The sequence below is a fragment of the Pristis pectinata genome, chromosome 2 (genome assembly GCF_009764475.1).
Source record: "Pristis pectinata isolate sPriPec2 chromosome 2, sPriPec2.1.pri, whole genome shotgun sequence".
Lineage (NCBI taxonomy): Eukaryota > Metazoa > Chordata > Chondrichthyes > Rhinopristiformes > Pristidae > Pristis > Pristis pectinata.
In genome coordinates, this window is record NC_067406.1 from 49924067 (window position 1) to 49979333 (window position 55267).

The following is a 55267-nucleotide window of genomic DNA, read 5'->3' on the forward strand; positions in this document are numbered from 1 at the left end:
GTGCTTTCACCCTGTCTATGCCCCTCATGGTCTTATATGATCAGGTCACCCCTCCATCTCCCATGTTCCAGGGAATAAGGCCCTAACTCAAAGCACTCAAACACAAAGGGATCCCAGACAACCCATTCCTTGCTCCGTGGCTGAAATACTGAGACAGACCTCACCGTTGGAAGTTCCAGGCGATAGACCATTGGACCTGCAAGTGCACCACTCTGGGAGTGTGATTTCCCATTGGGAGCTGGAGACCAGACTCTCACCTCTCTCCGTTATTGTCACTGCAGCATTCCTTTATGCACTACTTCCGTTTGCACTACAATCTGTGCACCGTTCTGCTGTTTTCTCCTCCTGGTTGTATTTATTACCATCTACACTGTTTACTCTGTGAGCTTCAGCCAAGTGGGGAATGGGACTGTTGGGATTTCTGTGAGAGCTGTCATAGACTTAGTGGGGCAAATGGCTTCCTTCAACATCGTAAGGAAACATGAAAAGGATGGTGGGCTGGCTTCTTGAACTGCTTTAAACTTTGTGGAACTCACAGTGCTGTTCAGTGGGGATTTATAGGATTCTGACAAGATGCGCAAGAGTGGGATTAGGAATCAGTGAATTGCCATGGAAGAAATAATGGTCTAAATTTTAGGTTCTGTAGAATATTCACCAATTAAAAATATACTACTTTCAAACCTGGAGCTCATTTCAATGTTACAGACAGACTCACTTCCATCAACTGGAAACTTAATTTTTCTGTTGGAGCAAAGACAGCAATGATGTTCCCACAGAACAGCTAATTATTTTGTTTAAAAATTAAAAATCCCTTTGGGATCATGGAGCAAAAAAAAATCTTAGTGCGTGAAATTTTAGTTTGAGTGCAGTGCAAATACTTTACACACGAAGGATTCAAATTGATACCTGCACCAAAAAAAAACTGCTGGAGGAACTCAGCGGGTCAAGCAGCATGCATGGAGACGTTTTGTGAAATGGAGTAAGAGTTGGGGTGTGGTAACAGAGAAGGTTTGGAACAAGGACTGTTCAATGTAGCCAATGAAAAGTCAGGCATAGCTGGGACCTATGTGAGTGCTCATTGCTACAGAAAGTGAGGGTGAGTTGTAGAAAGTAAGAGTCAAAAGAGAATTTGTTCAGGGCAAGAACAAGTTCTGCCAGGTGGATGAGAGTGTTGATGGAGGGGAACTGGTTAGATTTTTTTTGCAGAAAGAAGCGGAAGGCTTTGAGACCTTCCTGATGGGGGATGGAGGTGTATAAAGACTGGACATCCATAGTGAAGATGTGGTGGGGAATCAGGGAACTGGAATGTCAAAATTATGGAAGACATGCAGGAAGGGATTGAGTCAAGGTACGAGGAGGTATGTTCAGTGGGGCATGAACGGGCAGAAACAATGGGCTTAACAGAACAGTCCTGTTTGTGGGTCATGTGCAAGAGATAGAAGTGGGAAGTGCAAGATTGGGGCACTATCAACATAGAGGCTGTGGAGGGGAGATCTCCTGATCTGATGAGATCTCTGACAGTGTAGGAGACAGTGGCCTGGTGTTTGTTGGTGGGGTCATGGTCCAGGGTTAGGTATGATGAGGTATCCGAGAGCTGCTGTCTGGCCTCTTCAAGGTAGAGGTCAGTCTGCCAGACTACAATGGCACCGCCTTGTCTGGGTGAGTGAATGGAGTGCTGCACATTCAGACAGGGTGAGGGGAGTGGAGGGGTTGAGGCAGTTGATATTGTGATGGCAATGTTAACAACCTTTGTGTGTACTTCCACGTATCTGACATTCAGTAAATTTTACTAACATCAAATATGTTCAACATTCTAATTTTAAGCAACTGATATTTTTCAGGGCTCAAACTAAAAGTTGAACTTTGCTCCTTGAAACTGATAATCTATCTAACTCACAGCCATTGTTGGATATTATTCATTAGTCAATAATTGGCAAATATACCAACTAAATTTATAAATAATAATGCAACCATTTGCTTGAAAATGCTTCAAATTTGCAGCTGAATACAAAAGAGACCCAGTTTCTTTTTTTTTAAATTGTTAATTATTTCTAATTGTGAGATTAAGGTATATTTTTGATTTAATATGATTTATATGGCATTCATGGAAATTTCTGCAGCCAGTTTGAATAAAACTAGAACATTTAAAAAAATCATAAAAAGTCACAGCATCTAGAAGAGAAAGATTTATAATTAATTAAGATTCATAAATGTCAGTTGCTGACTAACCTGCAATGCATTTCTGTTGTTTATCTTTGATTGTAGCATTTAGGGTTTTCAGCTTCCTTCAATGCTATTCATTGAGTCTCACCACAAACAGTTGGATGCAAATGCACAGCTTTCTTTGTCCTTCAGCTAATAAAGGAAAAGCACAATACTGATTGAACATTAAGCCAAAAATTGAAGCTAGATTTGTGTAACAATCAGACTGGGTCTCAAAAATCACATTTTTTTAATTTAGCCTCCAAAGACTATAATGCTTGTAACTCAACACAATGCCTTGTATTAAAGCCACAAAATGAATGTTTTATTAGCAGGTTTTTGTTTCAGTCAAAAAGTAACAAAACATGGGGTTTGGTAAAATATCTCAGAAACACATGTTCTAAAATAGCTTGTTCAAACGGCAATGACGGACAGAAATGGTACAAACCTTAAAAGGTTTGTAGGATCACCCACATTCAACTTTTTGACTGATTATGATGATCCTGAATTAAATCTTTCCTGATCACATTATTGGATAGATTGAAAGCAAAAGAAGTTTATTTCCATAATACATGCAGTTAGTTTTTTTGGCAAATTCATTGTTCCTTTTCTATCACATTGCTTATAAATGTAAAATAAAAGCCCAAGGTTTATGACAATTGGCTAAAAACGCGACAAGTGGCTGTTACAAACTTAAAAGCTGGTTTGCCTTATTATAGTAATTAGACTTGGATTGTATTTTTTTAAAGCTTAGAAGGATGAGCAGAGACAAACAAAATTCTCAAAAGGGCTTGATAGGCTATATGCAGGAAAATTGTTTCCCTTGACAGATGTCTAGGACCAGAGAGACAGTTTCAGAATAAGGCCATTTAGGACACAGATGAGGAGAGATTTAAATTTTTTAAAAATTTTATTTACAACGTGGTAACAGGCCCTTCCGGCCCAACGAGTCCGCGCCACCCATTTTAAACCCATATTAACCTACCCGCACGTCTTTGGAATGTGGGAGGAAACCCACGTAGACATGGGAGAATGTACAAACTCCTTACAGACAGCGACGGGAATCGAACCCCGATCACTGGCGCTGTAATAGCGTCGCGCTAACCGCAATGCTACCGTGCCGCCCCTATTTCTTCATTCAGAGGGCCTTGTACCTGTGGGATTCTTTATCTCAGGTGAGCAGTGGCGGCTCAGTCATTGTATTCGTTCAGAACAGATTATTAGATATTTGAACATTAATGGAATCGCGGAATATGGGGATACAGCTTCAAAACAGCGCTGAGAAGATCAGCCATGATCTTAATGAATGGCAGAGTAGGCTTGAAAGGCTGGATGTCCTATTCCTGCTACTATTTCTTATGTTCATGGATAAGTTACACACACCATAACCCAGAGAGTGCATTACAAGAAATAATTGCTCTCTTTGGGGGCTCTAATTAACAGAGGAATGTTGACCAGGAGACAGGCAGAACAGTGCCTTGCAATATTACATAAAACCTATAATACATAATACCAATAGGTAGCTCCTAAGTTCTCTTTGCTTAAATGGCAATTTGCAATATTTTCTTCTAATTATAATATACTTTTTAATGAAAACCTTTAACTCAAAGAGTGCATGCACTTTTCTTAAAACAAATAAATTATGTATCCACTTTTGAGAATCTGTTCCTGATATTACAAACAAACAATTCAGCTGATGACACTTTGTATAACTTTGATGTTGAGATATTTATTTTTGGTAACTACTAAGGTGCAATGGTTGAGTGGAGCAATAACATAAAGATTCAACAAACTCACTTATTTACATTACAATTCACATCACAGTTATTTTTCCCCCAAATACAAGAATAAAATGCAACCATAATATATATTCTGAAATTCAAATAGTTCATCTAAATCTGGTGTTATTCTGCCACCTACTGTTAAAATTATCTTACTCTAACCAATCACCATTATTGATTTTTAACAGAAAGGCTCCAAATGGAATTTGATGCATTCAAAATAATACATTGTGAACAGAACTCATTGAAAGCTTTTGTTAATTTGCCAAGTAAATCTAATATGTTCCATAACAAGCCCTGATAACAACGTAAGGGAGAGGGGAGTGAGTGTGCAGATCATTAGTGCCCAATACATATTTTAAATGAGAGATAAAGTGTCAAAGGTATTGGATCTGGGCATAGCACGGCAAGAACCACGTTATATAACAGTGCATTGTGAGCCATCCACCATTTTATGATAGCTCAAGTATGTACTCATTCCAAATCTTTCTTAAAATTTTAATTCTTAGTGAAATTAAAATACCCTAGCCTCAAATCTTGTTAACCTCAAAATAATGTTAAAACCTTCTATAAATCATTCTGATTCATAGGCTGCCACTTGATTCAAATTGTCACTAAATACAGAAATGTCCCCAATAACCATCATATTGAACATTTACTCCCTTCATCACCAGCACACCATGATTATAGTTTGCATCATCTTCAAAATGTACTCCTCCAACTCGCCCAAACCTGCAGCTTCCCTAGAACATGTGCCTCAAATCCATTAATCTTGAGCAACATTAAACTCTTATAAATCATTCTGATTCAAATAGTCATGAAATACAAAATGTCCACAGTAACAGATTAACCAAGTAATGGCTTCACCACAAATAAAAGGCAGTTCCAACAAATAATGGTCTTCTCCTTCCCCCTCCATCCCACCACTAGCATACACAAATCTCGAAGAGTGCTCCACTTTGAAACTCCAAACAAAAAATAAATGCACATTATCAATTAACCCCATGAAACATCTTCCATGCCTGATGCATTCACAGAAACTCAACAACCTGCACATTCCACGTTGGAATTATCATTGAGAACAATATTTCCTATACTGTTTCATTTAGATTTAACTCCCATCTTCCATGACCTCCTCAGGTTTGAAATGCAGAAGACATTTTTAAAGCCTTGAAAATACAATTGAAATGTAACACTTCAATATAACCACATCTAGCAGACTGCGGGATTTAACTGAGTCATGGATGATTTATTAGAATTATAGAGCTTTCAGAGAGAACTCAACTAAAAAATCCATTCCTCAGAGTTGTGCTTCATGGCTGCACGTGTGTCTAGTTGGAGCTTGTGGCTTGAAAATTCTGTTTCAATTAACTAATTGTCTTTTTATAATTAAAACCAGTTTCTTATTCGGTCCTGTATTCTATCCTGGATTCATCTGGCTTTTTACTGAAGTATATTATGCAGAACTTTGAGAGTTTGAATTTAGTAAACCTATTTTGGGAATCTGGAATAGACTCATAAAACAAATAAAATTGGTGTCAGGCCATGATGGTTGTTTCCCATTTCTACAAGTACTCCTCCAGATTAGGTTTCATTATTAAAGCTGACCAAATGCCCTTTATCAGTTTTGCTGAACTTTTTCACTAGGTCTGTTTCCGGTTTGCAAAACCTCATCAGTGCCTGCCGATCTTTCTCAGTTTTGAGACCATCCCGCAAATGTTATTTTTCTTCAGCACCATAAATGTCAGTACATGCAACAATCTTTAATCTTCAGAAGTGAAGTAACCTTTCCTGTGCTATTTCAGATGAAGCTCACCAAAATAGATGGAAAATAAACTAGTAATATCTTCCACAGAGCTTTATCCTGCTTAGAGAAAACAATGTTATATTTCAGTTATTTTATTTACTTCAGTGCAACTCTAGTATGGCTTCTTTTTCGACTACTCTTTGAGAGTTGGTTATGCAGAAACTTCCCTGGGGATTTTAATAAGCTTTGCTGCTCAGAAAGAAATTTAAGTTTTATCTTCAATAATAAAGTATTTCACATTCTGTAAACATTAAGTTGCAGAGCTTCAATGACAACACAAATTTTAAGTCCAACATTGAAAGACAAAATTAATGAACCAAATGGCATTTGCTCTGTTAAGGTTAGATGGAAGTTACAAGTCTCAGTCTCCTTCAGATCTCATTCTCAGGAAAAGACCACTCATTTGCTTCATTCTCAACAATAACTGGCATTGCACTGCATTGCAAGCAGTTGTGCTTTATGAGCACAGTCTTTATAGATGAAAGAGATTTTCATTCCATTAGGATGGTTAGCTTCATTCTAGACTCCCAGGAAACAATAGTGTACTAACACCTCATCCATTGTTGAGCTCACTTTTACAATGATTTATAACAGAAATCTAATCAAGACTCTTCAATCTGAATGCTGCTTATGAGTTAACATTTTTTTCTGACAATAATCTCAAAGGGGTTATGCTGTAAGAAATACAAGGGCAAAGCAAAATTTGCTTCAACCTCTGGCTATGCTACATTTGACCAGAGAGGACTTAATGTTGACAGTAGAAAAAAGACAGACATTTGTGATAGAAAATACTCTAAATTATTAGATTGAAACAGACAGACTTCAGACACCAATAGTAATTAAGATAAGTAAAAGACCATAAGAATCGCCACTGGAACATTTATTGACTTGGACATCATATTATAAAGTAGCAAAAAACTCGGCATTGTTCACTTTATCATTTAAACTTAGACTTCAGGGAAGTCAAAGTTTTTTTGCCGTATGTACATAAATATATCAAGGCATTAAGAAACCATTATTTTACTTCAATCACTGTATTCAGTCTTGATCAGTTTCACGATTAATTGTATTATTTCATCATCTGAAAAGAAAAAACAATACCATCACAAATTAATTTCTTTCAGTTATTTGCTTAACAATATATAAATTTTTGAAACAGGTTAAATTAATTCACTTTCAAAATTATATTCCCAAGCCCTGGAGAGTTTTCCCAAAGATCTGGCCAACAGTTATTCCTCAACAGATGATTTAGGTAAGTGGGAGTCTGTGGTACAGAAATTGGCTAGCATTTCCTACATTAAAACAGTGATAATACTTCAGCAGTTCTTAATTGGCTTTAAAATGCTTTGGGATATTTAGTGTCATGAAAAGGTGCTATATAAAACTTCTTTTAAAATGGTCTCAAACTTCAATATGCATTTAAATAATTTTTCTGTAGGACTTTACCAAAGCAAGTCTTAAGGCCAAATTCAAGACAACGATAATGCATTATATTGAGCTGTACAAGACTGATCTGTTGCGAGAGCTATAAAGTTATATTAGTTGTTGTATATAATTTTGTAATTGTATATGAAATCATAAATGATTAGTATGATCTCATGTCATTATTGCCTTCAATGAAATATATGCCTACTTTTTCCTTAGCACAGCAGTTAGTGCCAGCGAACCGGGTTCAATCCCGGCCACTGTCTGTAAGGAGTTTGTACGTTCTCCACATGTCTGCGTGGGTTTCCTCTGGGTGCTCCGGTTTCCTCACACATTCCAAAAGACATACGGGCTAAGAAGTTATGGGCATGCTATGTTGGCACCAGAAGCGTGGCGACACTTGCGGGCTGCCCCCAGAACACTCGATGCAAAAGATGTATTTCACTGTGTGCTTCAATGTACGTGTGACTAATAAAGATATCTTATCTCTTACAAAATGGATGCTCACATTCAGCAGGTTCAATTGGTACAAAATTAAGCAAAAGAGGACACACTCACTGGGGTTGATTTCAAAATCCCAAAGAAAATTGAGAAAAATATACTCAATTTGGTTTAGCTGGAGTAAACACTGGGATAGTTATGAACAAGTGTATGCCATTTATCCCGACAAGACACTTTGTCAATCAATGCTCTGTCTTGCCATATTTCATGCAGTTCTAACAGCAGGCTGTAGATGAAATTATGACCTTGGTTAAAGTTAGGTAAAAAAAACACAAGAGTAAGAGGCAGGATGATTTAGAGATTTGTTATCAATGCCTAAATTTGTGTACATTCAAGAACGAAGAAGGCTGTTATCAGAAATGATTTCAATAGATACATCATTTACCCGTAACATCTATTTAACTTGCAAAAACATGACATAAAATGTGTGTGCACAACAGAATATAGAGACTGAAATTACTTTCAATTGACATTTTAGGATCTTCAAGTTTCTTCAGCAGCACAGAATCAATTAAGGCTCGCAGCTCTTTAAAAATTATTCCTGTCCTTACGGGAGCCTGAAAAATAATAAGTAAATATGAAAACCTTGAAATTTCAGTTTAAAATGCACATTTTACTAAGATTTGAATCCTGTCTCTGTTCATAATACTAATCAAGCAGGTTTTGTTAAAATCTAGTACTTGTCTTTTTCACAGTGACTACTTCTCTACAATAGACTTCCACACAAGGAATCTAGATTGCACTGAACATTTCTAAAATAAAAACAAAAAATATTGGAACACTCAACAATTCAGGCAGCATCTGTGAAAAGAGAAACAGAGACTCTGTCAGAACTGAAATATCAACTCTGTTCCTGTTTCCACAGATGTTGCCTGACAGGCTGAGTGTTTCCAGCATTTTCTATTTTCTATGTCTGTTTCAGATTTTTAGCATCAGCTTCTTTTTAAAAAAATTCTTTTACTGAGGAAGATTCGGGTCAATGGAGGAGGTGATGCATAATGAACCAAAATTACAGACAAGGGAGGGAGAAAAGACTTGGCTGGGGGAAAGGGGGCGAGAAAGGAGAATGTGCTCTGATGATGTAACATATGCTGGGTAGTCTGCTCTACCCTGTCCAAGGTGGCATAAAATGACCCAGTCTTCAGAAGACAGAATTCACTTTCACCATTATGGACAGAATGACAGTTTTTGATTAGTTTTGCAGGTCTGACTGCAAGAAGTGGCAAAGTTTCTCCAACTACGTACTGATGCAAAGATGAATAAGGCAGCTAATACTAGAAGTGCTATCTCCAACCTCGTCAGGAAAAATGGGTTTGTGCAGAACATCTCAGATAAAAGCATATATACTTATTCTCATTCCTAAAGAATGTCACTCTTTAATCCCTTAAGGTCATGGAATTTCCAGAACAATATCTATCCTGCCAACACCATAAGTAAAATACAAAATTTACAGGTGAAACTAGAAAAATAAATTATGCATCAGACCAAATGCAAAAATAGCAGCCACAAAAATATACCAGCTTACACTTGCTCAGAAACCAACTAAATGCAAAAGCAGAGCTTCATAAAATTGTGAAAAAATATCCTTGCAACCACCTATTCCCGCACCATAAAGAGTTCTGTTGTTGATAATGCTGAAAATAAATTGCAGATGTGGGTTCTTTTAAGCTATCAGGTCATTACGTCATTACCACTGGTGTGGATTCATAAAAATGTTTTCTGAAGAGCACATGGCTCATGAACTATTATACGTGCAAGATCCTCTCTTTAAAGGTGTTGGGAATGGAGTTACTATGTGAGGAAATTCCAGAGTAAAGGCCCATATGGACACGGCCATCAATGGTAAAGCATTGAAATCAGGGATGTGCATGAGGGCATATTAATGGAATCTCTAGACGGATGAAGAAGTGCAGAATGTTACTATGACAGGAAAAAGCAAGACTATTTTCAAAGGAGAATGAAAATTTAATAGTCAAGGCTCTGCCAGATCAGCAGCAAATGTAGATCAGTGTGCACAAGTGTAAGGAGGGGAGCGGTGGAGGCAGCGGGGAGGAATAGCAAATGAACGGGTGAATTAAAATGTGAGTTAGAGTAGAACAATAATCAAATATTCTCACCTGGAAATATATCCAACCATCAACTGAAAGTAACCTTTCACGGTGCATCACTTCTATCTCACCACCAAAAAGTAAGATTGGAAAAGGTGAAATCAGGGTTATCTCCCGCACATACACCTTGCTGTATTTCACCTTGTTTGGAAAACAAAAGTGGAATGATCTATTGTAAAATAAATTTGTCAACAAAACTCACCAAAAATATATGTTTAGCTGTTCAACTATGACCATAGACTTGACTACCCCATAAAATTATGCATTTATTCTGCATATGAAGATCACTCATAAGGAGGATTGTATGAGACTCCATATTGTCCATGACATATATCAAAGAAAAGATGTACCATTTAAGTACAACTTTGCCAATAAAGTACATATTCATAAAATAAGAAAACAATCATCTGCAGGATTTCTTAGACTTGGGTGCAATTCAATTCAATTAGAAAGCTGTACCTGTAATTGTTTAGGATAGGAAACATTAATTGACCAGTTCTACCATAACCAACAAGTAACTTGATCTGCTACTTAAAGGGATTGATGACATGCCAGCATTGATTGGAAAAGAGATCTTGTTCAGGACTTAGTGGCAGCATTTAATTTCTGGACTAAAGTAGAGCAAGTTAACGAGTGTAAATTTCCAAAGCTTCTTCCCACTCATTTGCTGTGAAAATTTAATCATGCACTTTACTTAAAGAGTGGCGAACATTGTGAGCAGGGAAGTAACCACAGAGAGATCCCAGGACTGTGATCAATAGTTTTTTGTTGGTTGGGAAGGGGATGGGGAGGTGGTAGAGTTTCTGCTTCTTCAAAGATAGACTTGCTTCAGACCAATATTAAACTAGGTTGAGACTGTGAGGTGGTCTTAAAAGAGTGGAAAATATCGTAAAGATTGGAAGGTGCTCAGCTTGGGAAATTAAATGCGATAAGTTAAAGATATAAAAATTGAGATCATTCAGTGAAAGGACCAAGGGAAAAATAGAACATATCTTGAAGATAATTTTTCCAGATAATTCAATACAGGGTCCGGAAGCCTGTACCGTGCCCAGATGGAAAAAAGCCAGCATTGTGCCTTATTGTAGCAGTGCAAGAGGCCACAAACAGATGAGCCATGGTGGGAGTGGAATGGAGAATTAAAATAGCATCCCACAGTGAGTGCCTAATGCTGCACCTTTGAAGTGACAAAAGTGAAGGAAGCTGAAAGAGGTAGTTCAATGCAAGGATGAGTTCAACAAGGCAAATGAGCATGTTGGTAGAGGGGAACTGGTTGGGTCTCTATTCATAGAGTCATAGTCATGTTGCAGTGAAACGGGCCCTTTGGCCCACTGGTCCATGCTGACCAAGATTCCCATCAAAGCTAGTCCCATTTGCCCACATTTGGCCCATATCCCCCTAAAACTTTTCTATCCATGTAACTGTCTGAGTACCTTTTAAATGTTATTAACGTACCTGCCTCAACCACTTCCTCTGGCAGCTCATTCCATATACTGATCACCCTCTGGGTGAAAGAGTTGCCCCCAGATTCTTATTAAATTTCTCCCCTCTCACCTTCAAGAACTGGAGGGCCCTCAGACCCTCCACATTTTGGATGGAGGTGTAGAAGGACCATATATCTATTGTGAAGATGAATTAGTTAGGACTAGGGAACTGGAAACAGTAGGTGGCAGAGGGTATCTTAAGTGTCATGGATGTAGGTGGAAAGGAATTGGACAGGATGAAGCTGAGACCTTTGCTTACAATAGATAGTTTGGGATCAGAGAAGAGATGATCAGAAGGGATGGTGAAAATAAGGCAGGGGTTGTAAATGGGGGAAAAGAGATGAGATCAGAGGAAAGTGAAGGGGGAGAAAGGTCAGGAGATATATTGGAATCCAAGAGCTGTTCAAAACTGATCTCTGCAGCTTCTTCTGGAAAAAACTGATGAGAAAAGTGAAAGAACAGGAGTTGCAACTCTTGCAATTGCATTGGAATATCGAATTCTCCAACTTTATATAACTCACTTTCTCTGTCTATATCAGGACTGCCCATTTCTGCTTCAAATTATCCATTTTTGACATTGGTTTATTGTATTCCCATGCATTAGCACAGCCTGAACTACTATCTGCAACACATCAACACTTCTTTAACACCTTTTGCAACACATTACACTTCTTTTCACATCACTAACAAAGTCCCAAAGATAAGCTGAACAAAAGCCTCCAAAATATCTTGTACAGATCAAACCAAATATGGGCACAAAAACTATTGATGAGTTACCTTCTCCTGGTATAGAATCCAGCCATTGGTCTGAAGATCCCTGTTGACAGATGAAGGGTGTGGTTGTGCTTTACCTTGTGCAGTTTCTATGGAACAAATCACCTTGTCAGCGATGTCCACTGATGGAGTATAAATAATCTTCCCAATATTGTCATATAGTCCTGCTGTTAATACAGCTTTAAGAAGGGGGATTTCCTGATATGATAAGCTCTGTTTAGAGTACTCTGGCAAGGACCCTTTATTGCAGCTTTGATTCTTAATTCCTCTGGATCTTGGTGACACAAAACCCACTGCCTCCATCAGCTTGATGAGTTCTTGTTTAACATCCTGCAAGTTTATTTTCCATGAAACATATCATGAGCCACCATTCTGCTTATGGTTTCTTTACAATTACAACTTTATTACAAAAATTGATATGGAACTTCATCCTATAAATATAAATCGATTTTTGCTAAAAGCTCAACATAACCATACATTCTTTAAACTTCCTTTTTCATAATGAAAATACGTATAACCTTAAACATCTGGGAAGATATGATATATCAGCACAAAAATCTTGAATGAAAAGCACAAAATTACAATGTTTATTAGAATAAAAGCACAAAATTACAGTGTTTATTATAATAAAAGTGCAAACCTCCATTGTTAGAAGTGCAGTCCTGCTCAAGAAGTGTTTCTTGCAATAAGCCATTTCGGCGCGATATCCATCACTTCGTACATTCTTCCATCTTAACGTGGAAACAAAAATTCGAATTTAGATACATTGAGATCAACTAATTGAAGAGTGTCTGATGCATATAATTAAGTTTATGGAATCCAGAAACATTCCTTTCAAGTTTAATTAATAACAGACAGCACAATTACAGAAAAGTTGAGACATACCCTAAATATGCATTGTAAATAGTCAGATGATCTGAATTAGACAATGACATGGCTGTTTTTGCAAAGTTTGCTTCATCTTTTCCATTCACCGGAGTAACAAAGGGAGATTTTTCAGTCATGGCAGCAGCAATGGTTGCCTGCAAACAAATCATACATTTTTATCTCAGTATTTGACACACATTGTAAATGATTGTGCAGAGATTTTGTTTCTCCCCCTGAGAAGAGGTGGGGAATTTTGAAAACTTCTAGCACCCCTTCAGAGAGCATAATGCCCACGATTTCCTGATGTGCACTGTTGTCACTTTAACTTGCACCTCTATAATGCAGCATTGTAAAAATAAGCACCCCAAACCCCTTCATGGAAGCCCAATGAGAAAATGTACGTTAACCTGAAGGATTGACCAAAATCTCAACCAATGAAGTTGATTTTACGGGAGGGTTAAAAAAAATGGAGGATCTTACGTAAAAGTCTTAGGCAGAGCTGAATGTATGCTTATCAATCAAACTAAGGGAGGATGCACAAGCAATTTTATGGACCATATGTTACTTGACATCTCAGCCCAAGCCTGAACACTGCTCGTTATCTGAAGAGCTGTGAATGGAACAGAAAGCTACAATAGAACTGAAAGAAACAATATTCCTTTGTGCTAGATGTTACTCCAGCCAAATTCAAACTTCTCAGATTCTGGTTGCCTTTAATTTTACTCGGATTCTTTAATGTCACACTCAATCAAATGCTGCCTTGATATTACTTGTGGTCAACCTAATCTCATCTCTTAAATTCAGGTGATGTACAATTTTGGATTAAGGCAATAATGAAGTCTGGCACCAATTAGTCCTGATCATCGGTAATCAAGGCTATTGGTGAATACACCTCCATGACGCCTTCCTTCGCTTTGCTCATGATTGAGTGTAAACTGACAATTTGGCAAATAACCAGATGAGATTCATCCTGTTCTTTTCTGTTCTGGAATATATTGGGACATTTTTCACATGATTTAGTAGATGTAGCCTTGATGGTTAGTGGTGTGCCAATCTTTAAGCACTGCAGCTGGGTTAAGACCCTTAAGCCTTTGTTGCATCCAGTGTCTTCAGCAGATTATTGGTATCACATGAAGGAAGTCAAATTGGCTTAAGAGTAGCTTTTGTGATAGCAGAAATTCTGAGCAGGAGGTTTTGATGGATTATTCACTTGCACTTCTGTAAACACTTCATCTTTGTCTCATTTCTGCCATCATTGAGGACTGATGTTCATGGAACTTTCTCTATGAAGATGTTTGTTAACCAGTGTTCTAGTTTCACAAGCTTTATATGTTTTCTTAGGTATACATGATGCTGATCCTGCCATGCTCTTCTACACTCCTCATTGAACCCAGATTCAAATAGATTGATTTGGCAGAGGTTTAGATTTGGTGATGAGCATATGAAGTTTAATAAATCTAGGCTGACCTTAGGTTGCATTACTGATAAATCAGCCTGACTGCTCAGAAACAATACCACGAAAGCAAGGCTCACAGCATCTAATTGGACAATTAACCAAGTTAATGATTCCAGCTTTGAAAAGTTCAGCAAATTACTTGTAACAAATAATAAAAAAAATATGAGTAGGTCATTTTGAGCATAGATTTTTAAAATGCCAAACTGCATGGATTGAAATCTTATGTTTCCAATTTACTTACCACAGGTTCTAAACAGCCAAAAATTGCTCCAAAAATCAACATTTTCCCAATTTTCACATTTACTGGAAGGGCAGCAAGATGCTGCCCTAACGGAGTCAATTTAGGTTTGTTGATTTCACATGCTCCGATTTTCCTCAGCAGGTTCATCGCGTTACTAATGACCTGGATTTGTGGCGGATCTAAGGCTCTGGCAAGAAATTCTTCTGGAGACCCATGATCGCATTTCTAAAATAGAAAAACAAATGAGAAAATCATAGCACATAGGAAAATTATGTCCAGAATTCAACCAATTAGACCACAAAAACAGGGTTATCTCTTGTTCATTTACTGTTACAGAAATATACCTACACAGCTGAAGGTATAACCATTAATGACAGAGCAGATGGAGCACTAGGTGATTCTATAAGAGACTAAAGTCAAAGGAAGCTTCAGAAATGTAGCAGGATTTAAACAAGCCTGCAAGAATTTTACATTTCCAGTTCTTTGAGACTGGAAGCCACAACAGGTCAACAAGAACTTGTGCTGAAAGATACAGAGAGGACAAAAAAGACAATATATCATAACCACACTGTCCTATATTGCAACCCAACATGCGTCCCAAATGAACATGGACAAATTTCTCTGAATAAAATTAAAATTAATGTTAGAAGTGATAAACAGCTGTAGTACAGCGTACTGGGAATGAATAACAGAATTATTCTAATCGTCAATGGAGTTGCCAGTCTTAGCTGTGCCATTAAAAGAAATCTTCAAATGGAAGTAAGGGATACTACCAGAGGAATCAAGATTGTGTTCGTGTACCAATGAAAACTCCACTCTCCTATGCCTCTGAAATTATTGTCAGAGCAGTAGGTTAAAAAAAAATACATCATTGAGGAAAGAGAAGAATTAAAAGAAAATTATTACCATAATGATTCAGGAACTCACAACCTGAAATTCAGCAGGTTTCATATTACCAAAATCAATTCTACAACAGCTAAACAGCTACTGAGCTTCTCCACCCCGCATCAGGCCAGTTCATCCGACATAATCTCTGCCATTGATGGCACCATACAGAGAGACAAGTAAAGTCGAAGAGTATGGGAAATCTCTATTTCTCCCATAACAGCAGATCCCCAGTGCTGTATTCCCAATCCTTGTCTACAAATTGTTTTCTGTAAGCTAGATATGGCCATCTAACCAATAATTTGCAGAGGTACATATTCAACAAAGCTTTTGAAAGGCATGCATTATTTCAACTTGATTAATGGCACTTCCAAAAAGAGTGTAAATTTAACTTGGAGTTGGTGAATTTTATAACGTGATGACTCAAAAAGAAACACTGATGTGGCATTTTGACTCATTGATCTACAACCTGCATTTCAGCTCAAGTGCAAAGTATTTTTATTGGAGTATATGCATGTGGGCGCACATGCATGCACAGGAGAACAATGAATTAGCATGCCACTTGGATATGGCATCAGGATGCATAAGGTATGTTACAATTGAACCAGATGACTTGTCCTGCTCATTGGATCTCATTCTTGTATATGTACATTTATATCCCATGACAATAAGCATTTTACCAATGTAGATAGCTGAAAAAAATCTCAATGTATTGTGCAAAACAATGATGCACTATTTCATGCCACATAAGTTTCAAAGAACTCTTTTAGTCTGGATTGTTAAATGAATTATCTTGATAATAATCTGCCTAAGGAATAATGAATAGTACAGCATATGGGTCTGCTTTTGATCCTCTGCACTTCCCTGCCCCCCTCCACCCAGATGGCCGATTGAGCCAGAGAGCCTGCTCCTGTTTCACTCAGCCAGAGAACTCTTAAGAGTTATCAGTCCAGATGTGCAGAAAAATCTTGGCAGAGCCTGGATCACTGATAGAGAAGGCTGCCCTTTAGTCTTCTCTACCAGCGATTTAGCTCCTAGTGATGTGGTGAAGGACTGATGATGATTGCAAGAAGGATAGTCGTAGGCTACTGAATGATGTTGATCAGTTAGTAAGATGGACAGAACAATGGCAGATGGAACTTAACCCTGATAAGTATAAGATGATACATTTTGGGAGGACTAATAAGGGTAGAACATGCACAATAAAGGTAGGGCCCGAATGAGCATTGAGAAACAGAGGGACCTCAGTGTACAAATTCAAGGATCCCTGAAAGTGACAGCACGGGTAGATAAGGTGGTGATGAAGGCATAAGGAATACTTGCCTTCATTAGCTGGGGCATACAATATAGAGCAAGAAGGTTATGGAACAACTTCATAGATCATTGGTTAGACCACAGTTAGAGTACTGTGTATAGATCTGGTCACGGCACTATAGGAATAATGTTATTCCAGTGGAGTGGGTGCAGACGAGATTCATCAGGGTGTTGCCTGGGACAAAGGTTTCAGTTATGAGACTGGATAGACTGGTTTTGTTTTCATTGGAATGGAGCAAGCTGAGGGAGATCTGATAGAAGTATACAAAATTGTGACAGACTTAGATAGGTTACATAGTAGGAAACTTTTCCCAATAACATAAGTATCTATATCTAGAGGGCATAGACTTGGAGTGAGGGGTAAGAGGTTTGGAAGGAATCTGAGAAAGAACTTTTTCCCACCTGAAGAGTGGTCAGAATCTGGAATGTACTGCCTTGAGTGGGTGGTGGAGGCAAGTACTCTCACAATGTTTAAGTAGTATCTAGACAAGTATTTGAATCACCAAGGCACAGAAGCCTTAGACCAAGGGTGGTAAATTAAATGAGTATTGATAAGTACTCAATAATCAGCATGGACAAGGTGAGCTGATTGGTGTTGTATGACATTATCATCAGTAAGCGGGAATTCAGAAAGTCAGCATTCTATGAGCTAATCCTCCAACCCAAAGTAATGACAAGTAATAGCATTTAAGGCAGTAACCATCTACATGCAAATTGGATGTTCAGGCCTATTACTTTGATTCATTTAGCTGGGGGGGGGGGGGGGGGGGGCAGCACAGCTTGTAGAGCTGCTGCCTCAGTTCCAGCGACTCCAGGGCTGTCCTCGTGGAGTTATTGCATGTTTTCCCTGTGAGTGAATGGATTTCCTCCAAGTGTTCAGTTTCCTCTCACATTCCCATCAGCACTGACACATCACCTTGACATTGTTGTTTCTTCTATTACTTTAATCCACGTTAATAATTTAGAGAACTCCAAAATAAATCCAACATCAGAATGTAGATTTGCATTAGAGATTAGCATGGTATTGCATTAGCATGAAATAGATTTAAATATTTTCATGTAAATATTCATTTGAATAGATCGATATTCAATTACACAGTGATGCCCTAACTGTACAGTAAAGGGCCCTCTTAGCATCATTTAAAATCTGAAATTCGTCTAAGTAAACATTACCATAATATGAAGGCAAAGCTCTTCCAAGGGTACTCGTAAGATTTCCGGGACAGAGTAATCTATGAAACTGTCATACCTGGAGAAACAAAGCAAATTACATCATTTCTTTAAAAAAAACGGGTCCCAATTTAAAAATAACCATTCGTAATGGAAACGTAATAGCAAAAATAATTTCAGATATTATGAAGTTTCAAAGCAAACCTTTCTACACAATTAAAAGATTTTCAAATGCAAATAAGCACTGGCAATGGGACTAGCTTGGATGGGGCATCCTGGTTGGCATGGACCAGTTGGGCCAAAGGGCCTGTTTCCAAACTGTATAACTCTATGACTATAGTGTCCATTGTCTAAAAAATGAATTAACTGAAATTAAAGAAAAAAATCTGTTAATTGACCAGCACTCATTCCGTGCAATGTAACAAAATTATCAAACTCCAAGCTTCAGAAGGGTTCAAAGAATAAGCAACAAAACATTGCGTAAAATGCAATAAATTCAATGGCTAACTTAGGTCTCAGATATACTAATTTAACAAAACTATAAACATATTTTTACTCTTACAATTGCTTAATTCTCAGCTAATATTGTACACCTGTCTGTTTCCTGAATGAGGAGCTCAACCCAATGGTCAACTTCCAAAATATGTGGATGAAGTGCTATGGGAAGCACTGCACTGCAAGTCACACCCATAACATACCAGTCTCACTCTGCTTACTGGAACATTCTGAAGATGGCTAATGATTACCAGCAATTCAATCTCCATGTTCTCCCAGGCTATGACAGGGTTCGTTCCTGTGAACTGTTTGTAACCCGGAAAATGTGATGCTTTGAAATAATATAGGACATGACAAGTAAATCAAGTATAACTATGCACAAGGACAGATAGGGTCAATGTGCTTTACGTGCACAAAAATATTGTCGAACAAGTCACTAACTTCGAGTCAAAGCCAAGCCTACACTTCTGATATTGCATATCCCCCCTGCCCCCCCAAGAACACTTCTTAAAACTCCTGTAAAAGGTAGAAAGATTTGCTTATCCCTGATTTAATATGGACTTCTTGTCATCCTCTGGCTTCCAATCTATAGTCTTGGTTCTGTCATGCTTTTCCCCCCCTTCCCAATAAATATTTTGCTCCTGTGCTCCTTTGTTCGTCCAGTTGCTTTTCTTGCCCTGTAGCATTACTACAGGAGATGTTACTTTGCTAAAATATCACATTTCAAAAATTAGGATCGAAAAACACTCTCAGACAATAAAGTATATTACCCTTTCAGATATGATCAATATTATATATTTTTCATGTATTCACCTTGCTTTTGTGTACAAACGAAAACAGAATCCCTCTCGGACACGACCAGCTCGACCCTGCCTCTGAAGTGCATTGGCTTTGCTGATAAATGTCTCTACCAATGAGCTCATTTGGCTACTTTCACGATATCTACAAAATTTAATATAAACACATTATATGATCTACAATTTTATAAGATATTGAAAAAATTCTGTATTTGCTAACGTAATATTTAATTCAGATGAACGTTGCAGAACCAATTAGTAACCGATTTAATGACAAAAATTATGAGTTGTGTGCAGCAATATTGCTTTACAATATTAATTTTTAAAATATTTTAAAAGTATCATTCAACTACAAAATCTGAAAAGCAGCTACAATCTAATTAGTAATTAAAAGAATGTTGACTACATAATACATCCTAAACAAACCTGTTTTCTTTAGTCTTTCCAGCATCAATGACAAAAACGACATCAGGTATAGTGATTCCTGTTTCTGCAATATTTGTTGCCAACACAATCTGAAAGTGAAAGATTAGACAATTAAATAATCAGGTGCAAAGAATTTCATATCTTTCGTGCTTTAGGTTTTAATTTATACTACCATATCTACATAATGCCATTAGTTGTGACAAAAAAATTCTTATTTGGCCACAATAGCATATGATTTGTTTGATACATTTTTTGAACTTAGAACCAATAAATGACCCTTAACTCTAATTCAATGTACCAATTCCATTCCTGCCCAATGGACATCCATGTCATGTTTAACCCATTCCTTCAGTATCATTCATCCCCAGATATGTTATATGCCATGTTAAATTACAACCTTAGTAATATTTAATATTGTTGGAAAAAAGATTACTTTTATTGCAATGCATTTCAAACCGTTAAGATGAGCAGAAATCAAAGCAAATAATTATATCTTGTAGACAAAGGTGAAAGCATCACCATTAATGACCAAAACAAACAGGTTTGCTGCTCATCCTTCTGGTTTCAATAGCAAATGAGGCCTTAAGAGTCATTAGATAGTGATGGTGATAAAATAGTTCTATTTCATGGGATGACCATTGAGGCACACAGACTGAGTCAGCTTCTTATAAGAAAATGCATCAATTTCTGAAATATTTTTAAGAGGAAGTCCTTAACCCATACACTCTTAGGAAGAGAGCATTGCTGCATCAGGTGCTAGTGAATATGGTGTGAATTGTATCTAAAGTATCAGTCTATCCCAAGACAGAAAATGAGGCGCTGTTGTCTTGGGACCTTTCAGCCTAATGGCATGAACATCAAATTCTCCCACTTTAAGTAAACCAAACACTTAAAGCACTTGTAGAGCAAAGGAAGTTGGGGGTAGATTCGATAACTGTGACATATTTAGGTCATGCAGACAAAGAAAAATCTGTCCATAGAAGCTGATGGTTTGGGATTATGGGATACAGGGGGCGATATCAAGAACAACTTATTTATGCAGAGAATGGTAATGAGCTGGAACTCGCCACCTGCAAGTGGTGGAAGCAGAGACAATCAATGATCTCAAAACAAAATTGGATAAATTCTAGTGGGAAATACACTTGCATGGCAACAGGGGTAAAGGAATGGGACTGTTTGGATGCTGGCATGGAATTGATATCAGGAATGGCCTCCTCTATGCCAATAACTCTCTGATATTGTGGAAAGCATTTTTAGTAAATCAGCCTACACAAGAGGAATGTTGGTAAGGGTCCTCAAAGTCTGAGGATATTGCAACTCCTCTGGGATTCTTTCTATTTCTAACTCCCAAAGAGTGAGAAAATACATATTAGGTTAATGTTGTTTAATTGGAAGTTGTTGAATTTTCCCTTTGCTTAAGTTGCAATTGCATTCTCTTATAAAGAACTAATATATTCATAAGCAAACACAGCCACTGACAATCATCTAAATATCTATATGTTGTTACAACCTCTATTTCCACACATCATTAAAAAAAAGAGGAGAAACCAGATTCTGATAGAATGACTGTTCCACTTACCTTCCTAACTCCTGGTGGTGGGACTGTGAAGGCTGCAGCTTGATCTTGTGATGAAAGGATAGAGTGCAAAGCAATCACTTTGTACCTACAAATTTAGCAACATAAAAATAAAATTACATGTTGGTATCATCCAAGAATGAAAAAAAATTGAGCCAAATAAAAAAACCATCAAGTTCATTTGAGGGAAGGGAGTGAACAAGGAAAGGTAACAAAGATAATGATACAGTAACCCACCAATTTCACCCCAAAAATCAATATCCATTTATTTTCTCCAAAAAAAAACACCCATTCTTCCAAATTCCACACAGTCTTACCACACTGGTGATTATACATTACTCACTCTCACTATTTGTATTCCGCCAAATTAAAAATCATACAGCAAATTAAAATGTTTGGAGACACAAGACACTGCAGATGATGGAAGCTGAAGCAAAAGACAAACTGCTGGATGAATTCAGGGGGTCGAGCAGCATCTTTTGGGGTGTTTGCAGGGGAGTGGTGCTGATGCGTTCCGATGCATGGTTTCAACACACATCAACAATTCCTCCCACCCCCACCCCAGATACTGCTCGACCCACTGAGTTCCTTCAGCAGTTTGTTTTTTGCTTAAAATGTATGGAGCTATGTGATAACTTGCAGTGAAGGAACATACACTAATTTGTGAAAAAGAATCTAGAAAATAACTGCAGAATGTTGTGCATCAAGCTGGGAAATTAAAAATCCAATTGTCAACAGATATCAAAAAATTGGAGGACAGCATAAGAGGACAACAAAGAGCATCCTTGGCTTGTAAATCTAAAACAAACACAAAGTGCTGGAAGTACTCTGAGTTGCTTGATCTGCTGGGTGCTTCCAGCATTTTCTATTTGTATTTCAGATTTCCAGCATCTGTAGTTTTTTTGCTCCAAAACAATGAACTGTATGTAATTAGCCTACTGAAACCCAGGAAATAATCTTTGAACCTAGAAACTGTAGAATTAGCTAGTTGATGTGATAAAGTATTTTTAGAAATACATGGAAGCAGAACAAGAACATGGCTAAGGTTGTGTTAATGCTTTTAGTAAAATAATCAGAACAAAAATTAGAACATCATGTTCAATTTCAATCGTATTAACAAAAGAGAAAAACTCCTGTCTGTAAAATTATATGTTCAATGCCCATTCCAGTGTTCTGGGCAAATAATGCAAAAAGAACTCCAGTATAGTACTGAGGAAGTACATCAATGTCACTGGCCCCAGCTTTCCTTTTAAATGAAAATAAAAATGCTCTACAGCACTATTCAAATAATAGAAGGGAACTTCTCCCAAGACCCCTGATAAATACCCTAATTTTTTTTTACTAGGAATATTTTGAAGGTTCCTAAATGTGGGTGTGAATTATATACATATGTACATGTTGTGTGGGATGTTGGATTTTCAGCCATTCTGTCAAATGGAGCTTTTCTTGATGTTGGATCCAATCGTCAGGCCTCTCCCACCATTGTGCCTAGATTTTACTTAACCAATCGGCCCTACTGAACTCAGGATTTCAGATAAGGACTTCTACGCATGCTGCTACTCAATTTGAGAGGCACCACAGAAAGCGAGCAAGAGCAAAATAAGTAAGTGAGGGAAAGGACATGAGAGAGTGAGTGAGCAAGCTCTAGCATCTCTTTCTCTACCACCCCCACCTCTCGTGCTCCAACTCCTCCTCTCAAATGTGGTCTGGACCAGCCATGTGGGGCAGCATCATGGCACAGTTGGTAGAGCCACTGCCTCAGAGATCAGGGTCCAATCCTGACCTTGGGTGCTGTCTGTGTGGAGCTTGCATGTCCCCTGGTTTCCTCTCACATTCCAAAGACTTGTGAATTAGTAGGTTATTTGACCAGGTAAATTGCCCTTAGTGTGTAGGTGAGTGGTAGAATTTGGAGGGAGCTGATAAGAATGTGGGGAGAATAAAAAAAAGTGATTGATGGAGGATTAGTGTAAATAGGTAGTTGATGGTTGGTGTGGACCGAGTGACCTGATGGGCTTGTTTCCGTGCTCTCTCTTTGATTCTTTGCTGTTCTCCCCTTGCAGCTTTTCTGCACACAATTCCCTGGGGTGTATCTACACCCAATGTCTCTATAATGGCCTGTAGTTCTTACCTATTTTACTTGATGAAAAAGCACACAAAGACTCAAGTTTCAAGCTTTCCAAATCTGAACACTAAAATTTGCACTATATTGTGTACTGTCTGCAAAGTGAGCAACTCTTAGTCATGTGGGCAGAAAAGAGTTTGTGAAGATGCTATCAATTTTTCCTAAAATTGAAGTTCCTAACAGAGAGCTGCTGTAAACATTTGAGAAAGATACACTGGGATTTTGCTGTAATTGTCTCTTAATCAACATATTAAAATCATTACAAAAACAGTAAGCTAGAATTGCTCAGCAAGTTAAGCAGTATCAACGGGGAGGAAAACAGAATACATGTTTCTGGTTGAGGACCCTTCATTAAAAATAGAAAAGTTAGAAGACAGGAGCATTTTAAGTTATAAAGAGAGGGGAAAGTGGAGAGAGAGCAGGGACTGTTTGAGAGAGGGTGCAAACCAAAGTTGTCAAGTAATAATTACTTTAATTCCTCCAATTAATATTGCCTGGTTGCCCAAAACACCCAATAAGGGCCTATCTTTCGATGGTCTGCCAGCATTCAAGACAAATTTTATTTTACATGGTAATTGTCATGGTGAGCAACCAGATAGGACTAAGGGGCTGAAGGGATGGCAAATGCTTGCAACCCAGACAGATACATGCACTGGTCCATGGGTCATATGTTGCGCATGGCAGCTATTATTTGGAAGCAGAAAGTCAGAAAAACATCTGCCAGGTGGCAATTCCATGTAGAGTCAGAAATTTCTCATCCCAGGTCATCGGGGAAATAACCCCAGTGGGTGGGGGGTGCAATTTAATAACCAAAAAGCATGAGTCAGCTTTTAGCTGAGTATTAGCTAATAAACTTCTGTGACCGTAAATGTTTTAGATGTTCTTGCCCAGATATTGAAAACAAACAGACAATGGAAACATACTTTACCTTTTCCTATCTTGAAACATTTTGTCTGTAGTTAAAAGATCATAAAGATGTTGAATATGAGCCAGACCTGGTAAGAATACTAGTACCGCACCATCAATTGCTCTGTACTGGCTACTTCTTCCTGAAAAGGCAATATCATCCAGTCAACATCAGACTTGCATTATAATTCCTGCTTTCATTTCCAAGATCCTTGATAGATCAAATGTTTGTCCCCTTCTTTATATGGTGTGCAATGATACATCTTCTACATAAAAGCAATCAGGTTTCACCTACATATCCAAGCTTTGGAGTTACGCTTTTAACCCATCTCCACTATTTCACTCTACTTGCCCAAAATCTTTTCTTTTTATAAATGGCAACTTCTTCCAGGTCAACATATGGAAAAATCAAAAACACTTTACCTCCACAATAACCTTACCACCTTGCTAAGGATTTCTTCCCCTTTTTAAAGAAAAAATCACCAATTTGATTTGAGAGAGACTTCAGAAAACTTCAATCTTCTGAATAAACCTCTGTGGCTACGGGATCCACTTCCCCACTAGACTACCAGGTGACTCTAGATGCTTTTTGCCTAGCTTCCAATGAGTTGTACAAAATTATGCAAGGTGTTCCAGAGAAGCCAGGTAGACAATTTGGTATTTTTCTGTATTTTTCATACATTCATTTACTGCTAAAACCAATTTATTGATGTACTTGAAACAAAGGCTGTGTGATACCCAAGCTAAGATTTGTCACATGTAACCATGCTGTACTATAAATCCCATTTACACATGCCAGTGGCAAGTAATTTACACCTACTTATGAACATGTTGTCTGCAAAATAAAGTTATAATAATTATCACATTTATGTTAGTCAAGCCCATACAACTACTTCCAAATATTCTTGCGTCTACAACAAAAGAATCATTTGATCATCTCTATCTACAATTAACAATAAACTTCAAATCAGATTCTTGCAGCAGTTGGAGATTTTTATTGGAGTTACAAAATATTAAAATAAATTAGAATTTGTCAGATGTAACCATAATGTAAAACAGAAACATTTAAACCTGCACTTGCTTTTTAAACAAAACCAACACTGCTTCACTTTCAGTAAGTAAATACTTTCAGAAATTTTTAAAAAATGCTGTGATTGTTAGAGACAAATAACAAAAGAAATGCTTGGCCAGCAGCATATGCAGTGGAGAACATCCAAGTTCAACAGCAGGAGTAACTGTTATAGTAGATGACACGAAGTATTTGTTTTTTTCACCTACCCAAATAGCTAATCAGCTCCAGGATGAGATCCACATTTATTTTAGTTGGATGCATGCACTGAATAGCATGACGTGTACGAGTACTGTACTGTTCAAGGTCAGGTGTCAAATACTGGCTGGGTATGAGGTCTTTAACAAAATGTTCCTGAAATGGATATTAACAGTGACTAATTAAAAATTTATGAGCATTTGAAAACGAAAGAGAAAACAATTGTCAGTATTTACACCTTCTAAAATTGGAACTTTCATAATTGTAATTTTACATTATATTGCAGTTACTTTAAACAATGTTATGGACATACACGAACATTTTTATTCTTGCATCAAAACCACACATAGCCATCTTAATCAAATAAACTAGTCCAGTTGACTCACCTACTCGAGTTTATTTCCATTTGATGCTCAAGGCATCATTAAAGTGGTTGGCTCTGACGTAACTTTGCAGGCCTGTTTTCAACAATACATGTCATTGCAGCTTTCTTTACTCATTCAGTTTCAAAAGCATTGCCCAAATGGACACCATGGCTGAATGAAAGAATTTAAAACTTTCCAGTAACTAGTAAAAAGACAAGCTGGCTAGTTAGTAATGCCCTATATATTGAGCATTAACTTGACAAATATATTAATTTGCCCAAACTATTTATCTTCCACTACTACGCATATAGTAAAGGTTAAATGAATCCCAGATGTGACTTGCTTACCCTCAAAAGCAGGAAGATCATAGCCAATTATTTGTTTACAAAGAAACTGATTTACACAGGCTAATATCCTCTTTCTAGATTATTTGTTCGAAAAGTGATTATTAACAAGAATAAAAAAAACCTTGCTGATAATTTCTGAAGATCCTGAGGGGGATTGACAAGATAGAGGGGGATTAACAAGAGGGTATTTCCTCAGTTAGAGTCGAGAACTAGGAGAAACAAAGAACTGCAGATGCTCTGCCACTTCCATCTCCAAGGGGACCCCACAACCAAGCACATCTTCCCCTCTCCATCCCTTGCTGCCAACAGAAATTAACTCCATCTTACATTTGCTCCATGACAGCATGTAAAGCACGATACTAATGGATCTACAACAGACTAAAATTCAGCAAGGACCAGAGTGGAACAAGCTTCACAACAAAAAAACCTGGAAACATGAACCACTTCCCATTTCTCAGGTACCACCTCTCAACAAAGGCAGACGTTGATGATAAAATTCACATCCCTTCAATATGTCAGCACAGCCTTTGTCAATTGAGGAAGACTATTTGAAGACCTGGTACAGAACTCATGATCCCTGCCATCCTACATGCTTCTGTAGACCTGGATTACCAGTGCTCTTACCACAAAATCCAATTTCAGTGGAATGAATTGTAAACCAACATCAGTCTCCTCTCCCACACTAACATCCCCTGTACTGGGGTCCTACTTATTCTCAATGCGCATGTTGGATGGGTCGTCTTGCTCCAATGCCTTGTTACCAAAACAGACACACTATTCCAAGCTCTATTGTGGGAGGAGATTGCCAGGAGGACAGAGAAAAAGTTTCAAAGCTTCCATGCAACATTCACATTGATACCCATGAACCTCGATGCAGAGAAGAAGCATTCTGGATGGTAGTGTGAATCTTGTTGCCATGCCGAAGCCCTGCATAAATAGCAGAAGAAATCCACCATCTCAAAAACTACGCACTTGTCTGCACAATTAGCCACGTCCTGCCTCATCTGGGGAAGAAATAAGAGTTCCCACTTTGACCTCATTAGTACCTCAGAACCCACAAAATCAGAGTGGAAGCAAGGTGCTGCCCGAGAAGATAATTCTGCATCATCTACTATTTCAAGTCATATACATCACAGCATCAGGCGATAATGAACATCATATACTCGGGCAGTCACAAATAATCCATGCACAACCTGATGCTGATATGTTCTTCCTCCTTTGTCAGTAACGGTCAAATTAATTTCTTCCTCCTCCTCAGAAAATGGCTGGTAATATTCAGAATCCTTTTCCAAAACATAGCCAGTCTCTTCTATCACATCTTCCAAGTGAAAAACCTGCATAGAATTGTGGAAGAAAAATTTAAGTTGATCTAAATTTAAAGAGCACCAGTGTAAAAGCAGTAAATTTTCCTAAGGAGTCTACAGTAATTAAATTTAAAACACAACTTAAAATATTACATACAAATACAGTCTGTCAACATATGGAAATCCACAAGGTAAAATAAAGCACCAAACATTCTTCATCCTTACCTGCACTGGATAAATTCTTCCAGGAATATTGATAACAGGACAATATCCAAAGTAATTAGCAAACTTATCACTGTCAACAGTTGCACTCATCAAAACCAGGTTCAGATTTGAGTGTTTTTGCATTATCTCCTTCAAAATGATCAACAGAAAATCAGATTGAACACTTCTCTCGTGAACCTATAATATATAATGGGGTCATCAGAAAATCTGTGTAGGCAACAGCTATTTTTCACCAAAAGCTAATTGTAGAAACATACATGACAATGTTTTGCAACAAAGCATCACCAAAGAAATCAAAGAGTGAACAAAATTATTAAATGGGAGTACAATATTCATACTATAGAGGGACTACCTGATTCTTCAAAATTGTTAAATATCTCTTCCATCTCGGGCATCAAGATGCCATGGTTTCCTAAAAATATCAATTACAGTGGAAGACTCCAGCTCAATTCCCCAAGAATTTCCAGGATTCAGATTACAGAAAAATTTCGATTATAATTACTACTTGTTGGCAATATTTAACATCCAAAATATTCTAATGCATTATAAAGAAAAATTATGAAACTAGATTAAACATTGAAGTAAATATTTAATGAATTCATTCACATTTGCAAATTTTCCTTTATGAGTTATTTGCTTCGTGAAGTTCAGTTTGGTCTTCTTGAGTTGTTCAGACACTCGATCTCTGGCTTAGTTATGAAACATTTTTGCAATAAGAACCCCAAATACCGATCTCCCATTTTTATCCTCTGATCAAGCCAATCTATGCTGTTTTTTTTACAATTACTGCCACCAACATTATGGGTGCCTTCAGTGGAGTTCATAACAATGGAGACCACCTCTTCACTGACAGGTTACCAGAGATTTCACCCTGTGCAAATTAATCATTACACAATGTCAGTTTTATGTAGATCCTTTGTCATTTCAATGTGCATACCCTTTAGGTAGTTAACAAATCTACTCTTTCCCACTTCTCATCTAATTTTTTTTTTAAAGCCTTTGGAGTCACCTTCATTTACAGAGCCAAATATGGTATATGGCCATAAGTCATGCCAAACACTTTTCAACATTGGGAATGTGATTGAACTGGAGCGGATGCAGAGTGGATTCACCAGGATGTTGCCTGGGATGAAGCATTTCATTTATGAGACGACACTGGATAGGCTGGGTTCATTTCCATTGGAGTGGAGAAGGCTGAGGGGAACTTAGGAGGTATACAAAATTTTGAGGGTCACAGGTAGGATAGATAGCAAGAAACTTCCCCATGGCAGAGGCACCTAAAACTAGAGGACATGTTTTAAGGGTAAGAGGTTTACGGGGGATCTAAGGAAGAACGTTTTCACCCAAAGAGTGGTTGGAATCTGGAACACACTGCTTGAGTGAGCGATAGAGGCAGATATTCTCACAACATTTAAGAAGTATCTAAACAAGCACTTATGGCTACGAACCAAGTGCTGATAATGGGATTAATATACATAGGTAATTGATGGTCAGCATGGATATGGTGGGCTGAAAGGACTATTTCTATGCTGTATTGCAATACAATTCTTAATTAGTTTGAAAACTGATAAATCCCATGGAGCTGATGGACAACATTCTGGAGTTTTGAAAGAGGTGGGTATAGAGAAAGTGAATGCTCTGGTGATCATCCTTCAGAATTCTCTATTCTGGAAAAGTTCTTGCAGATCAGATTGCAAATATGACTCCATCATTTAAGAAAGGTTGTGGGGGGGGGGGGGGGATGCACGCAGAAGAGAGAGACAGAGAGACAGAGAGACAGAGAGACAGAGAGACAGAGAGACAGAGAGACAGAGGACATCTGGAGGGAAGATGCTTAAATCTATCACAAAGGATGTAATGTCAAGACAAAGAAACTATTTTTGAGCACAATCGACATGGATTTATCAAAGGGAAATCACATCTGACTAACCAATTGGAGCTCTTTGAGGATGTGACTAGTAGAGCTGTTGAGGACCAGTGGATGCGGTATAGTTAGATATTCAGGCTATTAGTAGGTTCACATAGGACATTGGTGAGCAAGGTGAGAACACATGGAACTGGGGGCAATATACTCACTGTGAATTGAGTGATGCCCCTTAACAGGCTGTGACTCATGGGGTATTGCGGAATTGGTGTTTGAGCCCCAAACATTCATCATTTCATTGATTTGGCTGAAGGGACCAAAATGTCATATTGCCAAGTTTGCTGATGACCCAAAAGTGAGAATGTAACTGAATATAAAGAGACTGAAAGGGAATATAGGCAAGCTGAATGAGTAGGCAACAACATGGTAGATAAAATACAATGTGAAAAAATACACTTCAACATCAGTAGCAAAAGTGGAAATGCTGAGTGCTTTTTAATTAATGAGAAATTAGGAAAGGTTTAATATCAAACAGGACCTTGGTGTCCTTGTACACAAGCCATTGAAGGGCTTTCATGCAAAAGGTCATTAGGAAGGCAAATAGTATGTTGGACTTTATTGCAAGAGGATTTCAGTACAAGAACAAAAATGTCTTACTACATTTATGCAAGATCTTGGTGAGACTACAGCTATGGTATTCTGTACAAATTTTGTCTTCTTATCTGAAAAGGATATACAATAAAACTCCATTTATCCAGCATCTGATTGTTCAAAAATTGTGATGATTCAGCACCTGGTTCACTCATTAATCTGAAATGAGAGCCAGGGGTCCAGACTGTTGTGACAGAGACAGAGTTGTGGACACACATCCGGCCACAGTGCAGATCCCAGTGGTGAATCTTTGGAATTCTCTACCCCAGAAGGATGTGGAGACTCAATCATTGATTCTAATTAGAATAGAGATCAGTAGATATTACAGGAATCACAGAAAAGGTGAGGAAAATTATGTGGAAGTAGAAGATCAATCAAGATCTTGTTGAGTGGCTGAGAATGCTTGAGGGGCCAAATGGCCTACTCCTGCTACTACTTCTAATCTATGGTTAATCTTGACATGAAAATTTGTATCTAAACTACTTCAAATCACAGCATAATATACTTCTATGACCCAGAAACAGAGTAAAACGTTTCAAATAACATTTTCTAACCTCATCCACAATTATGTGGGTCACACTGGTAAGAAGTCCACCTTGTTGTAGTTTCCGCAGCAGAACACCTGTAGTGCAGTATAGAAGTCTAGATGATTCTCCAACTTTTGTTTCCAGTCTGATTTGATAACCACAAAGAGAGTTCTACAAATGGAGATATTAAGCATATTTTATAAAGTGGTCCTTTGCAAGTATTCTTGCTATTTGTGAATTAAAGCATAAATCTAGCCTAGAAATTATAAACTGTTTTGAATGCAATCAATAACCTTTTCCTACAAAATAACCACCTTCTCTTGATATTCAATACTATTACTGAGTTCCCTACCATAAAAATCTACTCACCATTTGAATAGAAACTAAACTAGACCAGTCACATAAATACTCTGGCTGCAAGAACACAGATATTGATAATCTGATCGACAAAATGAAACTTATTTGCAATATAGAGAAATTAAGCCTAGATAAATATGACTCTAACAACACTTAAGTTGCTCAACACCATCATTCCAAAGTAGATCACTTGTTTTGCACCCCAACTATCAATCTAAACATTTGCTTTTAGTACATTGCAGCTTGTGTGAATTTTCTACAAAATGAACTAGTTACTCACCCAGATTATTTTGAGAACATCACCCACATCTGGGACCTCTAACACCGAGAGGTAGGTACATGTGAATATTGCCACCAACAGGTTTCCCTCTAAACTACATAATATCTTGGAAATATATTGTTGTTCCTGCACTCAATCTTAATCCTGGTACAATATTGTGGGAGCACTTTCACCAGATGGACTGAAGCAGTGCATCGATACTCTTACAAGGGGAATTAGGAATGGGCAATAAAAGCATCCATTGATAATGTTTAAAAATGTCAAACATAGGATCTACTCATCATGGATTCTATCTAATTGATTGTCTTTTGAGAAAGCAATCAACCCTGGGTAAACATCCAGGAAGAAACTTCGTAATACATCTTTCAAAGCAATTGAATAAAATTCAAGGACAGTGACTTAGTGTTACAAACCAAAATATTTCTCTCAACTTCATGGGACTCTTATCAATTACAGATGCAAGTTCTAAATTGCAACATTTTCTTCATTTAGTGAAACATGTAAAAGGGTAAAAGATTGTTGAGTTCTCATGCTCAATGTAATCAGTCCTAGGAAGATTAAAGGCCTTGTCATGGGAGGGAAATCTGAAAAAACATAACTATTTGAAGAGACAATGGGATTGCTTCTATAATTGCAATGAATTATTTCTTTATCATATTATTAAACATCTTGATTTTAAAACTGTACTCTCCTCTGAAGATCTCAACTGCCTCCTCTGGATCTAGAATTCATTTCAATTAATTTGAAAACCACAAATGAAGGCTATAAAGCCAGATCTCTCCACAATCATTTCAGGGCCTGTTACTTAACACGATGTCTCCTTTATTTTGTCATTGGTCCACTTTTGACCCTTTCATTCATTTAATCAGTAACATTCACATCCATGTTTGACCTTAATAAATTAAAATTTCCAAAGGAACCTAACATCTCTGCTAATTTGAAATGTTGCATTCTTTAAAGAATAGTGCTGGGCAAGCAAGATTAAGCTCTTTGAATTTAGAATCTATGAGATTTCTCATGTTTAACTCTTCCATTTTGTTTCAGATTGTTAATCTTATTTGGAGATTTTCTTTTCTATCTAGGTACCTGTATCACTACCAGCCCATCTAATTGCAGATAGCTCACTGGACAAGCCTTAATAGGAAAAATGTATGCAAGATGACTGAAATCAGTTGAAGAATTAGAAATACTAAGAGACATTATGGCCTAGGAGGAGACCCATTATATCTATACTGGGTCTACCATACAGCACTATGGCAAGGCAATGAGCCTCTCTGAAATATGGGTGCAGGGTCAATTATATTTTGGGTAGTAACCTTGTCTCTAATATGCTGTTCAAGTACACCTAACATTCTTTTATGCTGCAGCTTATTTTGAACAAGGTAAAAAGAGGAGAATCCAAGGCCCTTATTAGGATGACAATTATGCTCTTACAAGTAAAAAGAGTTGGCATTCTGAAACAACTACCTTTGGTACTAATACTTTCAATTGTTCAGGAGCCTTGACCTAGTACCTTGCTGCTCTCAGCAGTTGATGAATACAATGAGCTTATCAGAAAGCTGGACATAAAAGCTGGGGTGCATCTCAAAGTCAGCATAGTAAGGAAAGTGGACTTGAGAAGCATCCTTGTTTCTCCATGGAAAATTGTCCAGAGATGTGCATCAGATACAGATTTCATTGCCAACTTGCTACATTCAGAATTCCAGGCCCATTTTCTTTTTAAAAACATAATGAAAAAGGTTACTACACAAAATGGATATTGCAATCTTCACCTCTATTTCACCAAGATTTCTCTACTCTCTGTAGCTTCTGACCTCAAATGCAACTCCCATAAAGCAGCTCTAGAGAATGGACATAAAGATTTCCAAGGATGTTACCAGAAATGCAAGGTTATACCTTGTGGGAAACTCTGTTCCCTTCCTTTAGTAGTAAGCCAAAAGATGACTGAATAGCATTCTTAAAAACTATAATTAAAACAGCAAAAAACACAGGGAATGTGTTTCTATTTGTAGAAACAAATGGTGCTATAGGCCATCAAAACAAGATAATTGTGAAGATATCAAATAGATAATTTGGGACTTTCTTTACGCAGGGCTTGAAGTGTGCAAATAGCTACCTACCACAACGTGTAGTCAAAGTAACTAATGTATGTGTACATAAAGGGAAGCAAGAATAGAGGGTTATGGTGCTGGAGTAAAATGAGAACAAGAGAAGGGGCTTGAATAGAACATAAATGCCACATGCGTTGTATTTTCTGGGTATGTAATTCTAAGACTAAGTTTTCTATTTCCTATAAAGCCTTGTGATCTCCAATAAAGCCCCCTCACCCATTTCTCATTATTACTTTCAATCCTTCGCTTCTTTTCAACCACTTCTTTTTATAAGTATCACTTCAATTAATGCCATTTGTGAACCTTCAGGCTGAACTAGTACATGATCCTGCATCTGCCTCCTCACTACAGTCCTATACCTAAAGCAAAAGCCCCAGCAGTCTCTCACACTAACATCTTTCCTAGTATCTTAAGATGATCAAAATCCTGAACTCACTTAGCTTTTTCATCCACCTATCTTCCTAAGCTAAACCCGCTGGAACTTGATCATTAATTCAGTGGCCTTATTGTCATTTCCTTCAAAAATGGCATTATCACAGAAGGAGAGTTTAAAGTTATTTTTTTTCTTTAAAAAGATGTCTCTATTCTCCTCCGAACTATGTATCTTACTTTTCCTCCGGGGCCTTCTTCACAACCAAGCTCCTCGCAAACCCTTGTTGCCAAACTCACTGCTGAAATCCTTCGAGGCTGAGTACAAATAATATTGCATTTAGTATTTGTACTTGATAGTAAATCTTCCAACAGGAACTGAGGTATTTGAGTGCTTTTCCCACTGCCAGTTTCACCTGCCACAACCACCACTCGATGTTTTCGCAGGGTTTCAAGAATTTGCATTTTGTGTTGAAATACAGGTAAGAGCTGTCTACCTTTTAAATGTTTTTGAAACTTGCTGGAACTCTGCAAATTTTTAAAAATAATCTTTGCTGAATCTAAATTATCTGTCTCCTCTTTATCAAAAGATAAGCTTTGGAAGTCATCTTCAGTTATCAAATTCTCCCAGGAGTCTTCTGGATCTTCTGCTGCCACAGAAACACAAGTAGATGGCTGCTGTTTCAGTGTGTTTAATAGTCTGCTGATAAATTGTTCACGTGGTTTATTCTTTTCCATCCGTCTTTTCTCAGTTTTCTTCTTTTCAGCTTCACTCCATTCAATCCATACATCCCGATATGTAGGCGGAAGCAACTGATGTACAGCCTGAAAGGTTTTTTTTTGAAAAAGTGTTAAATTTGGAGTATAACCATTTGAAATAATTATTCTGCTTAGCTATGAATGACATAATCTGGAAGTTCTTCACAAACATCTCCTCACTAAGTAATACATCAGTATACAATATCATTCAGTACTCTGAAGTGGGATGCATAAAATCACTGTGGAAACATTATGAATATTAGGGACTAAAAAGTTCCTTCACGTCTTTTCTACACATAATTTGTAATGAACAACAAATGTAATCCGGTCAGCATCACCCACATGTTAAATGTTGATTGTTGTAAAGTTTAATTAGAGCCACAATTTGTGAGCAATATTGGTTTGTTGTATATATGTTTGCTAATTAATTTCAGAGTGAATTCAATGACATGTTCACAGGGAGCCACAAAATCAATATATAAAGAAATGAAGCAATTAAATAAAAGTCTAACAGAAAAGAGCGTAGTAAAATGCATTCATGATTCACTGCAGTCAAATGCAATTTTTGGACACTGATTTTTCTCCACAATACCCTTGAGGATGTATGGCTCCACAGATGTTAAGCACTCTCCAGTACCTCACACGATTGTCCATTCACATAAATAATACTCATTTAGGATTAACAACCAACAGCACAGCCAAGCCAGATCATAGCTTTGTTAAACATCCATGTACAACTTTCAACAAGTGGCTGCAGAACTATCAGGAGGTAGAATTTTGTTTTTACCTCTTTATGGCCCAGAGGTGCCAAGGCTATTAGTGCTGCAAGTGGAAATCCTTCAAGTACTTAAAGCATAGAAAAAATTATGCTGCCTTCTTAAGTACATTACCAATGGACGTTTAATGTTTGATCATACCTGTCCTCTTACTAAGTGCCAAAGAGCCAATGTAGATGCCAAATGTTGGGCTTGCATGCCATCTTCTGTGAGAATTGTGGGGCACACTTCAAGTATTCCATCTTTCTGTCGGTTTACTCGTATGCTGAATAAAAACAATATTTAACAGCAGATTAATGCCAGAACATTCTAATATAAAACTTTTACCCCTCCACTGAAAAAGTTTGCCAAGAATTTCAAAGGGCATGACCACATTAATCAAATTAGATATACCAGGTTCCATTTATCCTAAATGCAGTACAACTCTGATAATCTGCTATCCAATTGGAAATCACTATGGTTCAGCATCTGGCTCACTAGGTGCTGATTCCTGTGCTCCTTTGACACATAGAGCTTTGGGTCCCTTGCTCCTATTATCATATCATTTATCACATCCCCCATTCCTATTAGCACAAAGGGGAGATGGTTCTCTCACTCAAATTGTCTTAGTGAGTTCCCGAGAAAATTTCTTATACCGTGTACCATCTAACAAAAGATAAATATTAATAGATCCAATAGTCTAGAAAATCCACCAGTCTGGCACCAGATTCCCAAGAGTGCCATATTAATGGGGTTTTACGAGAATACCTAGAGCATGCACACCAAATCAGGATGAAAACCAGATCCCTGAAGAGAAAATTTACAACAGCCAATTGATTTACCAGTGCATCTCTGGATGTTGGAGGAAACCAGAGCAGAAAGCAGAAGCACACAAGCAAACAGATGGTACTTGCCCAGTGATATGATGCATTGGAATTACAAAGGCAAGGGATTTATATTAAGAAATGTTGGAACTGTTTCCGCCCCACTACAGCATGTGAGTAGTTTATTGCAATGGTTAAAACTACACTTAAAAAAAAGGAAAAAAGTCAAGAACCACCATCTGTCAGATCCAATGGCATAAAAAGCTGAATACTCTTGATAGAGATGTTTATTAGAACAGTTAATTGCTACAATCTCACAGCTCCAGGGGCGCCGAGTTCAATGTTAACCTCAACTGTTATCCGAGTGGAGTTTGCACGGGTTTTTGCCAGGTGCACTGGTTTCCTCCCACACTCCAAATGACGTGCGGCCAGATTACGCGGCTGTTATACATTACACCTCGGTGTAATTAAGTAACTAAAAGAAACAAAGGGAAGTTAATGAGCATATGAAACACGGATACAAGAGAGGAATGGGATGGATGGAATTGGTCTGCTGTGAGATGGTATTGCCCAATGGGCCGAACAGCCTTCATGTGCCATAATAGTCAAGAAAAAAAACAAAGAATAGGGGAACACAATGCATAAAATTAGAGTCACATGTAACTATTACAAAGATAAAGAGGCCTTCATTGATAGTGTCTATTTTTTAAAGAAAGGTGAAAGTTGCCCAAGAAGTCAAACATCAAAATTTGAAGAGCCTCAAGGACAATAAAATAGGAACTGAAATAATCCCAAGTAGAAAGAGGATAAAGATGAAGGAATATGGAAGAAACACAAGAAAGATGCATGAGGGACAAAAAGTTGTTCAAGTCAAGACTCAGAGAACAAAAGCATTCTAAGAAGAAGCAAAAGTTACTGCCAATGTTATGGAGTGAAGAGATGCACTGCAAGCTGTGTTTGGTTTCTCCCCCATAGAGGAGGTCTCATTATGATAGAGGATGATGCATGGGCAATTCTGAACTCCCAATTGCTTCCCCGTTTATCCTCCATACCAGTCTCACTCTGAACTGCTTTCAGCCTGTTCCAATGAAGCTCACTGTAAGCTCGAGAAACCACACCCCAGCTACTATCTAGGCCAGTTCTGATGAAAGATCATCCATCTGTAACACTGAACCAGTTTTCCTTCCTCCACAGATGCAACCTGGTCTGCCAAGTATTTCAGAATTCCCACTTATTTCAAATTTCCAGCAACTATTGTGTTCAGCATCTCACAATGGACTGAATTTAATCTTGATGCACCAACATCTGCCTAGTGTTCTCTAACCAGCCTCCATAACCAACAATAGGCTTGCATTTCAGCTTTCTGGCTCAGCCAGGCTCAAACTCCACAGAAACTCTTAAAATGCTTGCTCCTTTTTATTATGAAGCAACTTAGGCAGCTTTCTCTAAAGACAACTTAGGTTAAATAGCTTGGTGAAACAATGACCTCTAATGGATTGATGCCATTGATGGGAATCTCAAAATAACATTCCCGCCATCCTCCAGCTAAAATTCAAAATTCTAAAACTCTTTTCAAAATAGTAAATAACTACAGCCTCAAAGCTGAACACAGCTTATATCTTTTCTAAACATTTAAGTCTAAAATAATAAACCTGATAAACATCTTTATTTTTCTTATAAAAAAAGATCAGACCAAGACCCTTTAAACAGAATTTAAAGACCCCTTATAATATTAATAGTTGCATCGAAGAGAGAAGGTATTAAAAAAATTGTTTTAAAATAGGACTATCCACTGTGTGATAAAAATCGACAAGCTTTTTTACAATTAGAACTACATCAACAGTTTACTATTAATAGTGTTACGGACTCAGTGAAAGTCTCTTTAAGATAGAGTGTGTGTATGTGTGTGTGGGGCGTGCTTACGTCAATAGAAGATAAAGGACGTAATGACGTTGTTGAAGAAGTCAGAAGAAGAAGAAGAAGAAGAAGGAGAGAGAGAGAGAGAGAGAAGGGAGAGAGACACCAGCCTGCTAGTTTTCTCTATCGATGGATGAGAAACAATAACTGTGTCTGCCACTGAAATCCATGTATGGAAGTTGGAAGTAATCCGGTGGAGTTCACTTTGTTGCTGACCTGTAGAAGGAAACAGGTATTTATGTGTGGACGACCACGATTCGGATGCTTTTCGGGGTGAGGAAGTCACTACCGAGTAAACACTGAAGTGTCGTTTGGGGTTCCATCGTGGAACATTTGGATTTCGTATTTACTCTCTCTATGTTTTTCTACATCTACGTCTTATCTTCTGACAACGGTGGTTGTTCAAGAAGCCCTTGCTCATGTTTCACCTTATGGCTTGCGGAACTGAACTTTAAGAACCATTCCGGAACTGGGAGTTTTGGACTTTGCCACCCACACACACGACGAGTTTAGTTTTGGGGTTAACGTTCGAGGTTTAACATTTTTGAATTCTAACATACTAACATTTTTACTTTTATTTTACGTATTATCATAAGTAGTGATTAATAAAATAGTTTTAACACTAAATCATGCTCAGTGTGTTTCTTTTGTTGCTGGTTCATGACAATAGAGACCAACTTGCACTTCACAATTAAATAAAAGAGATCAAATAAAGGCTTACATCAGCGACAGTATCAGGTAATGAAGTTAATAAAAATTTTATGCTTGCAGAACTAACTTTCATCTCCAAAATAGATACAAGGAACATGGGTGAAGGAAAGATAACAAAAAAAACACTCGTCGTAAAAAAAAGAGACGGAGAATAATGAATACATGAAAGATAAAGAAAATGAACAGAAAGTAAGGGTAAAATTTGTTTTAAAAAATCATTGTGATACTCAACTAGATTATTATAATTTTTTTTGAATATTAAAACAAAAATGCATTGGCTGAGTGAAACAGTAATTGTCTTTGAACCATATTTATAATGATGGGTGAAGCTTTGGTAAGATAATACATTTTATCAATTCTCACAAAATATACAACAAAACACACAAACCTACACTTCCAGAATCTACCCACAGGGATTTTGCGATAGCTAGGAGCAGGACCAGTGGGGATGTTTTTCCGGCACCAGTCAATCAGAAACTGCTTGGGAGATTTGCCCGTCCAACTTCGTGAAGTGTAGTCAAAGTTCCGCACATCCTTTGGCTCATGTTTTACTAGAAAGATTAACAAGACAAGATCATTTAAAAATCCATACCATTTCCAAAATATGTTCTGAAATACAGTATTGAATTACAGATATGACACTATTCAGATACTTACTTTCCTCTTTTACTTTCGGTGCAGATTCTTCCAGCAATTTTAAATTAAGGGCACCATCACGTGCTTCATCAGCAAGTTGGGTAGAGCTTTTGACATTCTTTTTTAAGTCTGCCATCTTTATTGAAGGATCAAAAGCAGGATGTTTCTCCAACTGTTTAATCTCTACACCAAAGTTAAAAAATAGACCACTTTATTGTAAATGCAAGAATAAGGTCAAACTACAGAGTGCTAATGATCCCAAGGATTCAGTTCTATTAACATACAACAAAATTCAGCAAGAACAATTCATCAAAAAAGTTGCAGAAGGCTTTGATGTTATGGAATCATTGTTTACAACCTACATTCCCTTGTCCTATTTTTATGCCTTTCAAGTATTTACTTGTAACTTAATAGTTTACTTTTTTTAAAACCAGCTTGATCCAACTTGTTTAACTATTGACTAGCCAAGATTATCCTGCTCACTATCCAAAACACCACGAAGATGGTGTTAGGCTACAGGAAGATGTTGATCAGCTGGTAAGATGTAATTTAATCCTGATAAAAGTGAAGTAATGCATTTGGGAGGTCAAATAAAGGTAGGACATTACACAATGAATGGTAGGCCCTAGAGAGTGTTGAGAAACAGAGGGACCTTGATGTACAAGTCCAAAGATCCCCGAAGGTGCAACACAGATAGATCAGGTGGTAAAGAAAGTATACAGGGTGCTATGGCAAACTTCATTATCAATTAATATGAAAATCAAACAAGTTCTTACAAATAAACAAGGCCTAAAGAACAAGACATTATTTGCAAAAATTATATAGCTGAGTTAGTTGACTGACAAATTATGATGATTTGGTATTTATGCCATATCCCTTAATTTAGATCTACAGGCTCATATTCATTTCAGTAAATTGAAATGAAATGAGATGATGATAAACTCACTGTTTCAGCAAGATCCAACCCTTTAATTTTGGGATACAGAAACACAGCTATTGTAAATAACAATGTCAGTCAGTTGTTTATGTATATATAGAATCATACTAATATCTAAAAGAACTTCATTAATACCAGCAATTCAACTATAACTGTTGGTTAATAATGGGTATTAGCTTTGCTCTGGCTTTCCTCAATATTATCACATTTAAACATCTGAATCGTGTTTTCTCTGCTTTTGTATGAATAATGTTGTGGGACCTTTGACTTTCATATGAATCAAGAACGTAAAATCACAAGAGGCAAAGCATCTCATTTAAAAAAGATAAATACATGCAGGCCAGAGAGGACACACACAAACATACAATTATTAAATTCAAATAAAGTACATTCTGGAGAAGAATCATAGCAGGAAGCATGTGTGATCTATTTGATTTCATAGAGAATCTTTGACGAAATTATTTAATAAACCTTACCCTGCTGGAGAATCTTAATTCTGTCACCTGCTTCTCTTTGAGCATGTTTGTTGTTATTATGTTTAAATGACAGTGCCCGCTCTTTGGTGTCAAGTAGTTTTGCTGTCAGTTCCAAGTAAAGAGCATTCTGTTTAATAAAAGAGGTAAGAATCCATTAAATTGCCATCAAAAGACTTTGTCCTTAAATACTTAATGCCAAGTATGTTCTGAGTTCTGAAATTCTGGTAAGGAACAATAACAAAAAAAAGGCACCATCCAACCCTTCCAACTATTTGAGAGTGTGTAACTTTTTTTAATGTTTCATTTTTCAATGTATGATTTCCTTTATTTCCTGTACTAATTTAAGTTGTAACAAACTTGTATTATAGTCATTCTTGAAAGCCAAGAAAATCAAAAGCAAGTTTTAAAGCCGAAAAACATACATGACATATTACGAATAATTCACTTGGATGTTTGAAAGTTCTGAGAGTTCAGACAACTGGTTGAGTCAAAAATTAGAAGACACACAAATGGTCAAAAAGATTTTTTATAAATGCAAAAACATACTAGAAAATGTGAGGAATTAGTTGACTTTCAGATTTTCTGTGATTTCAATTGTCATTGCAATACAAGTTTGCTTGTAAACTTTTAACAACTTATAATTAGACCAAAGAAAAATGATAGGCCATACAGTCCCTTCAGCCTGTTCCACCATTTAATAAGGAATGTTTAACCAGCCATGATCTTATTGAATGGTGGGGGTAGCTCGAGATGGTGAATACTCCAGTTTTCACTTCTTATAGTCTTATGATCCTGTTGCTCATGCTCATTTTCCCCTTATCCCAATACCCTAAATTTCAAAGTGTCTACTGACTCAGTTTCAAATTTACTCAATGATTCAGCATCCACAACTCTCTTGGTAAAGAAATTTCTCTTCATGTCAGTCCTAAATGGCCCCTTTATTGGTGCCCTCCAGTTATAGGAAACAGCTGCCTCGGCACCCTCATCTCTGAATTACGTATGTCTCAATAAGATCACAAGTCATTAATACCAGTGAATGCAAGCCAATTTAACTCACTGTCCTCATTGACTGATTTTGGGATGAGGGAATTGGCCTATTATGAAGTTCAACAGAAAGAAAACATCTACAAATTTGCTGATGACACCACTGTTGTTGGCAGAATCATGGATGGTTACGAGGGGGTGTACAGGAGTGAGATAGGTCAGCTGGCTTTGTAACAATAACTGCGCTCAACGTCAGGCAAAACCAAGGAACTGATTGTGGACTTTAGGAAGGGAAAGTCAGGCAAACACACACCAATCCTAACTGAAGGGTCTGCAGTGGAAAGGGTGAGCAGCTTCAAGTTTCTGGGTGTCAATGTCTTGGAGTATCTATCCTGGGCCCAGCACACAGATACAATTGTGAAGGTGGTGTGCCAGCGTCTCTACTTTCTTAGAAGTTTAAGAAGATTTGGCATGCCATCAAAAACTCTGACTGACTTCTACAGATGGACAGTGGCAAGCATTCTGACCATTTGCATCATAGCCTGGTGTGGAAACTCCAATGCACAAGAATGCAAGAGGCTATAGAGTAGTGGACTCAGCCAGTTCCATCATGGGTACAGCTCTCCCCACCACTGAGGGCATCTACAAGAGGTAAAGTCTCAGGAAGACAACATCCATCATTAAGGAGCCCCACCATTTGAGCAATGCCCTCTTCTCGATGCTGCCACCAGGAGCAGGAGCCTGAAGACCCACAACTCAAGGTTCAACAACAGCTTCTTCCCACTGCCATTCAGGTTCTTGAACCAACCTGAAATACCCTAACACTACCTTGGACTATGTTTCTTTTTTCTCTCTCTCAACTTGCACAGATGTCCTTATGTTTACTTTGTTGTTTAAGTTATGTATAATTTATCTTAATTTAAGTTTATGTTATCCTTGTCATGTTTGCAATGTACCGTACTGCTGTTGCAAAAAGCTAATTTTCATGGCATTTATACATGGGTACGTATGCTTATGACAATAAACTTGAAATCATAATTTATGGATGGAATTTCAAATTCCAATAAACTACAATGTCATTTTTCAGCTTAAAAATTTCAGCTGAATTATGGCACTTCACTCAGTTCAAAATAATTTTCATACTCACTGGATCGAAGTGTTCTTCCATTTCAGAATTTTTTTCAGGTACTTTGTTATCCTGATCGATTTCATCATCATCACTCCCACTACTTGCTTCTTCAGCATATCGTAAAATCCAATCCTTCATGCTAACTTGAGAGCTTTGACTTTCGGCTGTCTATCATTAAGGCAATATAGAAACTTAAAACTTTTCAGATAGACCTGGTTTGGAATCCTATCTCTGCCTTTTACAAAAAAAATGCAGGGGTCAAGTATTCACCTTTCACTGCATAAATACTTTAAGTACAAGACTTTAAGGAAAAGTTGAACTGATGGGACTAGTCTCTTGAAAAGGAACAGCTGAGGCACAGAATAAAATTACAATCATGAAAACATGCTGGAAGTTGCAAAGTAAAAGCTACTAATTTGGCTCAAGATATGAAAACAAGGAATTCATAAGATATACTTCATGCCGGGACTGACAAGAATGGGGAACTTCCTACCGCAGGGAATAGTAGAGTAAAATAGTACAGATGTACTTAATGAGAAACTGGAAGAATATTTGATAGTGAAGGGAACAGAGGGACATGTTAGGGTTTTAGAGTTACACAAGGAAGGACAGGTGAAAATTCAAGTGCAACATAAACACTGGCATGGACTAGTACAGAAGCCAACATCTCAATCAAGCACAACTCATGTTTTGTTTAACCCCTTTTCTAAAAAAAAGAATTAAACAGAAAGAAGTTCAGTATTCTCACCTTTGCCCGAAGATTGTCATCACACTTTTTTCTCTCAGATACTTCATGGGTTGTTGCACATTTTACAGGCATTTGAAATTTGGGCTTGCTCTTAGTCTCTTCCTCCTGCAGTTTCTGACTGAATCCATCAGGTAATGAATCTTGTAGAAAAAGAGTTATGCATTTCTAAATTAATTTCTCTCCTGAGCCAATTAAAATCATTCCAGTTTAAAATCACTTAATTGAGAAACTCTCATTTCTTTGTAAAATCAACCAAGTACATAGAGCTAACAAACCTGCATTTGGTTATAACTAGGATGTGGGTTAATGTCAATGATACCTACATGCAAAGATCCTGAATTCAGTACCCCCAAATGCAGACTCTATTCTTTCCCATATGTTTCTTTTTGAACCCAGAGTCACTGAGAATAGGAGGAGCAAGTCATTTGCCCAAAGAGCTCTACCTTACTGCACCATCCCCATAGAGTTTAATTTCCTTACCATCTTAAAGTTATTCAGCTTTACCTTCAACGTAATCAATAACTATGTTTAAGGTAAAGATGGATAGCTTTAAGATAGTAAGGAGATTGTTGAAACTTTCTGCCTTCTGGGCAGAGAATTCAAAATATTCACAAACCTCCAAGTGAAACAGTTTCTCCTGATCTTAGACCAAAATGACTACCAATTATTATTTGATCATAACCCTTAATTCCTGACTCCCTCATGACATCTATCTATCTTGTCAAGCCCCTTAAAAATTTATCTGCTTGAATGAAATCATCCCTCATTCTTCTAAACTACAAGGAACGTGGGCCTAATTGCTCTATCTCACAGAATACTTCCCTATTACCAGAAATCAGGATCTGCAAGTTCGGTAAAAATAGCAGAATTCTACACAATATTCCAGACTACACAATATTCCAGATCTTGTTTAAGCAAGGCTCTATATAATTGCAACAAAACTTCTTTATTCTTGTTTATCAATTGGTTTATAATAAAACCAAATATAATATTTGTCTCTCTGAACTGTTTGTTGCACCTGCAAGTTAACTTTCTGGGATTCATGCATAGACACCTAGATTCTTCTGATTAACATTTCTCAGTCTCTTATCATTAAAACAATTTTTTCTTTTTTTCCCCCTACCCAAATGGACTCTACATTTCCTCAAATCACATTCCAAATGATACTTTCTTGTCCACTTGATTAACATGCCTATATTCCTTTATAACCTCTTTGGACTGTCCTCTGTTTACCTTGTAACACCAGTGAACTTAAATAACATTCCCTTTCAAAGTGCTTGTTAACTATTGTAAATAACACAAGTCCAAGTACTGCATTGAGTAATCCAGCATATTATGCCATTTAAAAATTATTAAAAAAATTGAAACATTGCCTGACCAGCCAATTTCAGCAAAACAATTCAAGGGGATGAAACCTTTAATGAGAGGTCTGAAGAACTACCAGTAATTTCCAGAGGTGGTGTAGTATCCACCTACTATTTCATTTTTACCACAAATAAATCCATTAGCGTTCAACAATAAATTCCTATGCAATTAACCTACCATCAGGAAGATTTAAGCATAACCAATCCAAAGCAGAATGAAGGTCTCCACCATAAACAACAGTATTTTTCATGGCTTCTTCAATGTCTTGCGTCCGAAAAGAAAATTCTTGCAAAGCTGTATATAAATCCTGCACAGATAACACTCAGTTCAGAGGTCCACCTTAACACGTAACTACTCTTTACATTTTCAATCAGCATTAAATTTAAAAATCAAATTAAATTTCAAGTGTCACAAACCAGCAACAAAAGAAACACACTGAGCATGATTCAGTGTTAAAAACTATTTTATTAATCACTACTTATGATAATACGTAAAATAAAAGTGAAAATGTTAGTATGTTAGAATTCAAAAATGTTAAACCTCGAACGTTAACCCCAAAACTGAACTCGTCGTGTGTGTGTGTGTGACAAAGTCCAAAACTCCAAGTTCCGGAATGGTTCTTAAAGTTCAGTTCCGCAAGCCATAAGGTGAAACGTGAGCAAGGGCTTCTTCAACAACCACCGTTGTCTGAAGATAAGATGTAGATGTAGAAAAACATAGAGAGAGTACATACGAAATCCAAATGTTCCACGATGGAACCCAAACGACACTTCAGTGTTTACTCGGTAGTGACTTCCTCACCCCGAAAGCATCCGAACCGTGGTCGTCCACACACAAATACCTGTTTCCTTCTACAGGTCAGCAACAAAGTGAACTCCACCGGATTACTTCCAACTTCCATACATGGATTTCAGTGGCAAACACAGTTATTGTTTCTCATCCATCGATAGAGAAAACAAGCAGGCTGGTGTCTCTCTCTCTCCCTTCTCTCTCTCTCTCCTTCTTCTTCTTCTGACTTCTCCAACAACGTCATTACGTCCTTTATCTTCTATTGACGTAAGCACGCCCCACACACACATACACACACACTCTCTATCTTAAAGGGACTTTCACTGAGTCCGTAACACAAGACTCAAAATACCTTAAGTGAAAGCTGTAATCTTGAAGGAATATTTACAGTGGTTACAGACAATGCCAATGAAGATGACGTAACAGATCCCCTCCCAAATCAAACACCATCCTAACTTGGAAACATACAGTAAATCTCTGATAGTCCAGCACCCTAGGGACTTTGGCAGTGCAAGAGTAGCAGATTTTCCAGATTGCTGGATGTTATTCCTATTAACACCCAAACATATTGTTATTTCACTTTATTTTGCATGTTAAAAGGAGTATAATAAATTTTCCAGTGAATCTGGTGAGTTTAAAGGGAGCAGGAAGTGTACAAGCACTCCAGACCGCAGCTCCAGCCGCAAACCCACACATCATCCTGATGCCTGGTGTTCCAGAGCTCAACCCCGGCCTCAGGTGTATTCCTGGGCCAGTCAAATCTGGAATCTGAAGAGTGAGGGAGGGACAGTGGGCAGATGGAACCAGTTGGGGGAGGGGATAGGAGACCCAGTAGGTTAAGTGTGTGCGTCATAGGCAGATGAAATAAACTGGTGACAGGGATGGAAAAAGGAAGTGAGGGAATCTGGTGGAACAGCAGGAACACAGGGGATGTGGGTTTCATGAGATTGAAAAATTCAAATGCTCATACTAGGCTACCCAGGTGGAATACGAGGTGTCGTTCTTCTAGTTTGCATTTGGCCTTACTCTGGCAGTGGAGGAGGACGGGGACAGGCAGGTAAGTGTGGGACTGGGAAGGGGAGTTGAAATGGCACATAACTGGGAGTTCATTGGCCACCTTCCAGCATCTGTATCCTCTCATGTCACCACTTCCAGCCTGTCTCCACCTCCACCCTCCTCTCCCCCCCACCTGGCTCCATCTGCCCCTCTTTCCTCTCTCTCCTTATCTGTTTCTACCTATCATCCACCAGCCTCCCAACTTCACTTCTCCCACTCCCCCATCAGGCTCCATCTGCCCATCATTCCTCTTCTCACTTGGTTCTACCTATCGCCTGCCAGACCATGCCTCAGCTCTCCCTCTCACCTCTTTATACTGGCTATCTCCCCTCTACACTCTCAGTCTTGATGCAGGGTCTCAAAATGTTACACAGCAATATATATTTTCCAGTGAACCAAGTGACTTTAAAGGGAGTGGGAAACTGACACCTAACAAATGGATAATGGATTATTGGAGTTTTACTGTATCTTACTGTATTTCAAAATAATAAATTGGTACTATTTTGCATGATAATTTACAAAACAAAATTATCTTGCTAAATATTTCATTAAAAAAAATCATATTTTGCTTGTGCCAAAATAGGCACTTTTGAAATGAAACCTGCAATGTATTATAAATCTGATTTATAATTTTTTCCCACTACTATCAGTTGTGATATATCAACATCATAGATAACATTAGTGCTTTGATATTCACAGGAGGGAAAGGCAAATATGTTGTGTCAGTTATGATAAAAGTTGTATGTCAATTTAGAACTCAAAGGCTTGTAACCTGGCAGTACTGAATCTGGAGAAACCCCTCTCCTGTTTATAAAATGCACAGTAACAATAGTTATTCACATTGTCAATATACATCTTTATCTGGTCTGAAAATAACTTTGAATAACTGTAGTTACTATCTAAAGATCCCCTGAAATACCACTAAGCAGAAAATCAAGTGCCATTACCTGTAGCTTTTTAGCTGTGAGCCTTCCAGATATGGTTCCTGATTTGCTATGCTGTGCTCTGAATTGGTTGATCAATCCTATAACTTTTTTTTCCAAATCAGGTTTAATGACCACCTAAAAAAATCATAAATGATATTTAAAAGGTACCAATTAACAGCGACAATGCATCATTACTTTCTTTCTATACAACGTGAATGTGTAATTAAATACCAAATTTTACAACTATATCTATAATACCATATATTATAGCTAATATGTTATATTTGATATAACTTTGAATTTATATCTAACCAAGCCAGAATTGTCAAACCCCAAACCAACACAGAGCATGACATGTAAATAAAAAAAATTAAATGTTAATTTAAGTTCAAAATTGTTATCAATCATTAAATAAAGCAAAAAAAAGTTTATTCCCCACTACAGAAAAGAAATATGGATGGATTCATATGTGGACTCCCACGAGGAAGTAGAATTCCTGTTCACATGATAGTTTTGGTACTTTGAGAAAATAAGGAAAATGCACTGAGATATAAATTAGTCTTAGAAACATGCAATAAATGAGAATAAACAGCATATGTACATAGTACATTTCATAAATTTGGTTCCATTGCGGTCAGCAAAATTAAACTTCTGCAAAGCACATCCACAACTATATTGCATGCAACCAAGGAAAAATTTCTACACTATGTTGTTTTCAGAAATCTTGCTATTGCAACAATGCTTATCATTACCTTAAGAATGGATCTGTCCAAAGTTCCTGCAGCACTAAGTTCACTTGAGGAGGTTGCACCAAAGCTATATGTTTTTGGACCTAAGGAAAAAAAAAGTTTAAAAATTCTCAGATTAATTCTGCAAACACTGGTTAGGTGCCAAGTACATTACTACTTAGGATGCTGCATTGTAGAATAGTCTCCACCGTTCAAATGACAAGTCAAAAGTGAAAAGATCACAATTCAAACATCTTCCAACAGTCAGGAGTGGGAATGTCCACGAATGACTACATAATGTCCAGCTCCATTCCTTGCTCCTCAGCTAGTGAGGAGTCCTGAGCTCACATGCTGTAAGAACTGGACAATGTTTAGGCTTGGATTTTTAAATTATATTATCACAGAAATTCCTGGCAATGACCATTGCAAACAGAGGACTCTAATCTTATTTGTAGGGAATAGTTATTGCTGCCAAATCAGTCACCAGAGCCTGGGATGGTGGGGTGGGGGCAGCGGTGCAATGATTATGAGAAATTTAATTGATCAATTTGGCCCAACCATGTATAAGGTAGGTCAGAGGCTAAATAATTCCATCATGGCTGACTCACAACCCAACTTCCAAACCTTTCTGTCACCAACAAGGTACAACTTAAAAAGACAATAAGGAGAATGGAGTATTCATCAATCCCCTGGATGAGTGCAGCTCCAACAATATTCAGCAAGATTGACATTATTTCGAAAAAAGCTGCTAACTCACTGCATAAGCATCCAAAAAAATGCCATTACTGCGTTGTAACATCAAGATGCACCATAATGTCACTAAAGCTTCTCCAACAGCAGCACGCAAACTTGCAGTCTCCACTGTCCAGAAGGATAAGGAGTAGAAGGTGCATGGGAATACCAAAACTTTCAAGTACCCACCCGGGTCATTCTCTCTTCTCTCCTCTTCCATTGGGTAGAAGATACAGGAGCTTGAAGGCACGTACCACCAGACTTAAGGACAGCTTCTACCCCACTGTGATAAGACTATTGAACGATTCCCTTATATGATAAGATGGACTCTGACCTCACGATCTAACTTGTTGTGACCTTGCACCTTATTAGACCACACTCTCTGTTGTTGTGACACTTTACTCTGTACTGTTATTGTTTTTATCTGTACTACCTCAATGCACTCTGTACTAACCCAATGTAACTGCACTGTGTAATGAATTGATCTGTACGATCGGTATGCAAGACAAGTTTTTCACTGTACCTCGGTACAAGTGACAATAAGAAATCAATACCAATACCATTCTGAATTATGCATTGCATACTATAAAGTTCCAACCCTCATAAAACAGCATACTTACTGATTCACCCCGACAGCTGAATTAATTCTCAAAATAGCAACTTTAATATATACAGATAAACTTTCTGACACAAGATGAACCATACGAAACCCTTTTTTTTTAAACCCAAGGTTGAATCACCTCATTTTGTGTTTATGTTAAATGTTAGGTTATCGGAAACAGTTCCACCCTCACAAAAAAATTGGCATATTGCTTCTGTCACCACTAAGTGGGTCATCCAAGTTCTTAAATACAATTCAGTTCAGTAAAATAAGATGCCAGACAATTCAATTCACTAAAATATAGATGCCTGAATTTGCTTAATTTTAATAGTTCAACATGGGAGCACTAATTTGCAGAGATTTTTCACCTCTCTTGCAGGAATCTACAAAAAATTCCTCCACCAGGTTGGATCTGGCATAGGGAATACTTTTCTCATCCATTTCAATGGAGAGAAATGGCTGTGAGCTATTTTAAGTTTTAGCCAAATTGGCTCTTAAATTATGCAAGGTTTTTGAAATGTTTTAGAGATTTTAATGTTTTATTAAGAAGATTTTTTAAAATAATTTTAGTGGTTTGAATGTTTTTGAATGTCAAAATCTTTAACTAGGCAGGAAACGTGACTTAGCTGTCTGTCAAAGTTTCCATACAAGTTCATGCTGTCCTGTGTAAATCTATGCTACAGGGGAGCAAATTGTGAGTTTCCCCTATTCTTCTGAAGGTACATATTGCTCTATGGTTTCACAAGCCAGTAACTCAACCATTTAATCACATCAAGTCACTATGTTTGCTTTCTTTATTGATCTGAGAATCAATGCTGACCATAATTAGTTACAGTTCAAGGCCACATACAAGAAGACAGTGGAAAGGCATAAACATATTTTACATTATCCATGCTGCCAACCATTATACTCAGTTCTTAGTTTTTCCTAACCCCTGTTGAGAGCTCAAATCCCTATCTGATAATTACTTTTGTTTTTTTTTGGGGGGGACGCAAATAAGGGAGGGATAGATACAGTCACAGTGACCTCAAGATAATCTACCCGTCTCCTCCTCACGGACAATCAACACAGGCGCACCTCAAGGATGTGTGCTTAGTCCACTGCTCTACTCTCTACACTCATGACTGTGTGGCCAGACACAGCTCAAACGCCATCTATAAAATTTGCCGATGACACCACTGTGGTTGGCAGAATCTCAGATGGCAATGAAGAGGCATACAGGAATGAGATAGGTCAGCTGGTTGAGTGCTGTGGCAAAAACAACCTCACACTCAACATCAGCAAGACCAAGGAATTGATTGTTGACTTTAGGAAGAAGTCGGGACAACACACACCAGTCTTCATTGAAAGGTCAGCGGCAGAAGGGGTGAGCAGCTTCAAGTTCCTGGGTGTCAACATCTAAGAGAATCTATCTTGGCCCAACACATTGATGCAATCACAAAGGCGGCACACCAGCATCTCTACTTTGTTAGAGGAGTTTGAGGAGATTTGGTACATCACCAAAGACTTGCAAATTTCTACAGATGTACGGTGGAGAGCATTCTGACTGGTTACTTGACCACCTGGTATGGAGCCTCCAATGTGCAGGATCGAAAGAGGCTGCAGAGGCTTGTAGACTCAGCCAGCTCCACCACGGGCACAACCCTCCCTGCCATCGAGGACATCTTCAAGAGGTGGTGCCTCAAGAAGGTGGGATCCATCATTAAGGACCCTCACCACCTGGGGCATGCCCTCTTCACATTACTACCATCAGGGAGGAGGTACAGGAGCCTGCAGACCCACACTCAACGTTTCAGGAAGAGCTTCTTCCCCTCCACCATCAGATTTCAGAATGGTCCATGAACACTACCTTATTATTCCTCGTTTGCACTATTTGTTTTTGTAACTTGCAGTAATTTTTATGCCTTTATGTTTTGCACTGTACTGCTGCCACAAAACAACAAATTTCACAACATATGTCGGTGATAATGAATCTGATTTTGATTCCGTCAACGTAAATTTAGGTCTGTTAACACTCTGTGGTAGACTGTGAATCAGAAAGAATAAGATATTCTCCAGTGGTGTTGATTTGCAGAACTTTCAAAAGTAGTAGACCCAATTAATTGACTTTATGGTGCTGCTGTCAAATCGAGACTACTTATCCCCAACATTAGTTAGTTAAACTTGTGTACACAGAAAAAAGTTTGTCTGACTGATTGCCAATGATATTGATAGATCACCATATTGCTACTCTGTTGCAAGGTTTCTTTACGTTTATATCGCAACCTCTTGGCCACAACAGTCATTATACCATTCGTTTTATCAATTGTTTACTGTATAGCTGCATTCTTCACAACGATCCTGGGTATGGAGAACAATATCACCCAGCTGCTGCACAGAGGGCCGACGAGACGCCTGCTACACCGGCACTTGAGACAGGACAAGATCTCCCGACTGGGCCTATCCCGTCCACAGCGTGGGGCCCTTTAGCGGCCTGCGATCCCTGACGCCTTGTCCCAATCGCGGTGCCGCTACTCGGCTGCAGTACCTGCTTTAACTTTATTCTCCTTGGTGGCCGGTTTGGCGACAGTTGGCCGAGGGTTCTGAGTTTTCCCATTAGTCACCGGCGGAGCTGTCTCCGCCCGCTGGAGCCGAGCTGCTGCGGCTGCTGCCACCGCCGCCGCCTCGGTTCGCCTCTTCTTCTTGCCCCCCATCAGCGTCGGTCCCTCGGCCGCGACCGCCTGCGCTCTCCGTGCAGCCAACGCCGAACAAAGCCTCCAGCCGCTGCACGCATGCGCCAGCGCCGGTGCCGACGTCACAGGTCCTACCCGCAATTCCGAACGACGCGCCGGAGGGGGTGGTCCTAAACACTGCGCATGCGTGGGGTCTCCTGCTTGTAGAGGTTGACATGCTTTGGGAGTGGAATATAGGAGCAAAGGAAAAAACAGGAAACACTCGGCAAGTCAGGCACTATCTGCACAAAGAGCAACAGAGGTAACGTTTCATGTTGCAGACCCTTCGACAGAACTCAAAGGGTTCACATGAGGGTGAACGAGGCAGAAGAGATAGAAGGAATTCCAGCCAATCTATCTTGTTCTTATACGCCTCCTCATCGCCATCTGAGATTTTACCAGCAACAGTGGAATCATCGGCAAATTTATTTATGGTGTTTGAGCTGTTCTTAGCCATACAGTGATGAGTGTGGAGAGAGTAGAGCAGTGGGCTAAGCTTGCATCCTTGAGATGCACCTGTGTTAATAGTCAGCAAGGAGGAGATGTTATTGCTGATCCGCACTGACGTTGGTCTCCCTATAAGGAAGTGGAGGATCCAGTTGTAGAGGGAGGTATAGGGGTGCAGGTACTGAGGGGATGATGGTGTTGAATGACGAACTGTAATTGATAAACAGTAGCCTTGCAGTTGTCAAGGTGTTCTGAAGCAGAGTGGAGAGCCAGTGAGATTGCGTGGGCTGGAATAGCTTCTTCCCCTCTGCCATCAGATTTCTGAACGACCCATGAACCCATAAACATTACTTCATTATTCCTTTTATTGCACTATTTATTTATTTTTGTAATTGATAGATTTTTATGTCTTTGTACTGTACTGCTGCTGGAAAACAAATTGTATGTCATATGTTAGTGATAATAAATCTGATTCTGATTTTGGTCTTGGCTGGAAATGTTGGCAATTCCTTTCACTCCGCAGATGCTGCTCGACCTGCTGAGTTCCTCTAGCAGTTTGTTTTTTACGCTAGAAGGAAATCCCATCAGAAAGAGGAACAGAACTTCTTTAAGGCTGACATTCCTGGAAAAGAAGTGGCAGTGGATTCAACAGTACAGCAAAATAAAACCTGCAGATGCTGGAAGTTTAAAATGAAAAACGGAAAATGCTGGAAACACTCAGATGAAGTGTCTTCGATCCAAAACGCCAACCTTGCCTTTTCAGCCAAAGAGGTTGCCCGACCTGACCAACCAAGTCCCTCAAGCATTTCCTGTCTTCAAGGAGCTGTATCAGACATGAAACTTGTGCTTTTTTTTTCCTACACTGGTGCCCACTGATATGTGATGAGTTTATGCCTTCTGGTCGCTATAGTGGCCCCTTAGAGGCCATTTCATGACCCAGAAATGTGCTGGATCACTGGAAAAGTCTCTGCTTCCATAATATGTGCAACATAGTAACCACCAGTTTCTCAAGGACGTTTAGGAAGATGGGTGACATTCTCCCCTTGCTAGTGACTCCCTTACAAACAATTACACTAGATGAATATAACACAGAATCACGTAAAGATTACAGTATAATAAAATTATAGGCCACGCAACAATGGAGTAACGATCTATCCTGGTTTGGCTGGGATATAAAACAAAAATTTAATAACAAATGTTAACAATTAGATATAATAATACACACATTCCTTTTTTTATTCCTTTAAAAGGAAATCCCAAAAATCTTTTACCAGCATGTAAAAAACTAAATAGCTTAGAGGGACAATAAGGTGACATATGCTTAGAAGGGAATGCAAGAATGAGGAATAGGATACTGGTAGAAGGGAAAAATTTAACAGATATTTGGAGAGGTTTGTGTTAATTAAGAAGAGTCAGAATGTAAAAGGCAGATTGGGTTGACTAATCTCATTGAATTTTTGATGAAGTAACAAAGATGGCAGAAGGAATGCAGTGGATGTTGCCTATATGGATTTTAAGAAAACATATGACAAAACATCACATTAGAGACTGCTTAACAAAATTGAGGCTTGTGGAATTGGAAGGGACAGCATCAGCTTGGATAAATAATGGTTATAGGACAGAAAACAGTTGAGGTAAATGGTTGTTTTTCAGATAAGGGGATGGTAGGCATTGTTCATCAGTGGTCAGTGGTTTTTTAAAAAAATACATGTATTTGTATACAGAGTAAACTAGTGCAAAATAGCTCTTGCCAATAATATTAAATGTGGCAATCCATTGTAACAAGACATAGACTAGGAGATGGAATTTAGTTCAAAGAAGTGCACGGTGATGCATTTTGTCAGATGGGATGAAGAAGGACAATATAAATGGAAATATTCTAAAGAGTGTGCAGGATCAGAAGGCCCTATGTGTTCAAGTGACTAGATTATTGCAGATGGCAGAATTCATGGAAGTATGGCTAGCAGAGGGTATGTGACCTGGGGCTTCATTAACAGACCCATTAAGTACAAAAGCAGGAACGTTATGCTGAACC

At 38.1% G+C, this 55267-nt stretch overlaps 1 protein-coding gene across 2 annotated transcripts; it reads right to left on the reverse strand.

Annotated features, from left to right (window-relative positions):
- Window positions 1-2268: 2268 nt before the first annotated feature.
- dhx29 (DEAH (Asp-Glu-Ala-His) box polypeptide 29) lies at window positions 2269-52824 on the reverse strand. 2 transcript variants are annotated; one of them, XM_052045880.1, is made up of 28 exons: window positions 52602-52824; window positions 48766-48845; window positions 48035-48148; window positions 45420-45549; window positions 43878-44017; window positions 43148-43297; window positions 41017-41143; window positions 39625-39786; window positions 39356-39518; window positions 35678-35801; window positions 34242-34826; window positions 30912-31055; window positions 27843-28019; window positions 27507-27647; window positions 25613-25757; window positions 24357-24477; window positions 21310-21394; window positions 19731-19819; window positions 19321-19449; window positions 18016-18091; window positions 14644-14868; window positions 12965-13101; window positions 12720-12810; window positions 12083-12409; window positions 9834-9965; window positions 8177-8273; window positions 6815-6871; window positions 2269-2355 (listed from the first exon to the last, which is right to left on the reverse strand). In XM_052045880.1, exons 1-27 carry the CDS (start codon window positions 52765-52767, stop codon window positions 6816-6818), a joined length of 4113 nt encoding a protein of 1370 aa, XP_051901840.1. In that variant the 5' UTR covers window positions 52768-52824; the 3' UTR covers window positions 2269-2355; window position 6815. The 2 variants fall into 2 exon arrangements, with proteins under 2 accessions (XP_051901840.1, XP_051901850.1); XM_052045890.1 differs by lacking the exons at window positions 2269-2355; window positions 6815-6871; window positions 8177-8273 and having other exon boundaries at window positions 9833-9965; window positions 12083-12168.
- Between the last annotated feature and the right edge of the window lie 2443 nt (window positions 52825-55267).

Bases quoted from the DNA above. Each gene is read 5' to 3' on its own strand.
- dhx29 (XM_052045880.1), bottom strand. From the start codon at position 52,767: ATGGGGGGCAAGAAGAAGAGGCGAACCGAGGCGGCGGCGGTGGCAGCA. The intron at 45,550-48,034 runs GTAATGGCACTT...TTATCTGTGCAG, and splicing joins TCACAGCTAAAAAGCTACAG to GATTTATATACAGCTTTGCA. The intron at 39,787-41,016 runs GTAAGGTTTATT...ACTTTGGTGTAG, and splicing joins AATTAAGATTCTCCAGCAGG to AGATTAAACAGTTGGAGAAA.